General features: G+C 35.6%; 3 protein-coding genes, 1 long non-coding RNA gene and 2 pseudogenes across 6 annotated transcripts; 2 read left to right on the forward strand and 4 right to left on the reverse strand.

The window, feature by feature from the left end:
• Positions 1-16363: 16363 nt before the first annotated feature.
• Positions 16364-19743, reverse strand: LOC147520982 (growth-regulating factor 6-like). The gene is made up of 4 exons (XM_086592517.1): positions 19249-19743; positions 18558-18779; positions 17862-18213; positions 16364-17471 (listed from the first exon to the last, which is right to left on the reverse strand). The coding sequence occupies exons 1-4, from the start codon at positions 19601-19603 to the stop codon at positions 16619-16621; spliced, it is 1782 nt and encodes a 593-aa protein (XP_086448643.1). The 5' UTR covers positions 19604-19743; the 3' UTR covers positions 16364-16618.
• A 9061-nt stretch (positions 19744-28804) lies between these two features.
• On the reverse strand, positions 28805-30645 carry LOC147520983 (heterogeneous nuclear ribonucleoprotein 1-like; annotated as a pseudogene). Its single transcript, XR_015212940.1, has 2 exons — positions 30055-30645; positions 28805-29950 (listed from the first exon to the last, which is right to left on the reverse strand). The product of XR_015212940.1 is annotated as a heterogeneous nuclear ribonucleoprotein 1-like (transcript).
• A 3350-nt stretch (positions 30646-33995) lies between these two features.
• LOC147520984 (uncharacterized) lies at positions 33996-35099 on the reverse strand. The gene is made up of 3 exons (XR_015214471.1): positions 35069-35099; positions 34753-34939; positions 33996-34167 (listed from the first exon to the last, which is right to left on the reverse strand). It is a non-coding gene; the product is annotated as an uncharacterized LOC147520984 (long non-coding RNA).
• Positions 35100-35999: 900 nt separating this feature from the next.
• LOC147520985 (putative beta-D-xylosidase 2) lies at positions 36000-40035 on the reverse strand. The gene is made up of 8 exons (XM_086594356.1): positions 39474-40035; positions 39052-39360; positions 38761-38930; positions 38534-38634; positions 38057-38413; positions 37473-37943; positions 36773-37373; positions 36000-36261 (listed from the first exon to the last, which is right to left on the reverse strand). Exons 1-8 carry the CDS (start codon positions 39891-39893, stop codon positions 36000-36002), a joined length of 2691 nt encoding a protein of 896 aa, XP_086450482.1. The 5' UTR covers positions 39894-40035.
• Positions 40036-44364: 4329 nt separating this feature from the next.
• LOC147520986 (uncharacterized) lies at positions 44365-47158 on the forward strand (annotated as a pseudogene). The gene is made up of 5 exons (XR_015212941.1): positions 44365-44717; positions 44802-44929; positions 45014-45125; positions 45897-46082; positions 46849-47158. The product of XR_015212941.1 is annotated as an uncharacterized LOC147520986 (transcript).
• Positions 47159-62252: 15094 nt separating this feature from the next.
• On the forward strand, positions 62253-65940 carry LOC147520987 (AP2-like ethylene-responsive transcription factor ANT). The gene is made up of 9 exons (XM_086592518.1): positions 62253-62848; positions 62979-63615; positions 63847-63929; positions 64102-64110; positions 64194-64282; positions 64376-64449; positions 64547-64597; positions 64684-64760; positions 64997-65940. Exons 1-9 carry the CDS (start codon positions 62545-62547, stop codon positions 65635-65637), a joined length of 1965 nt encoding a protein of 654 aa, XP_086448644.1. The 5' UTR covers positions 62253-62544; the 3' UTR covers positions 65638-65940.
• The last annotated feature ends 6149 nt before the right edge of the window (positions 65941-72089 follow it).

Genomic DNA, 72089 nt, shown 5'->3' on the forward strand with positions numbered 1-72089 from the left:
TAAACTCAAATTTATGGAGATGGTGAATTCTATTAATATGATAATAGGCTTTGGGATAGAATATAGGTTGGACGCACCTAGAAATTATTGTGAAATAATCTCAACACTCTCTCTAAATATGACACACAGGAGGATTTTATTTATTTATTTATTGTGTTCAATTTCACCTAACAAAAATTGAAACTGATAACTCTTATAACCTGAGTTCTAATACTATGTCAAATTGTCAATCTCTTAACAAAGTTCGAGCTTATGGAGAAATTAATTGACTATATATATGGTATCAATAATTAGTTGTTGATTCGTTATCAACCAATAATTTGTTTGGATGCTTTTGAATTCTTATATATTTATTATAGTTATATCCTCTTAGCTCTATTTTTCAAGGTTTTATAGAGTCTCCAATTTTTTGTAAACTCTAATACTAATTACGAAAAAAAAAAATCAAATTAGGAGTTTTCATTATCTACGAATGGGGGTTCAACAATGAGTCCCACAAAAACACTCTTTCCCAATTTTTCTTATAAATTAGAAATTATAGCTAGACAAACTCTATAAAACCCAAACCCACATATAAAATAACCCCAAAGAAATAAAATCCCTATTTCAAAAAGTTAACGGAAAATCAGAAAGTGGTTGGAACAGTATCGAACAATCCTAAAAAAAAATAACGTAAAATTGAAAATTATATGCAAATTAATCGAACTAACCTCAAAGAATAATTAACGAAAAATCAACAACAATATGCAAATGCGTTAAACTAATCTCAATAGATAATTAACGTGAAATTGAAAATTGGATACAACTGTGTTGTAATCTCAAAAAATAATTAATGGAATATTGGAAAATGGACGCAACTGCATGGAACTAAAAACAAATAATTTTTAACGGGATATCGAAAATTGAATGCAAATACATTGTACTAACTTAAAATTATAATTAATATAAAATCTGAAATTAGATAATCTTTTATTATTACACTTTAGTGAATCATATATAATATATTTTTTTTATGTCAAGTTTGCAAGGAAACTACATAAGAATCAATAGAAGTTGGTATTACCAATGTTCGTGGTTCCGAACGAAACGTCGGAATTCCACATAATATTTTGATTTTTAAAAAATTTGAATTTCAAATATATAGTCGAAATTTTGATAATTTCGAAATCAACCGAAATTCCAAATATATAAGGGTCGAAATTTGATGAATTCGGATTTTGGATTTGTCGAATTCGATAATTCCAAAATCCCGAACTATGGGTATTACACACCACCTTGAACTCTTGAATAAGTAATGGGAAATCACAAACTGGATGCAAATGCATCTAACTAACCTCAAAAAAATAATTAACAATAAATCAACAAATGGATGTAACTACATTGAACAAACCTAAAAGTAATGATTAACGCGAAATAAAAAACTACATGTACGTGTAACTGCATTAAACTAACTTCAAATAATAATTAACGATAAATTATAAACTGGTTGCGGATGCATCAATTTAACCTCAAATAATAATTAAAGAAAAATCGAAAATTGTATGTAAATGCATCAAACCAACTTCAAAACATAATTAACGAAAATCATAAACTATACGCAAGTGCATGGACCTAACCTCAATGAATAATTAATAGAAAATCGGAAACTATAACCTCAAAGAATATTTAGTGGAAAATTATAAACTATATGCAAATGAATCGAACTATCCTAAAGAATAACTAATGGGGAATTTGTGTGCAACATGATGCAAATGCATTTAAAGAACCTCAAAGAATAATTAACGGGAAATCTAAAACAAGATGAAAATATAATGAACTAATCTTAGAGAATAATTAACTGGAAATCGAAAATTGGAAATTTTTTTATGATCCAACATAGTGAATCATGTACTTGTATGTTATTTTTTTAAGCCATGTTTGCAAGGAAATAATAGAAGGATTAATAGAATTTCGTATTACACACCACCTTGAATTATTAATGGAAAATCGGAAACTGAATGCGATTACATCCAACTAATATCTAAAAGTAATTAACGAAAAATCGACAACTAGATGCAAATGCATTTAACAAACTTCAAAAAGTAATTAACGATAAATTTTTTTTTTTTTTGCTAAAGATAATTGTATTGATTAATAAAAGGTTATAAGTTTCAAAAAATGAGTTAAAGTTAATATAGGTATCATGTCTTCATTTCGACAGATAGCTAATTTAAAAATATATAGTATGTAGGTCATATTATTATCTTCTATCCTATGTAGAAAATTAGGAGTACCGACCCACCGTTTGTTTTCCCTTTGTCAAGGTGACAACAGTTTTAGAGCAAATGTCGGCTCCAAAGTTTACCTCTCGCCATGTAATGGTAATTAGAATCCAATCGGCTAGATGCTTGACTTTTTTTCATGTCGCTCGCACTCACTAATGCATTTGGTTGTTTTTAATTGACTTCATTGCATCAATGGAATCTGACTCCACCCATATATGCTTCCATCTCAGTTCTACTGCCTTGCTAATGTATCCAACTAACCTCTAAAAGTAATTAATGGTAAATCAGAAAATGGATGCAACTGCATTGAACTAACCTCAAAGAATAATTAATGAAAAATAAAAAATTGAATGCAAATGTATAGAACTAACCTAAAAATATGATTAACGACAAATTGAAAACTGGATGAAATTGCATTTATCTAACTTTAAAAGATAATTAACGGGAAATTAAAAATTGGATGCAAATGCATTGAACTAAAATCAAATAATAACTAACGGAAAATCGTAAACAAGATGTGATTGCATCAATCTAACCTCAAAGAATAATTAACTAAAAATCATAAACTGAATGCAAATGCATGAAAGTAACTTAAAATAATGATTAACGATAAATTGAAAACTAGTTGTAATTGCATTTAACTAATTTCAAAAGATAATTAATGAAAATTGAAAAATTAGATGCAAATGCATTGAACTAACTTCAAATAAAAAAACTAACGGGAAATCGGAAGCTAGATGTGAAATGCATCGATCTAACCTAAAAAAATAATTAACAGGAAATCAGACACTGGTAGCAAATGCATCAAACTAACCTCAAAACATAATTAACGAAAAATCAAAATTGGATGCAACTGCATGGAACTAACCTCAAAGAATAATTAATGGGAAATCAGAATTTGAGTGTAAATGCATCGTACTAATCTCAAAAAAATAATTAACAATGAATCATAAACTATATGCAAATTCATCAGATTAACTTCAAATATTAATTAACGGGAAATCGAAAACTTGATGCAAGTGCATTGAACTAACCTCAAAATATAATTAACAAAAAATTGAAAAATAGTCGCAACTACATGGAACTATGATGATAAAGTACAAGAATTTTTATGAATATTCGCAAGTTTACATGCAACCAAACTCGAGGACGAGTTTCTTTCAAACCGTGAGTATGATACATAGGCATAGAAGTTTCTAATTATATTATTAGTAGTATTATATATTGAATTAGTAGAGTTTCATATTTGTCCTAAATCTAGGTTAATTAGTAAGATTTCTATTTTGGTTTTTATAAAGAATTAGAAACATTTGTTATTATATAAAGGCAACTAGGTTTTCATTGTTCATCGTTAAATAGTTGTTATTGAATATTTATTCTAAATGAATTGTTCTTCATGATTGAAGGTTTATTCTAACCTCAAAGAATATAATTAACGGGAATCAAAACTTGATGCAAATGCAATGAATTAACTTTAAAAAATATTTAGCGAAAAATCATAAACTAAATGCAAATTGATCAAACTATCCCCAAAAAATAATTAACCATAAATTGGCAACATGATATAAATACATCGCTACTTACTTCAAGGAATAATTAATGGGAATTCGAAAATTGGATGCAAATGCATCGAATGCACCTCAAAACATAGTTGTATCATATAAAATGAGAATATATTGACAAGTATAGTTTTGCATTTAAAATGGTATTTATCGTAATGCTATGCTATTCAATTAGCGTCAATGTGATCTTCGCTTATTTGGGCATTCTTTCAAAACTTCAATCAAACTTATATTATTAATTAAACAACAACAACAAAAAAAATTAAGAGTTTTATCAGAGTGGATTCTTTCATTTTATTGAAAGTGGGATTTTCACATTACAAAAAATTTAGATGAGTGGTCAATATAATATTCATATCTCATAGTTATGCATAGTTTAATGGCACCCGTTCATAGGACGGCGTCGTAAGCTAACCTAGTAGTAAGAAATAGGCTTATATGCCAACTAAAACCACTAAAACACGTCCGTCCCTATTATTTGATTAAGACAATTGTTTATATTTTTGCAATAAGGCATCAACAAAATTACTCACAGGTAAAAATAATAATTCAACTCATAATAGGCCATTGGATGATACATCGAATTTCCAAATTACCATTCTTGATCTCCAAATCGTAGTGCATAGTTTAAGGGAAAAATAATGATTGAACAACACGTTTTGTATCCAGTGATTATTCTCTACACGAATTTTTTCTATTTGTCTGCTACCCTTGTTAGTAATTCAGGGATATGATAAAAATTCGGTACGGAAATAATTCAAGAATTATTCGGTGACTCAAAAAAACGGTACGGTCAAATATTTAGTCAAAAATTTACAATACGACAATTATGCGGTGTTTAATTAATATGCGTTTTAAACGTTTTGTTGCAAAAATTCAGAAATAAAAAATTCGTGGTATTTATATTAATAAATATTAATAATAATTGTCATTCTTTACAACATAACAAATATATCAAAGTAATTTAGTTACGAAAATATTGAAACCAATTGAACGGTCTACATAGGTACTTTACATTTATTTGTTTTTGGATTGAAATTACAGTTCAAACTTCAAAATACACACACTATGACATGACAATTTAAATATTGCCAAAAAAATATAAACGCAAAGATTTTGGATTAATTTATCACTAATAATGTAAGAGTGGAGCACTTAAATTAAGAGTGAGGATATAAAATACATAAAAAATAACAAAAGCGCAACTAAATTTTTATTATTATTTTTTTTTTGGGAACCGAATTTTTGAGCCGCTAAAAACCGAATTATTCATTTCAAAACAAAAAATCCCAAATTATTCCGAATCTTTAAAACATTTGGAAATATCATACGTATTTCAAAAATTCGATATAATTCGGCAAATTGCTAACAATGCCAATTGCTGCTGCTTTCGCTATGCACCAAAATTGAGTCTTTGTCTGTCTCTCTCGGAATAGGGGGAGAAAGCCGGGATAGTTTCGCCATACTATCCTCTCTTACACCACATGAATATTTACAAGAAAATAAAGACCCAATCCGTCCTTCTCTAGACCCACCAATCTTCTTACTGTATGTAGACAACTTACTTTGCTTCACACTTTTAGTGCACTCCTTATAAGCAGCTAGAAATGGATCATCGTCTTGTCGTCTAAGCCCCTTTCTTGGTGAACTTCTCAGTGGAGGTTGAAATGGACATGGTGGAAGTGGTACTTGTATGTCATGTCCTAAAATTTTAGGACTAGATACATCTGATTGACATGGTGGGGGTGGTAGCTTAATAAGGGCACATGTCCCTACATCCGAAGGATATTTGACTTTAGATATCCCTGGCTCGTTCTCCCATGAAAATGGTATACTCCCTTGTGAATGAACCTTACTCGGATTCATTATTCTATGAGGTCTCGAAAAGAAAGAAGATAAGGGAAGAAGAACTATATAGTTGATGAAGAAACTATATATGTGATAAAATATATAAATAAATGGTCACACACCCCATGTTTTCCAACGGCAGATATTTTTTATGGGCTTATTAGCCAAATAGCGAAAAGTGTGTAGAAAAAGACGGTTTTGGATTGTGCTTTTAAACAGACTTAAAAATTCCAAAATTTGAAGGAGAAAAAACAATGGAATTAGAAAACTGAAATGAAGTGCACGTCATGTTCAAGTGAAACGTATTAGGGATGATTAAAGAAGTTAAATGGACGTGTATACAAAAAGGTTGTTGGGTTGACTAAGTCCTTGATAGATTTTTTATTGAGTCCGGTTCCTCTATAACCGGGTACAGAAATTGATCTCTGTACCACACACACACATCTCGTATTCAGATCAATGGCGAGATAACACAGTTACATAAATGATCTCTTCCCGTTGTAGAGATCTCGAGTCCTTTTTTATTTATTGGTGGAAATGGAACGAGATTGTATCATCTGCATCAAGGAGTTGGGTGATATGTCCGACCATCATTAATCGTTTCCCATGTTCGAGAGTAAAACAGCGCACCATCAGCAATTTGTTTTCTACTTATACTGTACCTGGTGGGCTCTGTATATATATACTAGAGCGCGATTTATTGATAAAACATCAACCACATTCTTGGGTGTACTGTATAAAGTTGAACGGGAACAATCAATCGGATCTTCACATGTAAGTATGTAACTATGTAAGACGGTTTCATTTTTAAACGAAAATAAATGGACAAATGCACATTTTCATCTTAATCTTATTAACCTGCCAATAAGATCCGAGTAAAATTAAGATTCCAGAGGTAGCTAGTTGAGATAACCTTAAAAACACCGGGAGAATTACCCACACATTAATGATGTAAAGAAAAATGAGCTCATTGAAATATGTTTAGAATTGACAATCTCAAAATCTAAACACTAATTAATTGTTAATTCACTATTTAACACGAGTTTCAAATTTGGTTAGTAAATAGAGACAATAATTTTCTACCATATGCCAATTTTTATATTTTTTTCATAACCACAGTACAATCCAATTTTAAGTTGTCATTGAACGATCAATTGGGGGTTATCTTCATACTAAAGTCTTTATAATATAGAAAAGAAATGCTAAATGACATATTGAAGAGTACCATTATTTAGACATTTTATATAATTTCTTAATATTCCTTTCTCCATGTTTTTTCCTCAATTTTGACATGATAAGTAAAAGGCCGGCATCACATACTCTACATACTGGTGGCGAAATCTGGAGTCTTGCGGAAAAAAGAATAAGGATGGCATAAAATATTGAATTTGCTTTCCCTGTTTTGTTTTATTGCTCTAGTTTTTCTCCGTTTCTTTTATCAGATCATTTTAACTTGGTCACAGTTTAATGCATACTTCTCTACTAAAGAACAAGAATTAAAACAAGGAGAATAGTGTAACAGCAAATAAAGCAGTAGAGCATACAAATTTCGACTTTTCTCCGTTTCTAATATGTATAGTTGTACACATGATTGTGGATGGTTTAGAATTTAGATGCCTTGAATGGAATTGCCCACTCTCACTCTATATTCTTGTTGTTTCACCTATTGGTGTACGGTGACTGCTGACTGGTGATATGTATAAACCTTTACAATCCAGTAAAGCTGTAAAAAACAACTTTCAGTACACACATTTTAGTACTGTTGAAATAAGAATTGACTACTGAAAATTATATGAATCGTATCAGTAAATTAGATCATTTCCGGCGTGTTGATTCACACTTCAAGACGAGCTAATCGAGCCATGGTGTATTCGTTTTGGACAGCTTAAGCCAAGGTCCGGCCCATCTAATAAACCCAATACGAAACTAGCCATGTCCTTAATTAGGCCTGCGACATGGGAAAGTTGGGTTTAAATGTTTAATCAATAGACCTTTTTTTGTGAGCCCAAACTTAACTCCTATATTGGCAGAGAGAACACGGAAAAAAATTATGGACTATGGACTATGGACCATGGCAAAAAAATTTATCGAAAAAAAAAAAAAAAAATGGCAAAAATTAGGTCAAACATCTATAGGAATGGCGTTAGCTGCCACTGAATTCTTCCATCTCCTAAAATGGAAAACTCATCTCAGTAAGCCCATCACTCTTTGCAACTTCTTCATGTAATCTTCGTTACAAAATTAATACAATTTAGGGCACCTTTTGATTATTGCTTATCAAATTCTGCAGACCGGATGAAAGACATGATTATTAGTCTTGCCACTCTTACGGCTAGTGACCTTGACATGTCGAAAGACCTTTTATCTTGCTTTACATTGGCTTTGAGAGAGTCAATTCATGTGATTTGACTATTTGAGCAGGTAAAAAGTGGAGTGACCACAACTTTTTGATGTATTATCTCTCACCAGTCACCTAATGGTCCCCTCAAAGCTATCTTGAATCTAGGCTCCGCAGCACGAACACTTCCTAAGTCTCCGTTCGGATTAAACGGTAAGAATATGTTTTGAATTCTTTATAATTGTAAGTACAGCATACGTGGACTTACACCAGGTCGTATTTCAAACATTTCACTAGAGCATAAGTGTCTACACCAGGTCGTATTTTCACAGTTCGTACATCACCAGGTCGTATCACACTATCAGGATGTAACGACGATCCAAACTCAGGTCGTCCCAAATATCAAACACAACCATATATAGAAACAAATGATCTACCGCGATTCTGAAGGTCAGTCAACGCACCAATGAATACGATATTTATTTTGTAACAGTAGAAGTAATGACGAATCATCAAGATAGTACAAAATATGGATCTACACTTGATAACCGCCTAGAGCAAATAAAGAAGGTCAGTTCAAACATCTATAAGTAGAGAGAGATGAACTACATAAGGCTTGATTCAAATTCACACAAAAAACTTGATACGTAGGCATTTCAAGAAAGAGTGCATCCATTCCCTACCAACCTTAACATCATGTTGTAGATACAAATCCACACCTCTATATTGGCACCGTCTGCAGGTTCATTTTCTTGAGAAAAATACCCACACTATTTTTTCAAGTCTACAAAACTGGTTAAAAAACCACCATGGAAGAACAACTAAAAGCTCTAGTAGATCAAGTAAAATTTATCTATGAATCATTTACCACGCTCCAGCAAGAGAACTAAGCTATGCTCGAACAAACCACCTCCAACACCAACAACTTGACTCCAGACGCAATTGACAAAAACGCAGTCACAGCTTTCACTACAACCACCAATCAACAACTAGAGGACTTCGCCCAACGGTTGGAGAAGTTAAGTGAAAAAGTCAGCGTAGCCCAGATCGTACAGAAGAAGCTCCAGTCATACAAAGTGTCACCATTTACTACAGAAGTCAGGGACAAATATCCTCCCACTGATTTTATCCAGCCAAAGTTCCTGTTGTATGACAATAACTCATGTCCAGGCCAACACATAGCTCGTTTCAACTAAATCCTGACGCTTTATAGTGCTCCAGACTTTGACTACCTCAAATGCAAACTCTTTCCAACCAGCTTGAAGGATGGAGCATTAGACTGGTTCTACACGCTAACTCCTGACTCAATCCACAACTTCGACAAGCTGGCCGAGACATTCGCAGCAGAGTTCATCCACAACAGGAAGAAACAAGCTGACCTAGACTTCGTTGTTCCAGCTTAAACAAGCACACGACGAGACTATTCGCGCTTTCCTAGGACGTTTCAAAAAAGAACTGCTATCAATTGAGCCAGGCCTCAATGATAGCTTTGCAACCTCGCCACTCACCAATGCCCTCCTAGATAACTCCGAACTAGCAGAGTCTCCCATGCGCAACAAGCCAGAATGCCTAGATGACTTTTACCACAGAGTCGACAAGTATATGAAGTACGAAAAATGGATGGCCCAGCGCGAAGGCAAAGAAGTTCTCGCAGTAAGCGACAAACGGGGACCCAAAAAAAGCAATCAGTACTCAGGCAACAACAAGGACAACAACTCCTAGAGGCCATCATACACCAAAAGGGAATTCTCCAACTTCCCCAGGACGCCAAGTCATATCCTGAAAAAGATATATACAACACCTTACTTCAAACCAAACATCAACAAGGTGATAGCAATACCAGGAAGTTCATACTACCATTTCCACAAACTCCATCACCATGACACAGATGAATGTTGGAGCCTCAAGCACTACCTCCAAGACTTAGTCGAAGAGGGAAAGCTGAAAGAGTTCCTGCCATAAAGCGACCTTAGGTATAAACTGAATGCCAACCGCAACAGAAGTAGGAGCTGTAGTCATGAACAACCTACTCGCAGAAGGAGCAGAAGCAGAACACCCCGACGATCTAAATCCCCAAGTCGGTCGAGGCATAACAGAAGGTAGCACTCCTCCAATCACGACGAGGAAAAGGTAATCCACATGATTACAGACACCTCCAACAACGAGACCTCCGATCGTGAAAAGCGCAGACGCGTAGAAACACTGCAAGAAATCTACCACCTATCCCACAAAGCTGAAGTGATCACTCCTGCCAGCTCTTGAACTACAACTGCAATATCATTCACCAAAAAAGATCTTGACAAGGTGTGCCTACCCCATAATGATGCTCTGGTAGTGCACGTCAAGATCAATGGATGGACAGTCAAGCGGGTCCTAATCGATCCAGGCAGCTCCTGCGACATCTTTTTCTACCAAACATATAAGGATATGCACCTGCCAGACTCAGTGATGATAGAGTCAAACGCGCCACTCTATGGGTTCAATGGAGACTGCACAGATGCCATTGGAGATGTCATCCTACCAGTCTCCATAGGAGAAAAAGAAGACATGGTTAAGACCTCAACATGCTTCAGTATGATTGATGTCAAGTCATCAAACACTGCCATCTTAGGATGCAGGTGGATTCACAAGATCCAAGTAGTTCCATCAACCTTACACCAAGTCCTGCGGTTCCCCGGACCCCGAGGCATCATGGAGCTTAGAAGCAACCAACTAGAAGCTCATTAATGGAATTAAGTAAGCGCAACAACCAAGGCCAAAACTCAAGTCGTCCAGACAAAAGACATCCCAAAGCTGCAAGACCCTCAAGCTTCTAGCCCTCCAACATCAACAACATACAAGCTCAAGAAAAAAAAAACACAACTCGAACCTGGAGAGAAAGTTAATTTTAGCACAAATGATGACCCAAAATTTGTTTATGTAGGGGTTGATTTAGACCCTAAGCTCAAAGAGCAACTTGTTAATTTTCTATCTCTCAATAAAGATGTTTTTGCTTGGTCGTATACTGATATGCCAGGAATCGACCCTTAGGTCACTTGTACAAATTAAATATAGATTCAACTGTAAAGCCTATCAAATAACGACCTAGGAAACTAGCATTCAAATTTCAAAAAGTCATCAATGAAGAGATAGAAAAGCTCAAAAAGGTTAGATTCATCAGAGAGGTCGAGTATCAAACCTAGTTAGTTAACATTGTAGCCGTTCCTAAGATAAATGGCCAGGTACGACTCTGCATAGACTTCACCAACGTCAACAATCACTGCCTAAATGACAACTTCCCCTTACCCAGGATTGACATCCTGGTAGATCAAACTTGTGGTCATGAACTTTTATCATTTATGGACGCATATAGCGTATACAATCAGATACCAGTTGCAGAAGAAGACCAGGAAAAAATGTCATTCATAACCGAACAAGGAATATTCTGCTACAACATCCTATCGTTTGGCTTGAAGAACGCTGGTGCGACCTACCAGAGACTTGTCACAAAAATGTTCAAAGACTTGTTGGGCGATACTATGGAAGTCTACATAGACGACATGGTAGTCAAAAGCGCAAAGGCTGGCGATCACATTTCTCACCTGCAAGAAGCCTTTGAAAGATTGCGCTAAAACAAGATGAAGCTCAACCTAGTAAAGTGTGTATTTGTGGTCGCTTCATGGAAATTCTTAAGATACCTCGTGTCACAGAGACGCATTGAAACAAACCTAGAACAAATATAGGCTCCCATTGAAATGTCATAACCAACTTCCAAACAACAAATTCACAGGCTATCTGGCATGCATGGTTTCAGCCCTCAACAAATTTATCTCACGTGCTTCTGACAAAGACAGACCGTTCCTGCAAATACTAAAGGAGGGCGCAACATTCACATGGACAGACGAATGCCACAAAGCCTTTAACGACCTGAAGGCTTACCTATCAACTCCGCCCGTCCTGTCTAAACCAAATGAAGGAGAAACAATAGGGCTTTACTTTGCGACTACCAATTTTGCCATCAGCTCGGTCCTCTTTCGCGAAAGCGAGGGAATCGAAAAACCAGTCTATTTCGGCAGATTCAGAAAAGCTTTACTCTCTAATTGAGAAAACAATATTATATTTGTTATACTTTGCTCGCAAGTTTCGACCCTACTTCTAGGCTCACGTCATCAAGGTCTTAACAGATGTACCCATCAAACATTTCTTGAATTCCACCAACAAAATAGCCCACATGGCCAAATGGGATGAAGAACTCGAAGAACATCACATCGAATTTTTTCCCAGAACGTCTCGCAAAGGTCAAGTCATTGCCGACTTCCCCATCTGGGAACCCGACACATGACATCTCTACGTAGATAGAGCTTGCAACAACAGCGGTAGTGGACTGGGGGCTATATTAACTTCACTAGAAGTAACCCAGCTACAAAAGCCAATCAAGATCAATTTCACAACATCCAACAACGAAGCAGAATATGAAGCGTTAATCACAGGCCTCTGCATGGCACAACAATTACAAGTCTGAAAGCTCCAAGCTTATATTGACTCACAACTAATCGTCAAACAGATCACCAAAGAGTGTGTAACAAATGGAGCAAACTTAGCCAAGTACACTCAGGTTGTCAATGATGTCATCAGCTCGTTCACAACATTCTCCGAGAAGATAACAGACATGCAGACAACTTGGCTTTCTTAGCCTCAAAAACCCAAGATGCATGTTCCAGCACAATTTACATTGACATCCTAGAGAGGCCCGCCTACCAACAGAAAAGTGTCAACAGCCTCACAGACTTCTAGCCCTCATCTGAAGAAGAGATCACCCAATCTTGGATAGGCCCATTTATTAAATTTATTTTACATGGTGAGCTCCTAGCAGAGACAAATAATGCTCGTGCCATACAATTTCGAGCTCCCAGATACACCGTAATCAATGGACGATTATTCCATAAATCCGCAGGAGGCCCCCACCTAAGGTGCATAACTCCACGAGAAGGCCAACTCATCTTTGACAAAATTCACAAAAGTGAATGTGGCAATCATGCAGGAGCAAGATCTCTGGCTCATAAAACAATCTCCCAAGGATATTATTGGTCAGGCATGCACATCGAGGCGAAGAAGTATGTTCTCAAATGCCACCAATAATGTCAAACATTTGGTCACAACAACCTAAGTCCAACACGGGAGTTGATCAACATAGCCAGCCCGTTGCTTTTTCATATGTGGGGGCAAGACATCATGGGACCATTTATCCCACAAAAGAAAATATGACTCAAATACGTCTTTGCAGCCACAGATTACTTCAACAAATGGGTTGAGGCAATCCCGACAATCCCACTTGTTCAAGTCAAGGAAGTCTACGTCATCAACTTCATATGGACCAATATCATTACAAGATTTGGCATACCCCACACTCTCATCATGGACGACGAAACCCAATTTACCGGCACACAAGTCAAGGCATTTCTACAAAAATGGCGCACCACTCAAGCATTTTCTACACCTAGATACGTGCAAAACAATGGCCAAGCAGAGGCCACAAACAAATCCATCAAAGAGAATCTCCAAAAGAAGTAGGAGAGCAAGAAAAGTCAGTGGTCAGAACAACTCGAGAATATTTTATGGGCATACAGAACCACAGCCCGAGCCAGTACCAACTAGTCTCTTTTCACACTTTGCTTCGGAACAGAAGTAGTGATACCATTAGAACTTACATTCACAACTACACGTTCTGACATTATCGAATAAGGAGAAAACGACAACATCTTATCCAAAGAAGCTGACCTCCTAGAAGAGCGAAAGAAAACTGCTGCAATATCCCTAGCTCGGTACCACCAAACCATCCAACGATCTTACAACAAGAAGGTCGTCCTAAGATCTTTTCAAGCTGGCGACCTATTCCTTAAAAGGACCTTAGCACTAGCCAAACTTGACCCAACTTAGGAAGGAAGAGTGCAGTCATTCCCTACCAACCTCAATATCAGGTCGTAGATACAAATCCATACCTCTACAATAATAAAGTCTTAGATGGATTCTCTAATATTTGAGCATCATCAACGCATTGTTAAAATCAATTTCTAATGTGACAGTTGACAAAAAAATTGGCAATTTTCGTCCCCAGCGCGCTGTCCAAACTCGATTTCTATTCTAACAATTCTCAATTCCATACCAAATTAGTGAGAAATATAGAAATGAGCCACACGGGACAAGTTGTCCCGCCTAGGGCTGTCAATGGGTTTCGAACCCGATAACCGATCCGAACCAAACCGATAAAAAATAGTTTGGGTTTATTTAATTTAGTTTGCCCTTTATCGACCTGAAATCGAACCGAACCGAACCGATATTGGTTTGGTTTTAGGTTTGCCCTCCACCGAACCGATATAAACCCGAACCGATAAGATATCATTTTAGTAATATTTATGATTAATTTTGTATATGTTTATCAATTGTGTGGTTAAAATTAATTAATTTTATAGTTTTCGATTCGAGTCGGTTCAGTTTCGGTTTGCAATATATATTATCGGTTCAGTTCGGTTTCATGTAATATTATCGGTTCGGTTTGGTTTCGGATTCCCAATTTTCTTATCGGTTCGGGTTTGAATTTTTCAAAACCCGACCCAAACCGATACATTGACAGCCCTAGTCCCGTCCAACATTTTTTCCTTTTTCTTAAATAAAAAATTAAAACGGCTCGATTTTGTACCGTTGGGCTTTTGTTTCAACAGGGATGGGACAACTTTTGCCGTTTAAAACAAATTTAATTTAGAACGGGACAACTATTCCCGTCCAAAATAAAAACCCCATATTTTGTCCAAACTGCGTTGGTACTTGACTTGTATTAGGAATTTTGATGGACTAAAAACGCTAAGGTGTTACAAAAAAAATATAGAAACGCGTTGATGATTCTTTTACTGCTACGTTTAACATGGATTCTTAGAAGAAGGCTAGCTCCTAATTCATGCCTACCAAAAACAAAATAACTAGAAAAGGAGTAACATCATACCTAAATTTTTGCAGTTTATTTATTTTATATCAAGTTCGACCTATTTATCATCACCATCCTGAAATCTTCACTCCCACCAGTAATAGCAAATTGGCATCCCTTTATAAGTTTGTATAGGCTGTTCTGAAATTTAATTCAGCCCTACTTCCACATCAGGTGTAAAGAAAGGACACCCATTAGTCCATTACTCTATAGGCTAGTAGAAGTATAAAGGTACTACAGATAGTTCTACACTATAAATGAGTAAATTACCAAATATGTATACGATCGTATGTATAAGAAGCTTTACCAGAAGAGTACAGAAACTAGAACTAGTATGTATACCCTTTAACAATTAACATGAAGACAGGATAAAGAGAAGAGGCCTAAAGAGAACGTCATTTTTTTTTTAACAAAAACTTTTTATTCACTGTTGACATGACGTGTCATCCGAAAAAACCAACTTTATTATAGGGGACATGTTCAGCTTGTGGGTGGGGTACTTAAAAGAAATGTCCTTTGAAGAAGAGCCATCAACTTTGATAGCTGGATGGGGAGGAAGATTTGAGTGTTTTACATCGTTAGCAATTTCATTGTTTACTTTGCAACATCAAACTGTGTTGCCATACTTTAATGGCAACGACCGTTCTACCGAATTATATTGAATTTCAGATTCTGTGACATGTTAGTTTCAAATTTTCAATGTTAGACAGCACCATTGATGTATGCACCAGATAAGGGTCTTTATTGTGGGGAAGAGGGAAACATGATTTTCCACATTTTTCCTAGGACAAATAGGAGCAAGAGAAAAAAAAAACTTTTTGAAAACAATAGAATCACAGTTCAAATATATCAATGCTTTAGGAATACCAAGGAACTATACCTGAGTTCGATCTTCGTATTTTAGAGCGCAGCTAAGTGCTACGTTTCCACTTAAGAGAAATCAGGAGCAGTTTCCACTTCAAAAGTTCAAAGTATCGTAAGTTCTAAGTCTAACTAATAACTAAGTATATGGAATTTGGATGGTCAAGCAAATAGTTTCTCTGCAATCACCTGAAAATCCTTAAATGCGCAAGCATAAGATCAAGATTTGTCACGTCAAAAAGGTGGTTACAAACCGATTTGGGAACAGTTTCTCCCATCAATCCCAAATAGGTGACACTTCTTCAAGGAATCAAACTTTCTTCAAAAGAATGCACACACTCATACAGTGATACCTGGGTGGCTGAAACTGTGGCGGAAGCACCTTTGCAACAAAGGAATCCAACTGACCCCTAGTATCAGTTGGTCTTCTGCATGGTCATTTTATCTATGCAACACATTATCCCCCGAGAATAACAATAACATATCTTACCAAAACTTAGGGTGTGATTATATGTGAAAGCGAGCGAGTTCAGATAAATTAAACAAACAAGAAGCTTACATTAATTTAGAAGTCCACTAAATCACAAGTTACAACACAAACTTTTAAGTCAACGGATACATTCTAGTGATAACAAAGTCATGTTCTAGTGATAACCATAAACCAAATAGAAATCAAAGAAATAAACGGATACAAACTCCCCATTCAAATAGTTTTTGGAGTTTGTCAGCAGATACAACTCAATCATCATCCATCATGCCTCGCCTGTTCTTACCCAAGTTAGAAAGCTTACAAGGAAGGGATGGAGGATGAATTTACAAAGGTTGGGCCAAGGAGACTGTCACACAAGCTCCCTCCTTCATGGATCATGTTAGTCTCAGCTCTTGGGCTACTGCCAGTGCTGCTGTTAGAAAGTGAGCCAAATGAGGTCTTCTGTAGGACTCCAGTAGGGGACAATTCCATCTGAAGGCCAGCATCCCACCCTTCAGTCATGAGGTTAAGGTCTGACGAGGAATTATTGCGCTCCAGAGATGTGTTATTGGTGCGTTTCAAGACCTCTCCTAGAGGTCCTCCCATGGAAGACTCCCAAGATATTGGTATCCAGTTTACCTGTCTCTGGGTATGTTCATTTGGCAAACTACCCAGCCCCAAACCCATCTGAATTGGATCAAACTCCCGCGATAACCTCAGTGGTGATTGAGCAAGTTTCTCATGAGTTGGCGAGGAGGACGATGATGAGAAGTCTGAAGACATGGGGATTGATATAGAGAGCTGGGTTCGGTCTAGTTGGGTTTCTTCAACGTCAGGCCAGGCAATAACAGAGCCATTAGATCGGTTCTTGGGCCAGTCATCAATGAAATGACGAAGAGGATCTTGTGTCCGATGCTCTTGGCTATTAAGGTCTGGCGAACTCTCAAAGTTTTTGTAATCTACATAAGGACTTTTTTGCGATTTCGTTTGAAGTGAATCAGAGGAAATAAGTCCAAACTCTGTTCTAGAAGACTCTTCAGATGGGGCATGTTGCTTCACAATTGAGAATGGAGTGTCCCTAGATTTCACATTTATGGCCGCAGAAAGCATGGATAGGCTTTGTGAATCTGCATGCAGTCTACCACCGATACCCTCACTATTCAGTAAAATCCTGAAAGAAAAGAAACTTGTGAGCAAACACACGCTAAAAGAGAAGACAGGCACCTAATATTACATTCAAGGGTACACTTTCAGCATCGCATTCAATCCTTCATTGCAAAGAGAAAGAAAAAAATATGGGTACATGCGTGTGTGTTTGGAAGGGGAGTGTAATATGATGTCCCAAGGATTTTAACTTACTATAACCAGTCACTTTCAACCAAGAAATAAAGGAAACAATAAGTGTGGATCTACCTCAAAAAAGAAAAAGGGGTGAACAGAATTTAGTAACTTACTTGAGATTTGGAAAATGAAAGTTGGAAAATGAAAGAGAGCTCATGTGGACAAGAAATGAAATAAAAGATGTGAAAAGAAGCCTAACTTTAGTTCGTAAGAGTTATACCTGTTAGTTTTGGATTTTGGTGAAAGAGCAGTCGCACCAGTCTGCAAGTGTTTAACTTGGTCTTGTGCGACATTGAGGCTGTTGGATGTTGCACCCCCAAAGGCCACCGAAACTGGCGAGGAAGCCAGCGGTATCACCTTTGTGGTGGCTGGTCCGGTGGCAGCATGGCCAGTGTGGCCTTCCACAGGCTTTCTTGAACGATGGCGTCCCCTGTTCATGTGCCGCTCACAGTATTTTTGGTCAGCAACCGAATCTCTTGAGCAACGCCATTTTTTCCCATCAGTTCGTCGACACCTCCCAGGCTCCGGATCATTGTTACCAGAGAATCCAAGGTGGAAAGAACCCCATCCCACTAGATGTAATACAAGGAGATAATAGCTTAGTAAAAATAAAAGACAACGATTTCTAAATACAAACGGCAATCCCTAACTAATCCAGTTTTGGATAACAACATTACCATAACATTGTTAATTCATATTAAGGAAGAAGGATTTAGGTTCAACTGCTAAGATCATGGCCCATGGATCAATCACTGAAACTACGGAGACAACTTTTCTTTTTCTTTTTTTGCTTTTAATTTTAGGATAAAGACAACTAGACAAGCTTACATACATGCATCTCCGAAGCTGAAAAACAAATGCATGATACATTGAAGATAAGCCTATATGCATGCATTTGCTATGAACATAATCTTACAGGTATTTGGTCTGAAGGGTCCAGAAAATCCAGAGAAGGCAGATGGATTGAGAGCTCTTCTGATGGGGATGAGCAGATTGGAAGGTATAGGAACATTTGCATTAATGTACTTGTATATCAAGGCCTGATGTTCAAGCTCCATCCACTGAGATGGAGTGAATGGTCCTCTAGCCCCTGCTAAAACTCCATGGTAGTTTGCATTCAAGCTCCCAGAACCAAAACCTGAAACATAAACAAGAATATTTCAGCAGGCAGGACAAATTAACCATGAATATGTTAAAACTATCACAGGAGAACAAAAGGAGTCATTAGAAGAACATCTGCTGATACTAATTCCTTTTCTATAGTTTCCACTATTTTTTTTTTCTTTTGTCTCTTCCATCTACTGTAGTGAAAAATATGTAACAAACAAACCCCCATCACACAAATAAAAGAAGCAATCACCTTTTGTGACTGTTGATAAGACTTAAACCCCAAGATTTCCCACTTAACATAAGTCCCAATGAAAAGACCACTACACCAAAGTAGCTAAATAAACCAATGAAAACCCATCGTTTTTAGTTTTAAAGTCCACATCTTTTCACTTCATCAACAGTGACATTACTCATTATTCAGCTCACAAATCCCAATTACACAAACATAAATATGTCATCAAAAGTTGAGAAACAAACAATTTTTTTTTTATACCAACCTGCATTTCTAGTATAAGCAGACAAGGCATGGTGATAGTAGTCATTAGTGAGTGTAAATGAGTCAGATTTAGGAGAAGAGAAGCTAAGCATTTGCTGTTGTTGCTGGCCATCAGAGAAAATAGAAGTAGATCTCAGTAGTGGAGAACCCCTTTGTTGTTGTTGTTGTTGAAGCAACATTGTTCTAGAAGCAGTAGAGTAATCCATTTTCCAATCATCTTCAGGAGCAGAGGTGGTAGATGATAAACTCTCTTGCTTATTATGAAACACAGATCCATACCCTTTCTCTGGGAAACTATTATTACTTGTTTCAGTACCACCCACCAAACTATCAAAACCAACCAACCCAAAATCCATACCAAACCTACAAAACCACCAACCTAACTATAAAACTATGTTGTTTACAAGAAAATGAAAAAAGAGAGGGGGTGGAGGAAGGCACATTTTGTTTAGCTAAGGAGGAGGGGGTTGGGTGATGTTGGACCAGATTTGAAGCCAGAAACCAGACAGGTTTGGGCTAGGGGAGGAAAATAATTGGAGTGAGAGAGAGAGTGAGTGAGTGGATGGATTGAAACTATGGACCAGACAAAGTGTACTAAATACTCTCCCCCTGTATATATCTTGGACATAATTACATTACATTATTAAACCCAAAAAATTCATCCTTTCAAGTTCCAACTTTTGTATTTCTAATGGAGATGGTTATATGAACTCATTAAAGCAAACTCCAAATGAAATCCAAAACTCAATGGCTAAATTTGATTTTTTGGTGGAGATGTTTTCCACACATGCGCCATCCTACATCTCATTTGAAGATGTACCTCATAAAAATCATTTAGAATATGAAATTATCCAACGGTCCCGTTTTTTAATTTCGTGTATTTAATATTCATTGAAAGATTTTTAAATGATCCAAAGGCCAATCCACAAAAAATTAGTCCTCAGTTCATTTATTTTTTATGAGTAGAGTAACTTTAGAGTCGCTATAAAGTGGAGTTCATATAACCATCCCCTTTCTTAATTTGATATAAATAACTACAAAGCAAAAAAAATATATATATTAGTTTATGGTTCTTAAGTATGTTCCTAGTGTAATGTTTGTGTGGGAGCTTTGTTCTTTATCTTGCAAGATGCAACAAAGATGCAAGCATTGTGGTTTCTGTACTTTGGGACTACGTTTTGAGGATTCAATTACTTTTCGAGAAAGTAACTTCATGTCTTCATATGATTAACCACTCGAATATCTCATACATAAAATTATAGACATCAGTTACTATATAAACACCGAACGTTTTCTTTGGTAAACAAATTTATATAAGTACGTATCAACAAACTAAACTCTACAAGGGAGAAAAGATCATAATGCGCTCATGGTTCCAAATCTTCCAATACACCACACACTTGATGTAGATGTATCAACGATAATGAGTCCCACGCCCACCACAAAGGTCCCACCAAGTGTGATGTAAAGATCTGTAAAGCGATACGAGGACCCATTATAGGCCCATAACCCGTACAATACCGCTAGCTGTTTTTTCACCGTTTCACCAATTTACCACTCTCCACACCCGGTCCCGCCAGCGTAAGATAGTTTTTTTCGCCACCTTCTTGCCGACATATTTAGCGGGTCCCGTTAGGAATAACTCCCATTGCGTGAATTCTCGATGCAGAAAGCACAGGGGAGCGACGCGTGTACTAACGTGAATTAATTTTCGTCTACCTTTTCTAGCGTTACGGGCCCTCTTAAATTTACTAAACTTTGAATTCACTCAAACGGACCCCATTTTAAAAAAATTAAAATAACGGACATGTCTCTAAATATCATCCTAGGTGCCACGGACATGTTTTGGTGTAGTGCGTGTCATACGGCACATAGGTATAACTTCAGCCAAACAAGCCTGTAAATACCTGAGTCAGTAGTGCGAGCTAGTAATGTTTGAGTGAACAATATTTATATCACAATTGTACATAGTGAGCGGAAGCAGTAAATACATAATTCATAAGAAGGCAACAAATAACTTTCATTTGAGTAATCAACATTACAATTGTGGCAAGCTAAGACAACATTCTTGGTTGTATAGGATGTTTGTTATTCCCCTACATATATGTCAAAATTATTTTTCCCATAAAATCAAAAGTGAACATTGAACCAAGTTGAAATTTCAACAAGGCATAACTCCCAATTCGATGCTCCAATTTGTATGCTCGACCACTTTATTTAGGGTGTCTCGAAACGTACTAAAAGATGAAAATGAATTTGGGAGCATGCGATAAGTTTTGAACCTCCAAAATGGCATATATCTGTATTTGGATATTTGGACATATATATATATATTATATATATATATATATATATATATATATATATATATATATATATATATATATATGCTCTTATCTGGACTCTTAAAATACTCTTAAAATAAAAACTTGAACAAACTTTTACAAAAAAATCAAACTTAGATGAATTTCTCATGATGGAGTTTTCCTAAATACCAAAAAAAAAGTCAACCAAGTTTTTTGTGTGTATTTAGGGAACCAAATATAAATATCTATTATATTTTTGCACCCAAAAAAATAATCAAATCCTACCAAATATAAATATCTATTCTATTTTTGCTCCCCTTTCGTGACTCTCTCTCTCTCTCTTTTTTCACTCTACTAATTATTCTCTCATGATGGGAAACTCGGTATATGTACCCTATAGATAACTAGATGATATCACCTTCCCATTAGGTAATGGACTCCCACTTTCTTCTAATAATATGTTCGCCACTGAAGTCTTTCAAAGATTGTTGGTTTATTCCTTCTATGAACTCGATCATTTTGCAAATATAATCATTAAGACCTTATCAGAGTTGTTCAATGCTTATTTCCTTCCTAAAACTCTTGTACCAGACACTGGATGAGGAATTTAGAGGTCTCCAGGAGATGTAACCACTAATATGCAAAGGCTTGAATGGGCTAGAAAAGCTTAATTTTTCTTTTTCATCATCAATCTCACCCGGGCTAGCTCATGCAATTCATATCTACCAAAGCAACTTTGAGATCCTCAATAATGTCATCAAGATTTCTCAATGTTGCACGGTCCTGCTCCAAGACCATTATCAAAATGTCCTAAAGCTAATCAGGATATATCCCAACATATATATCTTTTGGTTATAGTTTTTGGTTTTTGCCAGTGAGACCTGAGTAATTGTCACTAACTGGAACTAGTTCATTGCTAGTTGCTTCTTTTGAAGAATAATTGGAGTCACCAAGAGATGTATCCATGCAAACTATTGCTAATTTTTCCATCTTGATGAAGTCGTTCATCAAACTCATGTCTGAACCTCCAACATTTTTTGTATAATGGTGGTCCCCTTGGTTTTTTGTTAACGACATTCTCCAATTTTAGAAGAAAATGAAACGCCCATGATTTGGCATCTTTGCGAGAATTGATGTCTAATTCTGAACTGGAGAAGAATATGTGTGACGCTTTAATCTTTTTTGGTAGCTTCCCTAGTAGTTGTATTGCCTTTCGATAATTTTGCAAGTTGAGCCTCAACCTGTGTGACAATTTGGAAGCTATGTGTACAGTACACAGGATTTTTGAAAATAGTTATTTAAGTTAACTTTAAAATAAGTACGTAGGTAAAACTTCACATAAAAAATGAATTCAACCCTATTATTTTGTGGTTATGAAGCACTCATCATAAAGATTATCTCTACAAATTAAAATATATATATTATACAACCCGGCTCCTATAAGGACCTTAAATAAGTACCAAATCTAAAATACCCACAACTTTACCTACAAAATGATTTAAAACCTAATCTTTTGTGATTTACTAACCATAAAAGAACATCTATACAAAAATTCATTTGTGGTTAGTAGATCAAATTGTTGTCCACTTTTGAAAAATTAAATTTTAAATCATTTTGTAGATGAAATTGTGGATGTTTTATATTTAGTACTTATTTAAGATCATTTTAAGAGCTGAGATATATCACCTATGTGTTGATATAGGTGCTAGAATAGATATATGCACCTATGACTATATCTCTAGAATAGAATGAGAGCAGCAATAGTGTTGGGTGATTTAGAACTCGATCTATGTTAGAAATTAGAATACTCAATACTCACTAGTCCATGCATTTTACAAGAACATAAAATGCCCCATAAGAGAACAAGCAGTGTAGCAAAACGTACCTCAACCCAACACTATTTTAGTGAGATATGAACCCCTAAGCTAAACTATGTATCTAGAGTGATTTAATAACTTGAAAAAATGGTAAATTTCTGATTTGGCCATGATAATGTCATTTTGTTCTTAATCCGGTCATTGTTAGCAACTCAGTGTAAAAAGTTGCTGACATTATCCCACTAGTTGCTGACAAAATGTGCTGAATTGCATTTTGTGGTCGAATTGGAAATACATTGACATTATCATGTCCAAATCAGAAATTTACCCTAGAAAAAATAACTAGGGTCGTGGATCGTAGAATAAATACCTAATATGCGTAGGGAATCATGATGGTTGTCACGTGAGTATTAGTACCAATACATAAGCATGATGCGTTTGTAGGCTAGAAAAATATATAGAATGCATAGGGAAATGCATAGGATTCATTGAAGAATAAACAAATAAATTTTGTTGTTTAAATTATTGAAGAGCATCGTCTTGTTTGGTAGGTGCTTCACTGCTTCATATGGAGATTATAAATCGATTAAATTATCTTTGTCTTGTATGGAGATTATAAATCGATTAAAAAAATTTAAGGTTGTAAGAAAACCCTTCATGTCTTATACAGTATATTACCTAAGAAAAAAACCCTAACAGTTTTTAGGGTCTATAAATGCACAACAACCCCATAATATGTTCAAAATTGTGTAATCCCAAAGGCATGTCCTATCTTCTTTTGTTCTCGGTCAACAAAAATAATGCATTGAAAACTTCGATCGAATAATTTACTTACCATCTCTCTTTCTAATGTTTCTACTCTTTAGGTCCATCAACTTAGGGGCGTTCCATATCACATTATTGCATGACAGTGCTGCCATAATCCCCAAGTGGACATTAGTTCCTCAATCAAACCATACAATTTTGCTTAAGAGTTGGAGTTTGAGCATCTTAACGACGTAGTCCTTAACTCCTTATTACACATTATCTATCACTCTATCAAGACTTAAAGAGCACCTAATTCCTACATTTCACTCGGTCTTATGCATAATTGAAAAGACCAGTTCATTCTCCTAAGTCCTAACCGCATCGAAGAATTTATCTATCTTTTTCAAGCATCCAAGGTTCTGTGTACTACATGCTCATAGGCAAGAGGGGCTGAGCACGCCCAAAATTAAGAAAGAAGCTTTAATAATGTGAATATGTGATTGTCACTGTGTAGGTGACAAATTAAAATTCTAAATGCACACATTTTCAAAAAACTAATATAATTTTTCAAATGCGGTGGGATATCTTCAGCATAACACTATGAACGTAAAATTAAGAATTTTATGGCATCTCATTGAGATAAAACTACAAGTTATATGATCTATTAGTTTTAACATAAAAATCTTGCTGAGACCGAAATAAGATCCGACCCATTTTATGCCCTGCATGTGGTAGCTTGTTGAATGCCATTGTCATTTTGTTATAATCTTTATTTTAAGCTTAAGAATGCAATAAACTAGAGAGAAGAGGGGAGAAGTGTTCTCTTTGAACACGTACACTTGGTGATTAATTAGTTTTGTAATTTGTTGAAGTTTGTGCTCCACTCATGGCGTCAACAATCTTTGCTATGAAGTATGAGCCCTTTTCATTCACATTGGACAGCCCAAGACCCAAAGACAATAAAATATCCAAGGAGGGAAACCACCCTACTGCATATAAACCAAAGCTTCCATGAACTACTTTTTTGAGAGAACATGACAAATTTAACTAATGCAAGTAAGATTGTGGAACCCAAAAATAATGCCTACTTGAATTGCTCACAACTTGAAAGACCAAAAGATGCTAAATATCATCCTTGGTAGTAATTAATTAATTAAGAAAATAATTTACAGTTAACATAGCATTCCCATTCAACGAGCTCTATTCTAATCCTTCTGCACATGCCTCAATTTGAAAAGGGAAGTGGGTTGATTAGTTAAATTATTATCAAGGTTCTAATACCAACGTACAAATGAAATAATAATTTCGACTCGGCGATCGAATATTTGCACGCAAAAAACCGTTGCTTGTATTAACAAATCACATCACATTGTAGCTCAAATGACGACGAGCACCCCGTCATGTGAGGAAGATCTTGGGATTGACTCCCATTGTACTACATCGTCACAGGTTTTGGTCCTGCCTGATCCAATCTTACCTAACATTGTCGGAGAAGATAATTATAATTATATGTTCATGTAATTGAGAAAGGCTGTTTAACCGTGGGAGTTTTGTTTTAAGAAAGGTTGCAGAATAGGCTTATGAGTTGTAACATGCCAAAAATGGATTGGAAAAATTGTTGGTTTGACAGTCTTATTAAGTTATTAGTGAATCAGATGTAAAGTGAGAGTCTACACCCCAAAAAAAGAAGGTGTGAAGGACTTGGGCTGATTAACGTGTTGGGTTTCATTACATGCGAATTTTTGGAGAGCTCTTTGTTGGTCAATAGGCTGGTCATTATTCAATCATAGTTCTTCTATGGGTTAACGTTTATTTTTTGTTATTATAGCTCTTAGGTCAACACGTTGGGCTCCCACTTTATCGTTTATACCGATTCAGAGGGCTCAGGCTCGGGTTGGAATATAACAACTTTGGGTATATCCATATAACTGGCCCAACAGGCTTGAGTGACCATTTACCAGTACATCCCGTAAACAGATACATACAAAAAACAACTCACACACAGTAAAGTAAGGTAGTACAACACTACAACCACCCTCCAAACTAGAGGCTTTCTAAGGGCTAAGGCAGTACAACCAGCAGTAACACGAATAACACAGAACCAGTATCACATTGGAATTCTGGAACCACATCCATATTTTAGCAACACCTGCGTGCCTGTGTAACTTTGTAGTTCACTAGTTCCACTCAATTGCTACCGAATGTAGGATTATTCCTTTGCAGATGTGCCTTCATATTTAACCGTGGGGTTTCTGACTTTCTATGCTTTCAAATGACATTTATGGAAGTTATGAGAGGACCAGAGAGCAACTCCTAAAGCTGTGGACACGCGCCATGCGGCAATCATAACTCATAAGGTCTATTATTTACTTCCCTCAGCAATATGGTAAACCAGCAATCCATGAGCAGTACCAATCGTCCAAAACTAAATTGGGAGATGGGGAGGAGCAGGAACGGAGCCAGGAATTTGGGTTAGGGGGGAAGGTATATCAGTATATGAGAGGGCAATAGTACACTATCCCTCAAAAATTTTGGAGAGGCAAAGCCTTATATATTGAGGACTTTTTGGGAGGGGGGGGGGCTGCCCCTTGTCTCCATCCTCGGGAGGACTCACCAATACTCCAATACCCACAAAAGGGAAACAGTCAACAGTGAGACAAAGGTGAGGAAAACGTTAACAAACAGAACAAACTGTACATCAGAGATTCAGAGATTTCCTAATAACAGTTCCTCAATCAAACAAAAGCTTCTAGAATTTACGCCCACTCTATCAGTGGATGTTGAGCTCCATTAAGAGTAGCATTATCGTTCAAGCTTTTGTACCAAACTTTTACTGGATTAGGATCGAAAACTAGGTAGGGAGACCCTTCAACCACAAAGAAAGAAATTGACTTTCAAAGAGATGGACCTCCCGCAAACCAAAAAAGAAGGTAACAAACAAACAAATTATTCTCGTCAGAGCTGATATGTGCTACTGGGCTACCACTCTACCGGAAGTCATCCTGAAGTTAAAGCCAATAAGTTAATACTTAGATTTTGGTTACCCCTCCACACCCACTTGTTCTCTTCTTCGAACCACTCAATATTCAGCAGCACAATCCATATAATGAAATAAGGAGAGGAAGCCAAGACGAGCAAGCAAGAAATAAAGATAGTTACAATCAAGCCCTAGCACAGTCAAGTTTGATCATGAATCATTCATATATAAATAAGGATCAACTAGTATTACCCCCACACTAGATGAGCCAATGTGGGGTGGGGGGTGGGGAAGTTAACCCTATAAATAATTATTACATAAACACAATTGGTAGAATAAACACAATCACCGTGGCAGCCAATTCATGACTAACTTTATGGGCTCGAAGTTGACTGTTGAGCCCTCAATCCCCGATTCCCAGAGAAGCTGATTTGTCTTGGTCTAAGTCACACTGCACAACCTGCTTTCCAGACTAGTGCGCTAGGTAGGACTTTGGAGCCCTCTACCACAAACCATGGCCAGTGGATGGTGAACCATCATTGCCGTGTCATGCTGGAGGTCACTCCTCAACCAACGTCATTGACCAAGAGTTGATCTCCACCCTGACTATCAACTCATAATCTTGACCATGATATTACTAAGGTCTGGCTCATGACTGATCACAAGCCCACTTCCAGATTCAAGCCCCAAACCATGATTAATATTTCTCCAAAACTGCCTGGTCATCTTAAAACACTCAAGACTCAGACCTTGCTACTTTTGCTCTCTCCTTCCCTTGCACTCTCTGTAGCCTTCCCTATCTCATTCTCTTCTCTCAACCAAAGGTATATAAAGTAGTTCCAAAAGGAATACTAAATAGTGTGAGAGGGAGGGAGGGAGGGAGGGGGGGGAGGGGTTTTATTAAAGAATTATATCACGTAAACCTGTTTTAGGAAACATGCGCCTCAGGTATGCGAGGCGTAAGTTTCGAATTTTATCATTAAGACACACCCCTGAGAACCTTAACCAACCACTTTGAGTTGAGTCACGTATACCCATTTTAAACACTGTCAAGCATCAAACAAGCAGAGTGCAAAGAACATCCATGTGTGGGAATGGGACAGTCAATGTCATCACTATAGACACTGTCAGTAATTTGCATCACGATACTCCACTAAATGAGTTTCATGTATAATAGATACTTATTAGTGTACTCTAATCATAGCGTGTGTCAGCAAACCTATTTCTCAAATAACAAAATCCAATTCCTATAACTTAGAAACTTAAATTGAACCCTGGACAACAGCAAGGAAAAATGAAGAATGTAAACCACCCACATCAAGAATGCAAAGGAGGATCCATCTTGGCCTACTGCAACATGAAGCATTAAAATCAGACAGACGTTTAAAGCCTAAAGAGACCTAATGGAATTCTTTCTATAAAACTTGAAGGTAAAGGTAATCGTCTAAATCAATGTTGATACAGAAGGACATACATTGTGTAGGCAAGAGCATGAAATCGAAGCAAAGCTTCGACAAGACTTCATGTTCAACAAATTGTTGAATTTTGCTAAATAATTAAATTGCTATTTTGCTGCTCGTGAATGTAAATTCTCTTTTCTTCATTGTAATTGGATTTACATTTTTCCTGAAAGGAAGTATATTTTACTCAAGGAGAGTAAAACCAGCAGATATTTTGCTCAAAACTGAACAGAACAGAACAGAACCTTAATGAAAGCAAAGAATAAGGCAGCAATTTAAAATTCAAAGGGAACTATATTATTACAAGCGAAGACCGTATATGATACTGATAATGAATTAAAAGACCAATGACACAATGATGGACTTTAAACAAGAGCGCATAAATCGGAAAGTAAGGACTACAACTTGATTTGTATGAATTAGTCTGACCTCACATGACATGTAATGAAGTCAGAGACCAACTTGGTATGGTTTAAATCGTCCAACCGGGTGCCCTCTGATTTTGCTTGCCAACTGCAGCCTCATAACTTCCCATAAGACCAGAAGAATCATCTTCTGATATTCCACCATCTAACCTCATTGGCGATGTGCCTGCTGAAAGTTGCATATCACCACTGCTGCCCTGATTCCATTTGCCATTGGTGTCAGGCCCCATGATCCCATGATAATCAGCAGTTGTCATGCCTACATAACCTCCAACTCCACCATTTAAGTAGCCAGGATGAAATGGAGCATTTACATAAGGCACCAGACCTCGCCTAAGACCAACAATCCCAGGGCCATTCCAAGGACTCCTTGGTGCAGCGCCGAAACCAACTCCACCATATCCACCCATCGGATATCCTCCAAATGCTCCATAGGGGTAACTGGCAACTGGTCGAGGTCCATAACCCGTGTAAAGATTATACATAGGATTATATGTTGGGTATCCCCCACTGTACCTACCAATAATTGATCCTCTTCCTTCACCATTCCTCATATTATGATTATTAGCATGATTCCTACCACTGTTAGTCGCCGCATCTTTCGGCACGGCCCTCTTAACCTCCACAGACTTGTTATTCAACTCATGAAAGTTATTCTGCATCACACTCTCTACAGCTTCCTCTGAATCAAACGTGATAAACCCAAAACCCCTTGGCCTATGAGTCGTACTGTCATACATTACAACGACATCCGTAATTCTACCAAACTTTTCAAAATACCCCCTGAATTCTTCCTCGGTTACGCTAGCAGATAAACCCCCTACAAAAATCTTCTTAGACCTAAATTGAGTGTTATTCCCACCAGCATTACTACTACTTTTCCTACCAAAACCTCTACTATGTTGTTCTTGGTTAGAATTGTGGTAATGTTGATGTTGTTCACCTCTTGGTACAGCTTTTTTCACTTCCACCTATTAAATTGATAAAAAAAAAACAGTAAAGAACCCAAGAACTGAATAAAGTTTGTAACTTTGAAGTAAAACATGAATTTAATAAATGGGATTTGAGGACTAACCGTTCTTGAACATATAACATGATTTTCTTCAAGTGCTTGATCAACTACAGATGGATCTGCAAAGACAACAAACCCAAAACCTCTTGGCCTTGATGTAACCCTATCTCTCATGATCACAGTGTCTATTACTTCACCATACTTGCTGAAATGATCTCTCAAGGTTTCTTCTTTTGTTTCAAAAGAAATTCCACCAACAAATAACTTCCCTTGATCACTGTCCATCTTCATAAACCCCCTACAAACTCAATTCAAGAAAAGAGTGCCCAATCTAACTATCAGTAAAACTAGAAGAAGAACTCTGTTAAACCCACCCAGAACCCTTCTTCATCCTTAAAAAGAGAGCAAGTAAACAAAGTAACAAACAAAAACAAGTTGTTTTTGTTATGAGTTGCAAAAGTACTTTTTCAAATTGACGGCTGGGATCTAGCAAATATTCTTTATTCCAACTTTAATAGCCGTCAGATGAAGTTCTCCTAGGTTTGAGGGATTTTAATAATATTTAATTAACGTGATGTGTTAACTAGATATCTGTACGGACCAATGAGTGAGGAGTTCTGTTTGTTTTTGGAGTCTAGTGTTTTGAGGAAAGTGGGAGACTACTAGTAGGGTTTTTCTTTCCCTTTTCAAAGCCGTACGTACAGTAGACCCTTTGGATTTTTTTACTATTCTATTTTTTTCTTTTTTAGGTTTTCGTCCTACTTATTAGTATTTAGGTTTTAGTTTTAAAATTATCGATTATTAAGTTTTAGTCCTACTTTTATTTATTGGATTGACTGCCGATCAAATTATTTTTTAATAATATATTTTTAATTTTTTTCAAATTACCTTTGAGTGATTTTATATTGGATTGTTGGAATACCACCTGTCTGGTCCCAAAGGAATGGACAAAATGATCTCCACCGCATCAAGTGAAGTAATACTAACCAACGACGGTGTGACAATATTAAATAAAATGGAAGTCCTCCAACCCACAGCGAAAATGCTTGTCGAATTATCTAAATCTCAAGATATCGAAGTCTTCCACTACAGTTGTTGGTATAGCTGGTGCTTCACTTAAATCTTGTTTAGTTTTATTAAACAATGGGATTCATCCAATGGTTATTTCTGACGCATTACTTAAAGCTAGTTTAAAAGCTGTTGATATTTTAACTGCTATGGCTTTACCTGTTTGTGTTTCATATAGATAAAAAGTCTATTAGAGGTATAATTTATTATTACAGTTCGGTGGAACCATTCTACTTTGCTAAGGAATAGAGGGTGCTAATCATTCTACTAAAATTTCAATAAACATTCACGGGTAGGTCAGCCACAACTACTTGAACATTTTTTTTTTCTTTTTTTTTTCTTTTTTTTTTCTTTTCGGTTATATTCTTCAGTATGTCGTGGGTTCCTCTTGTCTACTTCAAATACATATGAATGTTTGCACATACACATGATGAGGTCTAAGAACGACATGAGCTAGAAGGTCAGAAATTGCAAACTATTTTCAAGCTTAGATGGTTTGTTGAAACAACAGTCCGATCCTTGCTCATTGTAAGATGAAGAAGCACCAGTACTTGTTGACCCAAAAGAAGTTAAAACAAGAAGTTGGGGATCAGGGTGTGTAAGTTGCACAACTGGAAGGATCAAAACAAAATCAGCCTTGCAATGGTAGATCCAAATCTAGAGGAGTCGAATTCTTCTACCATTATCGGCGAACACTGATCTCTATAGTAAAAGATTATTAAAGAATTGTTAAGCTTTATTTTGATTATGAAAGAAGATCTGTTAAGGTTTATTTTGAAAATAATGAGACCAGTCCAATATTAAATTTGGTGGTACTCTTACTTTGCAGTTTATTCCTCCTTTTTTTCTCCCCGATTTCCGAGAGAATGCGTTTTCCTTTCCCGGCAAATGGATAAAAGCTTTCTCAGCTTCCAAAATGTGGGCATGTTCCCCAAATGCATCAATGCTGGCAGAATAGCACTCTGAACTCATCTTTCCCTTACGATGATATCTTTCAAACCAAGACAACGACTTCTGGAGCATCCCAGCTTCAATGTACTATACATTCTAGTTAAAGCAGAATGCATATACTCGTCATTCTTGAGATAAGGTCTTCAGCTTCACCAACCATATGCCTAATAGAAAAAGCAAATAAAAGGGTACGGTAACTCACATAGTTTGGTTGGAGGCCATTTTCTTTCCTCTTTGAAAAGTAGCTCCCAAAATGAGTTATATTGTGATGCTTTGCATGTAGAGAAATTAGAATGTTGTACGTTCTCGTGTCAGGAAGACATCGAAGTTCTTCTATCTTATTTATCAATGAATCAACCTCTTTGAACTTCCCATTGTTCCCACATACGTGAATTATTGTATTGAAAGTTACGATGGTGGGGACAATTCATTCTCGTAGCATTAAGTGAAAAATGTATATCGATGCATCTTGGAGTTGGCCAGCCTTCCCATACATATCCATTAAGGTATTATAAGTGTAAGAGCTGAAAGTTAGCAAAGGTTCAAACTTGGTATTATTAGTATCAACAATTTTGCCTATACCGTTAGCCATGTTCTTTGATCCATTGTCATTTATACTCTATCGTACTTGTCTTTTAACAACAACAATATAAATTTATGGTACAGAGGTTTTTTATATGCTAAATCTAGTAAAGAATTTCCTAAGATCCCATTGTGTACCATGTATGGAAGAAAATAATAGAATAAATCAGCTAAGCACATGTGCAAGTACTAATATCAACATGGATAGAATGGCGTTCATTAGATCATACAAAGCTCTAAATAGCATGTTAAAATCAAGGTCAGAGTGCAATAAATTACAGATAACTACTATTTAATTTCCTTCCTTGCTAGGTGTTTTCCTTACATGGGCATGTCGACAATTGCTCTTCAAGTTGCATGAGAATGTAAGAGTTACCAAATGGTCTGACTCTACCAAGAACTACTTTCTTCTGAAGTTGTAGATCAATAGCTCTGGCCTTGACATGAGCTGTATCAAGAACTTATACATGAAGGTATACCTGGCATACCCTTGTGGTACCTCCATCATGTGAGTCCAGGAATGAATTGTCTCCACATCCAGGGTGCACTATCAGTTCCATCTCTGCAAGCATCTATGAACTCCTTTGCATCTCCTTCAGAGATTGTATACTTCCAAAGTCTACTGCTATTTTGTAGCCAACAATTCTGCCTATGCGGAGGTACAGGACTTCATCTCATGGAGGCGATATCTTTGGCCCTTATTTCAAATTTGGTTCCACACGAAGAGTTATTGTCCATTTTTAAGAGAAAGCCTTCTGCTAATGCTCAGAAAGTTCAGAATAGATTCATGAGAACTTAAATTTTTTTTAAACTTCTAGAACCGACCGGTCACCGGAGAAACTAATGTTCTTAAGATCACAGATACTTGAGGCTTGCAAAACAAACCGGGAAGTAGGAACATTTACAAAAATCTTTGTGTCCCCTTTTCAAAACCGTGATGACTCAATTTTCAATATCCTCAACGATTTAAAAGTGAAAAGGCAATGGGGAAATATGTAAGGATGCTTACGGCGGTTGTGCCCCGAGACAGGCTTGCAAGTAATTTCCGACCTCAATTCTTCTCGGTACTTTTCTAGGAACACCCAAATTAAATAATAATTAACAAAACAACACTAATGTATGAGGGGGGGGCACGATAAGTCCACAATGAGCTTGAGAGGTCAATTTCTCCAGTTTTAAAAGCCGGTCAACTTAATTTTTCTTCTAAATCCTACTCCATCCTTCTCTAGAAAGGCACCATAATTCTCACAAGGGATATATATAAATATAAATATATATACAATTTAACTCAAATATATATATTTGCTACTAACTTTTTCTTCATTATTTGAACTCGATACAAAATGATCATGTTAAAAGTAAGGGAAACATCGATGAACTAATCTCAAAGTAATCAGAGTGAAGGAGAAACATGGAAATTCTTGGCGGTAATGCCACATCATAGACCAGTTTTCATGTAGAAACAATGTACGAACACTTATCTATGATAGAGTAACAATAACAGTCACGAAAACAAAGACTCCTTCGCAAGACACCAAATTTACTCATGATGCCGTGTCTAGCATCGCATGTTGTCTGCATAATTGAATCAACAAAATTATATGAGTGACTACTCCACAAAAAAAATTCTATAACTAACATAACAGGCTGTATCCGTAGAAATAGAGCACAATGACGCAACAAAGCTCACATTTCCCTCATGTGTTGCAACAAAACTTGATGCCTATTGCGAGCGAGAGTATTTGTTTCATCTGCCAATCTAGCTTTTTGCATTTTTATATAGACCTATGTTGGCATCAGATCACGTGACCCTAGATATCTATATTTGTGACTATTACCTGCAAACACAATGTGTCTGACAATAGAGCCAATTCGTTGTATCCTTGCTGCAAATGAAGTGGTTGCTCTACACGAACCCAACGCCTAACCGCATCCTTCATATACGATAAGGCATGTTAGTGTGCAACAAAGCCAGCTACCTAGTGAATGTCAAGATCATGTAACAAATGAGATGCAGGGACACATAACCTATACTAAAGTGAATCCTTTTCAATTTTAAGGTAACCTAAGTTTCTGCAGAAGTAGGTCCTTTTTCATATGTGACTTTCTAACTTCAACACTAATTATGATTTTTTTATTGTTGGGGAAAATATGACTTACCTCTCCCTTCATAATTTTCTGATTGCATCTCCTGCAAGTAGCACCAGGAGCATGTGAAACCTCGATACCACCTACATTAGCAGCAACAATGGTAATATTTGAGGAAGAGACACCACCCTCTATATACTTCCTTATCATTTCCTGATCTTCCCATCGAAGTGAGTATATGCCTTCAACATCATCAAGTCTGAGATTATAATACAGGGCAATGCAAAGTCAATTACATAAAGGACAATCAGCATGAAATCCCATTTATTCATTTTATTTTTAAATAGAGATTCCTACTTAATTGGAAATCACTGTAAATTATACTTACGATTTGATCTGGTTTGCTGTCCTCAATATGCCCACATCAGCATCAAAATAGAGATATAACTCAATGTTTTTTTTTACAGAACTCATGATTTAACACGTCGAATGCATGTCCCTTGAAAGAATAAAGACCAGTGCTGTGAAAATGATGTGATCATTAAGAAAACATGACGAATCAATCTTTAATGAAAAATATAAAATAGAAAAATGGTCGGAGTTGAAGGAAAAAGTTTACTACATGCACTGGCCCATCAAACTTTGAGGACTGAAGCATTTTACCAAAACGTAGTAACTCTTTAGTAATGCAAAATTCTAACCTGCTAAATGGAGAAACAATGTACTCAAACCAAGTTGAAGAGTACCAATTCATAGAATAAATAAATAAATAAATAAATAAAACCCCATAAGTTTCACAACAATTGGCAAACACAATAACTTTTTCTTCACATATAGTGCCTGGACATCACAAAGAAATAAAAATAATCTATTGAAAAAAGTGCTTATTCTTATAATTTGTCTGTAGGTTGGTATTAGGCCATGCCATGGATCCCTCACATTTGATTTCTTAAATTCAGAGAGGGGAATCTAAGTTCCAATTATGAGCATATGAGAAGCCAATAATATGAAACTTTTATATTGACTGAGTTTATGAGCACAACTCTCTCTCTCTCACACATATTGACTGTACTTATGAGACAAATGTCTCCTCTCACAAGTTGGCTACAGACAAATTATTAAGTTGACCTTCTTGCTGGGTTTGGTCGGAACTTCGATCGTAAGAGAAAATGCTACACATTAAGAACTTACATACACTGATCATTCCCCAATGTCCCTCTCTCTAAGCCTCTTAATGCCCTGGTACCTTCCAAGCATTAGCAAAGTACCCATGGGACTTGTACTCAAAAGATCACTCAATGCAGAGGCGTCCACAACTCTTAATCCTTCAACTCCAAACACCTTATAGTTCTTATTTTTTGTCCAGAAAACACTTCATCCATCCATGACCATGTAAATTGATCCTGAACAGAGTCCAACTCAACATTATGTTCTTGTTTTTGTCCTGAAATGATTTCATCCATCCTGTCGCAGTACTTTGTTCCTAGAACAGAGTCCATAGACCGAGCAATCTTCTTCATTTTTCTGGGATCTGTACTATTCAGCTCTAACTTCCCTTTAGAACTTGGATAGGCATTGCTCCTGCAGACAACACCACATCGCCCTCGGATTCTGAATTAGATGCTGGATTCAAGTTTACCTCATAGGATTAAATTCGATTCTTTATATATATGCTAGGAAGACTCGATGCACGCAAATGGGTGTTTCTCCGCAGCGAGCCCCCATTCCTTTGCTTATTATTTCTTCCATCTTGTTCTCTTTACTCTCTTAAATTCTTTCATTTATGAGTTGTTGTTTAAGGTTCTTAGAAAGAACCTAACATTATTCCGGGAAAAATAGTATGTTGCACACGTGAACTCTCTTAAATTCTTTCATTTATGAGTTGTTGTTTAAGGTTCTTAGAAAGAACCTAACATTATTCCGGGAAAAATAGTATGTTGCACACGTGAAACTGTGACTTTACAAAAAGTACCACCTAATATTCCGGGAAAAAAAAGGCTAAAAGGCTAGTAAGATGCTGAAGCAAAATATAATTTATTTCAATCCATAACAATTTGTTTTTTAAAAAATATAATTAACCAAACTAAACGACAATGGAATCGTGGCGGAGATTGAGGTTTGGGCATCCCCTATAAAAATGCCGTGATTTCCAGCAGGTAACACCTCATAAGAGTCTTCACCAACAATGCTAAATGTCTTACAAACATTTACATTGAATTCTACTGAAGAAGTTTGTCCACTCTTTATAAAAACCCTTTGGAATGCAGCAACTTTCTTGATTGGTACTCCAGGTATATAAGATGGAGGTGATGTATACAAAATCAACACATGCGCCCCATCTGTATTACCTGAATTCTTCACATCGACAACAATCTTCACCATCTCCTGGCATTTCGAGTCTCCCACTAGGATTGCTGGGCACTTCGGAACAGTTCCATTTAAGGACCCCACTTGTCTGCATCTCATCGATAGCTGTCGTTCAAGTGAAATAAACTTGGGAGTCACTGAAATGCTAGTGTAATTGAATGTGGTGTAGCTCAATCCATGGCCAAAAGGAAAGACGGTGTTTCCGTTGTAGAACTTATATGTTCGTCCAGGATAACCCTTTGCAGTATCTGGTCTGAGTTGCATTGAAGTCATGGGGAGCTTGGTTATGTATTCTTGCGGAAACCAAGTGAGTGGAAGTCGGCCAGCTAAAAGAACGATGAGACAATACATATCAGGTGGTCAGAACCTGGCAAGTTAGTTATGAAATAGTCTAAAAATTAAACAACAAAGATTTCCTTTCTCACCGGGGTTATATTTTCCATACAAGACATCAGCTATAGCACGACCACCTTCTGCACCTGGATAACCAGCCCATACAATAGCAGAGGCACGCTGAAGTTTCGGGTTGTTCAACAATGCTGTAATGTCAATCCCTCCAGCAGAGAAAATTACCACAACAGTAGGAATGTTTTTCTGTACATTTGCGTCTGCGAAATCTTCTATTAGTTTCTGTTGATATCCAGGTAAGTTGAGGTCAGTCCTATCTAAACCCTCAGCCTCAATTGATAAGTCAAGTCCCACAAACAAAACTGTCACATTTGTATCCCTAGTAGCGTCTATTGCTGCCTTAATTCCAGCGTCACTTTTACATTTCACATCAGTGCATCCAGGTGCATATTTTACGTCAGCATAGCTTCCAAGACCAGCAAGTGGTGTCACATACCGGCAAGTAACACCACTCTTTACTGAAAATACCACAACGTTTACATGATTATAGTTAGATATATCACAACGTTTACATGATTATAGTTAGATATATACTATAGCGCAACATATATGAAAATATAAGTACCCCTTACAAAAAAAAAAAAAAAAAAAAAATACTTACAGGCATAATTCCCAATCATGGCTTTTGTTGCATTAGCATGAGGTCCAACTACGCCCACAATAAACGTTTTTTGATCACGAGGAGGGGGACGAAGTGGCAAAGTGTTGTTTTCATTCTTGAGTAACACAATGCCTTGTCTAGCTGCCTCTGTTGCCAACTCTAAAGAGGCAGGTGAGCAGATATCATCTCTTCCTAAAGCACCATAATTACCAGGGCTACCATCAAACCAGCCAAGCCTCATCAAGACAACATAGAGATTCTTAAGGGCTTCGTCAAGCTTTGCTTCTTCTACCTTTCCATTCTGTACAGCTTCCACTCCGTATTTTGGAACATAGTCTCCACAGTCTAAATCAAGCCCTGAGTATGTGCAATATAGAGATATAACATAAATGTCTGTATTTATTTGCCTTAACCAAGAGTAAATATAAATGCTGGACTTTTTCTATTTAAAATTTTAGTGATGATCGAACGACTAACCAGCTTTAAGGGATTGTGCAACGGCAGAAACTGGTGTGTCATTAAGGTATTTGGAACCAGTTACCATCACTTCAACAGAATCGCAGTCAGCCACAATATACCTGCACAGATGTTTTTGATGAGTTATAAACAAGGCAAACTCTATAACTGTCTCCTATAGTTTTTGTATATTAATACACAAAAAAGTAGGGTAAAATAGTCGTATAAGTAAGAAGTAGACTACTTACCCATGAAGATCCCACAATCCCCTGATGGTCTCATTTAAGAGCTTGGGATCGGCACAAGCTGGAACGCCATTGACTCTGTTGTATGAACACATGAGACTGGCTACATCTCCTTCTTTCACGCACATCTCAAACGGATAGTGCAAAGTCTCGATCATATCCCTCTCTGCCACCTTCAATTAAATTATACACCAGCATGTAAATAACCGTTATAAAAAAAAAGTACCAATGGTACATTTATAACTACCTACAACAAGAAGAGCAAACAAAGCCTTGTGCACATGTCTATAGCACCTGAGCATCAAAGTGATATCTGTCGATTCCATTCCAATTGTCAACATCATATGCTCCATAGTGTTTGCAACAGGCTGCAACCTTGATGGGTCTTGAATTTGGATAAGTGGCATTCACCTCGTAGCCAACTACATCTTGCAGGCCTCTTACATAATTAACCGCATAACGACCGACCACAAAGGGGTCTTCGCCAGGGGTTTCTGTAGCTCTTCCCCACCTTGGATCCCTGACTACATTAATGGTTGGACTCCAAAATGTCAATCCTGATAATCCCACGTTGTTCAATGCTCGGGCCTCATTTGATACAGCCTGATCAACACTAATTTTTAATCAACAAATATATAAAGTGTAGTACGCTGTTAGAGCAAGTTGCGATAATCATAAGATGCATAAGAAGGAGAATGTGATAGTTAGTTGCATACCACGCCAATTGCTTTCCATAGACTCTCGTTGAAGGAAGCTGCAGTAAGAATAACTGGGGGAAAACTCGTTGCTGCACGAGTAATATTATCAAAATGAGTGCCAGGGCCAACATCTGAGACTCCATGCAGAGCTTCGGACCACCACTCGTACGCTGGAAGATTAAGGCGTTCCACCCCTGGGGCTTTGTTTCCAAGCTGGGCAACCTTCTCCGTCAGTGTCATTCGATCCACCAAATCTTTGGCGCGTTGTCGGAAAGGTAGATTGTTATCACAGAATGCCAATAGTTTCATATCCATGCCCAACTCTCTAAAGTCATCTGCATCACATACTATGGTGCGTCTAATATTGTCGCCTTCAACATAAATGAACATCATACTCAAAAGCAAAATAAACGAAACTAAAATCTGGAAAGTAGCCATATTGGATTATAGAAAACCAATTAAGTGTCTGGAATGAAAGTCAGTTGTATTCCAAACCAAATTATTTGTTTGTTTTGAGTGGAGTTTTGGAGCCCTTTTATAATGATACGTATGTAAGGGTATGTATCATTTAATTAAATAAGATTAGTGTTCAAATTGTTTTTATCCTTTATAAGATTTGATGTGATAAATAAAAGGAGAGATAAAACATACTAAAAGATAAAATTGTTTTCATCCTTTATAATGGTTTTTTCTTTATCTTTATATATCTTTATCTTTATATCTTATTTTATATATATCTTATATGAAAACCTGATTTACTCGATTAGTCCCCGTATTACCACCGGCTTTAGACCAAACTTTTAAATCCCAGGTTACCCGAAAGTTTCACCCCTAAATGTTCGGGTAGTACTCTGTAAATACACATTCGTGGTATTCCTATATTATTATTGTTTTGGTGTACTTAAGATTACCATTCTTAAATGTATCTTAGCCAATAACTAAACGCTATATATGAGATTAAGAGGCCGTTCGTAATTTCTATCAGTTCCTTCCCCAACTTCTTAACTTGAACAAATTACTGTGCTATTCTAATATATTGGTTGAACAAATTACTTTTTGGGTATTAATTTTGTTGTGCTTTGAATTCGTTCTCATAAAGATTTGGCTTTCTTATTAACAGAGAACAAGAAATAAGAACGAACGATGCATAATGCTCAACAAGAATAGGATCGAATGGACGGGATAATCACTATTAAAGAAGAACCTATCAATATAATACATTGCCGATGATCAAGTACAAATCCTGTACTTGGTGAACCTGATCAAAATGTAAAGTGGTGAACCTGATAAACCTGATCAAAATTGATTTGCTGTGAACCAGATAAAAGTGGTGATACGCACAACACATGACGATATGACACCAAGTACCTCTGCCGTACTAAATATTCAAGGGGGATAGCAAGCCATCAGGTCACACTATGTAGAAAAGAATATGTTTGAGGTTGAAGTGAACCTGATCATGCACCATTGGTTCGAGTCTTATGACAATACTATCAACAACCACCCAAAATAATATGCCACGTTGTTGTGCTTAAGATATGTTGAACGTTGTTGTGCTTAAGATAGGTTGAAGATTCGAGTTTCATAACAATAGAAGATATACGTTGTTGTGCACATTATCATGGGAAAGATGTAGCAGGTCAGCAGAATAATTCAAATCTGCCAATGACATTACATTCACAATTAAAATGCAGTAACAGCTCCCACAATTACAATCACAGTTACCTTCACCAGATATAAGTTAGCTTCTTTCCTTCTCCTTTTTTTGGATAATAGATATAAGTTAGCTGGCATGGCAGGTAACAGCAAAGGTTGAATCTCTTGCTAGTGAAGAGTTTGCATACAGAGGCATTCACCAAAATTTGAAGCCAGGCTAGAAAATAAAACCACCAAATCACAGTGTATCAACAACTGAATGATAAATCCTAAAAAGGATATTAATTCACCTACAGGATTTGCGGGAACCACAACTGAGGGATAGCCTGTATACTGCATAGTAGGGACGACAGGTGCACTCTGGCTTCCAAATGACAACCAAAGCTGTCCAGCTGAAGGAACAGCATGTGCATGCACTTGAGATATTGGCTGGTAGCCTGGTACTGAGTTGAAGCAATGATGTTGTTGGAGCCTGACCATAAGGAGATGGTGCAAACTACAAGAGACCAACCACAAAAAAATTAGAGATTAGAAACCAACCAACATTCTAAGCAAATTACAACAGGCACATACACATTTACACGAAATCTTACAATATACGAGGAAGGAGGCTTTCCCAAGCCACCTACACCAGAAGTATGATTACTTGAAAGCAGAGTACTATGTTGTGGTTGTGTGGAGGAAGGTTTAATAACCGTGTTTGATTGCCCATATGACATTATAAATAGACAAATAGTTGTGTTGAAAGAGTACCAAGCTGTCGCATTGGCTGAGAGAATTGGAGCTGCTGGCTTTGAGCATAATTTATTCCAGCATTTCATACATATATATACTTTATCCAACATGTTAACACTGATTGTGATCCAATTTGGAATAAATTGTTGTGGCACAATAGCAGGTTCCAACTGTAATGTTTATAAACCTTTGAGTATATAAAGGAAAAAAAAATGTCCAAAGAGACCAAACAAATGCTAGAGGAGGTGGGTTGTTACAGTGCAACACAAAATTTCAGTCATACTTTTCATTTGTTGATTGATAAATAAAATGCCTTCATTTGTTCTCCTCTCTTTTTCCGCCTCAAACTAACGGACTCTCTTTCTCTTTCTCAATTGGAACTCCTATGTATTAGTTTTTTAACTATGGATTATTATTTTTCTAATGGATCCAATCAATTCATTATCTGCCGTCTCCAAATCTCTTTTTCACGCGAATCTTATTTTTTTCATTTTTTCATCGACTCTCAAATATTGGTTGTTAAATTTAATTTTCCTACTAAGAAAAAGGCGTCCGGAGAAAAAAAAAAAAGAAGATACACCACCGTTTATATACTCAAATTGAATTTCACTCACTATCGGTTCTCATTTTCTCAACACTACAAATCCCGACACAGAATATTTCAACGCCATTGAATGAAACCTCAAGTGAATTTTGTTATTAGCCATGAAGACATATCCACTGTGCTAACTGCCGTGTGTTATTAGACATTAAAAAAACAGTAAATTGGTCAAATACTAATTTCGTTTCAAAACAACTCTAGAAGATAATATTTTTTTATAATCACTACGAACCAGTTTATACAATTTAATAACCCTCAAAGACAAACTAATCTGGTCGGGTATTTTTTTTTTTTTTAATCTCACTTTTACCATTTTCTTTGTAAAATAAAAACAAAATTCCTTTCTTCTCCAAGTGACTCCTTCTCCATTCTTCCTCAATCACAGTCAAATCCATCGTTCGAGAGTCATTGGCACACGTTAACGTTTACCGCAATTGTAATCTTTTATGTATTTCTATTTCATTTTCACGAGATTTATCATTGTTGGGTTTGCTATCTCGTTTCTTTTGACAATTGTTTGAAAGTGAAGGTCAATCTGCAGTCCAAAAATAAGAGAATTACCAATGGAAATCAGAAAAATAAAAATAACTTAGCGCTATTTTTTTTTTTGCTTTTGCTTTTTATCTTTTTGAAACTTTGTTGATTAAAGTTGGTTTTTTGTAGTTGGTGAATTAATCGGATCACATGATGGTGGATCTTTAGCTCAAATGGTTGAGCACTTTGGAGATATCTGAAGGTGATGGTGGTTCGATTCCATTAAGATCCTCTAAAATTTTAACGTTAATCAAACAATAAATTAAGTGTGTGATGTGATTAATTTTCAACTTGGATGGCAACACTTCCAAAAGAAGTTCATAGTCCAAAAAAATTCATAGTTATTGAAGTATGAACAATGATTATTCATAGTCCAATAGGTGTTCTCATTTATCATTTCCTCATGTTGTTGATGTATGAACAATTATTGTTCATAGTCCACTAAAAGTATGAACAATCATTGTTCAGTGGACATTGAATAATAATTATTTAATGTGAACAATTATTGTTTATAGTCCAATAAATATGAATAATGATTGCTCATTTTTTTTACTGTTGAACACGTATTGTTCATACATACTTTAAGTATGAATACATATTGTTCATTGTTCATATATGTTTTGGGTATGAACATTTATTGTTCATATATATTTTGAGTAAATATATTTTTTGACTAATGGTTATTTCTTATATTTTTTGAAGAGCAATCGCATGGTCAGATGAAATTTTACAAATGCATGGTGTTTTAGTTGAAGATCTTCTATTATATTTGATAGATAAATTGATCATCAGGTAAATTTAGTTCATACCACAATTGAACTATAAATAATGATTGTTTATAGTCTTGTTCATAGTCATGAGTTATGAATATTATTTGTTCATACCATAATTTAACTATATCTCCAATAGGTTATGAATAATGATTGTTCATTGCAATTATTCATAATTGGGGGTATGAACAATGAGTGTTAAATATTTAGAATATGATTTAACACGATGATTGTTCATTTAATATTTAACTCATTAAATATTAAACAATGAGTGTTCATAGCTCTAATTGTTTTTAACTCGCATGTTTTGTATATAAACAATGATTGTTCATATTATTATAGCCCATTGTTTATAGCTTCGATGTTTTGTTTGAACAATGATTGTTCATATTATATATATATATATTTTTTATTTTTTCTTATATTTTTGACATTTCATCTATCCAAATAGTTATTATTTCACGTCAAGGATAAATTTGAACTTTCATCCATGGTCCTTGTAAGTGATTAAAAAAAAAAAAAAATAATTTTAACAATTTGTCTTGGAGAGTCGTTGGCTGTTTAAATAAAAAAAACCCGAAATCTGGAAACCGGAATGTGAAACAAGTGAAGTGAGTGGCTGAAAGAAAAAACACAATCATCTAAAAAATGTTTCTTGTGACCCAAGCTCCCAACGGAGCATTATCCTCAAAACGATGCACACACTCCTCATCTTCTCAATTCCTCAAATTCAAATCCTAGAAAACCACTCTTCTCCAATAAGCCCAAACCCAAATTCATTTCCAGACACCCTATAAAATCTCCAAATCTAACTCTCGTCGCCAATGCGGTAGATTCAAGACCCGATTCATCTTCACCTCCTTTCAATGAAGACGAAACTGTTTTCGTTGGTGACGATAGAGTTCCCTTGGAAGGCGTTATTCAATTCGACAAGCCCGATTTTTCAGAGAAAATAAACAAATGGGGGTAATTTAATTTAATTTACTTACTTAATTACTTCAAAAAACAGTAAAACGTTTTAATTCATAATTATTTGAATATGCAAAACAGTCGTGTTGCGCTTCTTTCTGGTGGAGATGTTATGGCATTGCTTTTGTTCTCGGCAATTGGAAGACTTAGTCATGGGTTTCCTGTTTTCGATGTCGAAACACTTCACACAGCAGACCCTTTTATTGCTGGTATCCCTTTTTAACGAATCGATTCAATTAACTTTCTGGGTGATTATTGTTGTAATTCATGACTGTAATTTTGGTTTTTGGCAGGATGGTTTTGAGTGCTTATTTTCTCGGGGGTTATGGGAGCGATGGAACAGGAATGGAGGGGGTGTCGAAAGCGGTTACAACTGCTGCTAAATCATGGGGTGTGGGAATTCCGGTAATTACCGATTGCTGATGTTATACTAAAGAACAAGGATTGATTTTATGCTACATTTATTTTGTTGTCTATTTAATGTTATTTGATTGGTGGGATGGTGTATTTGAATGCTCGGACTTGATTTAATCTTCCGTTCAGAAAAAAAAAGGTCATGTCTGACTAGGCGACTCTGTCCTTTGGCTCTTAGGTGGAATGCTCTAAGGTTGTATTGGATCCCGGATAAATAAAATTCGTCAACACCTTTTAAGAAAACGTCACATCAATGAGTAGCCAAAGTTTTGGGTTTGGGGCTGGCTAAATTGTGACAATTTCAACATGGTAGTATGCCATGGGTTGTTAGTTGTTACATGCACTAAAGTAATTCTTTTCTAGGACTGCAAGAAGTAAATCATTTTCTTTTCATGACTTATTATGTTATGAATGGTAGTTGGTAGTAGCAGGCTGAAGATTTTGCGTGTGCATCTGATATTTATGGCTTGGGGCACCAAGACTGGCAGCAACTACATTTGATGTACCTACCCACTTTTGGAGCAACAGCTTAAAAAAAATTATATGCAGTTTTAAAATGGTAATTTTGCCCTTTAGTAGTTGATTGATCAGGCTAAGACCGTGCATATGTGTTAGATATTAATCACTTGGGCACCTAGGCTAGTATGATGCTGATACATAAATATTTATCATAGAAAGTACCTTTCCGTACTTTTGAAGTTTTTATCTTCTTCGTTGCCTTTAACAGTGGATTGACATGTTTAATGCTAATTTTCCTTGTAGTTGGGTCTAATCATCAGGGGAGCAACATCAGGTCATATTCCGCCAGTAAAATTTGTGCTTGTAACTATGGGAGCAACTGCAGTCTTGTTGATTGGATGGAGAGCCCTGTTATTTACGGCTCTCCTCAAAGATAAGGGCAAGAAGAATGATACGTACAAGAGTGGGAGCCCATTCGAACTTTTTGAGGTGATATATTATGCCCTATTTAAGAAACACCATGATTTTACAGTTTCAGAAAAACTGCACAAGTACTCATGGGTTATTGCACATGCTTTGGTTTATTTATATTCTGTCAATAAAGAAGATTTGTTTTATTTGAAGAGAAAACCAATCCAAAAAGAAAGTACGTAGAAGCAGCCTATTACACAATGCAATACGTCCAAAGAATAGTGACCACAAAGCCTGTGGTTGTGCTTGTGTCCATGACATGCAGAAATGCTTGCAAAGAGGTGCGACCTGTAATCTGAATGGTCACGTGGTTCACTTGGGTGCTTTTAGGTGTATATCCTTATATTGGGTTGATCCTCTATGATACAGAGACACCATCCTTAACTACAATTACCCATTTTCCTGAAAGTCCATTTTAGATGTTTGGTAATATATCTATTCCTGAGCTCTGTTTCTGGTTTTCCAGGGCTGCTAGATATTTTCCATGATAGGGTGTGTTAATAAATCGTTTATGTTATTAATGTCGTACTCAATTTAAGGTGCTCTTTTGAACAAAGGAAAGCTAGTTTTACATGCAGAAGAAAGATTGAATGACCACCAGAAACCTTTCTTATTCACAAAAGTTCTTCACTATTTTCATTGATCATAAACTCATAAAGGATCATTTTTTTCTTTAGATTTTTCTTATTGAGAATACAAGATTTGGACAATGTACTTTAATCTCTAGTAGAAAACAAAAAAAAAAAACTATATATGTAACTCTGTTCAATATTTGCTGCTGCAGTTGCTCACTTCATTAGTACGAAGGTGGTGATGATCTGCCCATTCTTCATCAAGCTTTTACCCAAGTTTTTTTTGTACGACTTTGGGACATAAATTCCTGCTGTTCAAAATCCATTTTCCGTTTGGCCTTTGTACCAGTTGGACATGAAAGTCAGAAGATGTATTTTGTGTATGTTAGACATGATCGCTTTGACTACAAGCTTCCTGCTAAGTTTCATTCTATGATTATCCAGCTGAAATTTACTCAGGTACCTGTATAGTTTAAGATATCATATTGTTATTCATACAATGTTAAGCTTGATACTTTACAATGATTTGTCTCACCTCCTACTTTAATTCTCCTATAGGTTAAGAATTTGTTATCACAATATGGGACTCGTCATGTGTATCATATGTCATTCACCATTTCTCTATAGGTTTCATCATAATTTGGTTGAATGATATTGCCTGAACTCACAGCAAAACTCTGAACGTAACCTAAATGATATTCATAAAAGGTAAGTACAAGTACTCCGAGGGCTGTCATTTTAGGAGACAAACACTAATGGTTTTGCCACCAATGCTCTTTTTGTCGTCTGTTTAACTATATATATATTTTTTGGATTGGTAAGCCCTGTTTTAAATGAGATCAATAACTCTTTGATGTTGGCGGCTGGTATCATCACCCAAAAATTTTACCGACTTTGCTAGTCAGCATCTACTTTTGTTTACCAATCATTATGGATAAAGTTATGGCTAATAAGGTTCAAACTGGTGGCATTTGATGATTTGTGGCTCCTATGATGCTACAAAGGTACTGTACCAGCGTAGCGTTGGTTTCAGACCAGACGCCAGGCTGTTGGACAGTCCCGATGTTGTTATATAGTTCCATTAAAAATGGCATGACCTAAATGACAAAATGTTCAATCCCTCACCTGTTAACTTCAAATCCTAGGAACCGTGATGCACTTTCAGAAATGGGTTTTGGCTCACCTTTTAGCTCCACGATTGGCCACACTTTTATTGAACTTGGTTTGTCCTAGGTTTTTCAAATCACACACACACACATATATATATATAAACCACAACTACTTCTGAGTGGTGGTTGAGATTAAATCCCATTGCTCGAGATATGTGTTATGAATAAAGAATTATTAAGAGTTTAAGAAGAAAAAGAGACTTAATAAAACTACCATATTTTTAGGAAAATATACCAATTTGCCTAAATAAATCACCAACAATTTAGGAAACAATATACTACTCTAACCACGTATGTAAAGGGGTGGAACTCGGGTGGGTTGGGTCGGGTTGAGGCCCAACCTGAGCCCAACCCGAGTTTCAAATGTTTCAATTTGAGCCTGGGACTAAGCCCTAGTCGGTCCTTAAATTTTCAGGTCAAGCCCAACTCGGGTTGGTTGGGTTAGTCTAGTTTCTCGGATTTCAATGTTAAACAATGAATAACTCAAAGTCTTTTCACTGTTAAATAAATAAATTAAGAGATAAATAACACTGAAATTCAATATTCTAACTAAATCAAAGGAATTTGATTATTTGAAAGAGAAACTAACCTGATTGATTCAATTATTCTATTTTAAATTGATATTCTCAATTTTATTTTTGACAAGAATAAATCTTTATAAGGAAATAATATAACAAAATAGAATGAATGAAATATACGTACATATATGCAGACGGGATCGGGTTTTTCGGTTATTTGATATTCTAACCCGAGTCCAACCCGAAACACAAGACCAAGTCCGGACCACGGATCTGAAATGTTAGTCCAGGACTGACTTTGGCCCATCGGGATTGGGCTAACCCGACCCAAGTTCCACCCCATGTATGTTTGCGATCCTTGCTAATTAATAAACACTGCTAATAAACTGTATCCTATTCAAGCACTATTAAATTTTTGAAAGAAATTATAATGATATTTAGTGTTAAAGCACTACTAAATCAAGAAACCCACTCATGGTTTCGACTACAGAGGATTTTGAGAATTTAGATAGTCACTTGACATTGAGCAATGAGCATATAAAAACCAGTTATAAAAATTAACCAATCATAGTTGATTTTAGGTAATTTGGTAATGGTAGGCACTTGGCTATTATGTAGTATTCCATGTTATGTAAACTAAAAAGGTGTATTATGAAACATCGTGACAAAGTCTGCTGGATTGTGTTTTTGTGCTAAGCTTGTTAGATAATTGTTTCTAGTAACAAAGATGCAAGCATAACATGATTGTTTTCGAGTTTAGCTCGTCCTCTACTGGATTGTGCTTTTGAGCTAGGCTTGTTAGATGATTACCAAAGTGCAAGTCTTTCCACTTGTTTTTACTTATCTGCACACCGGTGATATTGTTTATCTGTAGAGCTTGGAGGCACAATTAATCAATGAGGGTAAGGGGCTAAGGGATTCCAGTAGGTTTTAGGTGTGCTGCTGAAATTGAACCAAGGTGTTTGATGAGGATATGTTGGGGAAGTGGATTGGTGCTAAGAACATTTCTAATGCAAATAACAACTTGTTACTTCCATATAGGATTATTTTCTCTTATAGTTACTTTTTTTGTGAGAAGCTACTAGGGCAACCCCAATGTAAATGCGACTTTAAAATTTAGACGAAATGTTTTATTTCGTCTGAATGTAAAAAATGAAAAATATCGAAAAACAACACGCAAAATGGAATGGAACATTTTGCCTGGAAAAGAAAAAAAAAAAAAAGTCGCGAGACGGAATGAAACATACCGTTCGAAAAGAAAAAAAATCGAAAAAACATACGAGATGAAACAAAATGTTTCGTCCGAAAATCACAAGTCGGCAACTATTTCAATAGCAAGTGTTACCCTCATTGTAACTTAGTGAAAAACTACTCTTATTGTCACCCTTGCATTGGGCCGTAAGGATGACAAGTTGTTATTTCTCTTCAAAGCTGCTTGTATTGGGAATGGGAGGGATAGAGCCACTCCATCGACTTATAAATTGAATTAAGGGACCCTATTTTTTGTGGATATGATATTCTCACAATAGATAATATGTCCACAAAATTTCATTATATTTGGATATGTCCAATCTTATGAAAACTAGTGTTCAATTTTGAACATTTATCTAACGGTTCAGAATTTTCCGATTTTATAATAACATTTAATTAGATTAGGCATATTTGAATGAGTTAAAATTTAGTGGGCATGTTATTCATGGTGGGGAGATCATATCTATAAAATATTAGCCGTTAATTCAATTTGTAGATAAGATATAGTTTTATAAGTTTTGCGAGTTCGTTGACGTTCCAAATTGCATTTACATGCATGTCGTGTCACTAATGCTTTCTTCAGAAATTTTAATCACCCTCTAGTGTGCTCCTTTGCCAGCTTCTGGCCCCGAATATATTTTTACCACCTGCCATGTTACCTTTAACATGTGACTATGTGAGTGTCCTCAAGGTAGCATTCTGGCACAGTCCAGACTCCAAATTAGAAGTTTAGATGTGATTTATGATGTATCCGAAAACTCAGTTAAGTTGGGTGAGCCCGTTATATGAACTCCATCTTATATGAATTCCAAATGAAGTCCACTACAACTGAATTTATAAGATGAGCTGAGGGCTGATTTTTGGTGATATTTGTATATACTAGTAGGCGCACGCACTACGTTGGGATTACACACCCAATTATATGTGGGTCTCTTGAGTTAAAAAGGTCAAAAAAAATGTTGAGTTTGTTAATTTTTATGGGCCAAGCGAAAAACAGGTAATGGGTCATATAGGAGACAAAAAAATTCAAATAAAAATATGGAGAGAAATACTAATGTAATCCTATAGTTTAACAATTTTTACACTTGTATTTGAATGGTCTTTTAGAAATTCAATATATAGTTTAGGTATAATGCTGCCACGAAAAAAGTGACCAACAGTCACACTTTTTTAGTTTTTTAATATTATTTCGTGACCAAGAGTCACACTTTTTTAGTTTTTTAATATGATTTTATCGTTGCAGCACTATAGGTGGGAGCAGGATTTTTAAGATAGTATATATATATATATATATATATATATATCAATCATCTAGTGGATGTATTATTTACACTAATTTCGACAACTAAGACATGCAATTAGAGAGTTTTGTCAGAGGATGTTCGAAAATTATCTCCATTGGGAGTAATGCTATACGTACCAACAGTTGTACCAACAAATAAACACTAACTGAAGTGTTACCAAATTTTCCTGAAAACTCCATACTGACTAGGATTTCCACTAACAAAGTTTACACTCCCATCCATAGTTTATATCCAACACTCCAAGTATCACATAGGTTATTGTCCACAAGGCCCAAAATATCGCTAAGGTATTTGAGATATTGCCGATATATATCATTTTTTGAGTATACCGAGATGGAAATATCTAATAATCCGATATATCTCAATCGAATATTAAATCTATTTTTTCTCAATATATTTTGTAATTTCCGATATAATGATATATATCGACCGATATATACGATATAACTTGTTGACTTTGATCGATATTATTGACTTTGACTGATATATTGATAATATTTTCGATATAATCGACGATATATCCGATACAAGACAAAATTTTGACTGGTCAACAAAAATATATATATTTATGATATTTCTAATATATCCGATATATCTCGGTTTTTTTTACATCGAAATATATTAAAAAAAGTGTTACATAAACCATGGATGGGAGTGTAAACTTTGTTAGTGGAAATCCTAGTTAGCATGGAGTTTTCAGGAAAATTGGGTAGCATGTCAGTTGGTGTTTATTTGTTGGTACAACTGTTGGTACGTATAGCATTACTCCTCCATTTCCCTTTTTCATTCTTCATGTAGTTTACCGTAGGCACATCTTTGGTATTGCTACTATTGCTAAAGATTATAACTTAAAGTTAGGGAATGCTTAGATTTGAAGTTTTTATTCTTTGTGAATGCTGAACTCCTGTCTTGTAATCGTCAACATAAAACGTGTTATACTACAAAGTAGGGGTGCAAGTCGATTTCCAAATATTCAAATCCAATTCAAATTTGTATTTGAAAAATCGGATATCAGATTTGAAATACTGGCATATCCGCATCCGATTTAAAAAACAAATAGTTATTATATATAATTAAATTATTAGTTGTTTATTGTATAAAATATTATATAAAATTATAAACTAATAATATAAAACTATAATAACAAAATAGTAATAAAAACAGATATATATATATATATATATATATTTATATATATATATATATATATATATATAGGGGAGGGATAGAGGCACATTATAGCCACATTTTCGACATACAAATTAACTAAGACTTGGTTTTTTGTAGAGATGATCTTATCACTATAAAGATTATTCTCACAAAAAATTATTATATTTGGATATGTCTAATCATGCAAAAATTAGTGTTCATTTTTTAATATTTCATCTAACGATCCAAAATTTTTGTGAGCATGTTCTAAAGTTAGATTTCTTTGAATGAGTTGAATTTTTGTAAGCATATTTTCTATGGTGGGGAGATCATATCCTATAAAAAATCAGACTTTAATTCAATTTTAAGTCCACGATTTTGCTTGGACTCGTTTACAATGTTGCTATATATATATACTAATTTTTATAATTGTAAAATAAATTATTCAAAGCAAATAAAATTTTAATTAATATTAATTTTCGGATTGAATATTATCCTATTCAGATAGAATTTTTAATATTTGTCGGGTTTGGATACAGGTATATCTGAATCTGAATCTATCCGTTTGCACCCCTACTACAAAATAGTGAACACCATAGTGTTGATAGCTCAGGAAATTTTTTTAGACTATCAAGTGAAGGAGTCATGACTACCAAAATAAAGAAGGAAAAGTGGAGTCAATTAACTCTGAATCCAAAGTCTGCATTTTAATATGCTCAACCTTATGAATGCATGGTTTCATTGGTTTGTATTACATATTTACATGAATCCTAAATGAAATTATGGAGTTGAAGTAATGGCGTGTCTGTATTGGAATAAATAGACTTTTCTTTCTTGATACCCTTGTGGATATACAGCAAACAAGCAACTCCTACAATATCAGAAATTTAAACAAAATAAGGAAAGCAATTGAATTATTTTCAGGTTTTGTAGCAGACTTGAGACATGGAGTTTATCGAAAAAAAAAGACTCGAGACATGGAGAGATTGAGTTCTTTGTCAGAGGAAACCCACCCACTACTAGCTGTAAACATTCATATATCACACATTTGTCTCTTTCACTCTCTTGACCTGTGAACTCTAGAGTGTTTCTGAAGGAATCATATGGTTGGTAAGGTTTGATGTTTATGGTGTATAGGTATGTTCTTTATCTCAATTTCTTGGTTTCATTCTCTTTTAAGGTCAAGTTGTCTGCTCATTTCCTTAATTCCTTCGTATCAAGACAAAGAAGGAAACAAAACTCTTGACAACAGAAAAAACTCTAGATATTGAAATGACCAGGGAGGGAGAATTAAAGTGAGAGACTCGTATACAAAAGTGATGTACAAAAGTGATATAGTGATTCAGTCTTCACTCTCTCTATGGTCGCTCTCAAATTAGTTGCTATCACTCTATTAGTAATTTACTTTTCTCTGTGGGCCTGCTGCTACTAGATCTTATCAGATTTTGTATTGGATATTGTTGTGGACTTGTGGGCAACTTTTAGTCAATGCTGTAGTTGCATTGCTGCTGTTAATTGATTGGTGAGTGGACAATGAGCGCAGTCCAAATTACTTAAGAGTTAAGACTGCATATATAGTAGCGATAAAATTGACTAATGACAATTATTTTATTTTTTTTCTTGGCAAGCCAATTCTAAATCACTGACATATTGTTAGGTTATTTGGCACCTGCTGACATATTGACTCGTATGATCATGTATCTCTAATTCTTTTTGTTTTGTTTTGTTTTTTGAAATTGTTTGCTATTGATGTTTCATTTTTTATTTTAATCTTTTTGAGTATTAAAAAAAGAAATGGGGATTTTGGACTGTGGGTTTCCAATTAATCTGTTATGATTTGGTAAAATGTTAGTCCAGTTTAACCCACAAGTTTTAGGCCCAATTTGTCAACACGGACCATCTCGGGCTTGTGGAAGTAAAACTTGATGGGTGGTAGGCCGAGCAAATCGAGTCTATTTTGGCCAGGGATTGAGAAAATGTATAGTACGACTGATATGTCATATGTGTATTGTACATCACTTTTGAGGCCATTATTTTAGGTGTCCGGTTCTAGGGACTCAATTTTTTAAGTCAAACTTATTTTGATGTCCTTGATCCAATTATATGGACTTCTTCAATTTGAAACTGAGTATGGCTATTCCCTCCCAAATTTAACATATCAAGCATCAAAGAACTTATTCTCGGCGAACTTCGATGTGTTGTAAAAACAAACAATTGGCTTATGAGTAGCCATAAACGTTTCCGACTTGTGAAATCGATTCATGGAAATCCAAATTAATACTAGTGTTCCAAGAACTAAGGTGAAACAGCTATATCTTGGATGTTTCTCAACCTTTGAAGCTGAGCATTCTTCCACCCTAGCTTACAAGAGAACGAAATGCAATGTACTTGGTCCAGAATTGAAAGACAGTGAACATAGCAAAGTCTACATAGAAAAATCTAGTGTTGTCCATCTTGGTGGGGAGAGAGAGAAACCATTAACAAAAAAGTTTTAAGATAAAGTGTCAATGGACCCATGTATCTGGTGGTTCAGTACTGCCTCTGAGAGCCGAAAGAACTAAGAAGTAAATGGGAGTTATACTAATGCTTCCAATCTTCCATGCATACTAGTGAGAGGGAGCTACCATTACAGATAATAATGGTGATGGGGTGAGAGGGAGATGCCATTAAATAAAAAATTATTTTTTTGTTGTTTCAAGAATTTAAATTGGAGAGGGAGGTAGTGAGAATGGTGCAGGTTAACTAATTTATCATTGGTTCCATATGACGTCCATCCAAACAGTGGAAGTAAATGTGGTAGACTACTTTATTTAAATCCGTTGGATTAAGATGATCCTATGGTTGGGAAATTGAGTTAAAACAAATTGAGTTCTTAGAACCGGACCTTTTAGTTTTAGGACTCGAGATCTCTACAACCGGGTACAGTCGTACAGAGATCATCTTTGTTATCTCGCTGTTGATCCGAATCCAAAATGTGTGTGTGTCGCCGAGATACGAGATGTGTGTGTAGTAAAGAGATCAATCTTTGTACCCGGTTAGTTTTATTCCAATATGGGATATATGGTTGTGGGCGCAATGCAAATGATACTTTGGAAACTATTTCGTTCAATTTGAATAGGCCCAAACACAAGGGCGCATTGGGCTATGGCCTGTGGGGCAAGGCTCACAACAAAACGACTGAGGAGTACCTGATTTCAGACTTCAGAGTTCAGAACTTCAGACTGAACAGGGGTTCCTGCAATTTATTTGGAACTTCAAATACACAGCTGTTTCCAGGACCCACCTTGCACAATGTCTAGCGAGGTGGTTTCCTAGGAGGACATCTATGATCCTTTTCTTTCTTTTTTGCGATAAACATACTGTAGACCTAATAGACGTAGGGGTGTCGATGGTACCTGTTTAACAGGAACGGAATGTGAAAAAAAAAAATGATTAAGATTTCTATTTTTAAAAACCATGAAGAAATGAGTTTTTAAAAAAACATACCATCTATAATTGGAATTGAGTGTTTTTTTAAAATAACCGGACTAGAACCGAATGTTGTTGTACGTATATTTAATATACAAAATTTGAAATAAAGTATATAAAATGTTAAGACATTCATTTGTATTTTATAAAAGGTATTTGTAGTGTAATATGTAGTTTTCATGGTGAGAGATGAAGTAAATTTTGGAGTTGACACTGCCAAGGAAAAAAATGAGCAACTCTCAACCTATACGGTATTATTTGGAGCTCCACTAGACCTAACTACATCACTAAATAAAATGCCCGTTGGACAATACTCTAGAGCCGTTTAGGTTCAATCAAAGAAAATTATCATTTTCGGTAGGCCTTGAAGGGGGGACTTTACATTTTTAGTTTCAAAGTTTTTTGAACTGATAGTGTCATATTTTTCACGAAATTTCCAAGATAATTTCAATTTCAACCCTCTTATTTACCAATTTGCATTTTTCCAACGAAAATTTTGTGGTAGCCAAAAAAAAAAAAAAAATACAAACCAACAATGGTTCGTTTTGTCTAATTAAAGCTCAAGTAGATCTATGAGAGCATCTTTAGGAGAGACACCATCTTAGCACCAAACACCAAATTTTTAATAATTTGGTGTTTTTTCATCTTCAGGAGAGACACCTTTTGATAAAAACACTAAAAAAAAAAATACAAAAAAAAATACCAAATCAGCAAAAATTTGGTGTTTATTTTGGTGTTGTATCAAATCTCTCTCACGGTTTTGACTAAACCGCGCGGTGTTTCGAACACCGCATGGACTTGGGCTAGACTATGGGCTTCTATATTGTGGTGTTTCGAAAACTGCACAATTTATCCAAAACCGCGTGATGATATGAATAAAAATGATACCGGAATTAGGAACTGAACTTGAATGATACCGAAATTAGGAACTAGACTTGAATTATACTGTCGAAATATCTAATTATGTATATAATAAGAATGAATTGTGCAATTGTTTGAGAATGGAAATGATACTAGGAATGAATTATACTCTACTCGCGTATTAGGATCCAACGGAGTCTTTTTTGTATTTTTGAAATTCTTATATATCCAAATCCTGTCATACATTTTGAAAATCAACAATAATACCATATCACAACATAAAATGAGCTCATGTTACATATTCTTATACATATCATATTATATAAAATTTATTTAGCTCTCTTCTTACACCCCTTACCATTCGATAACTCTCCTCTTTCCATTTAGATGTTCCGAAGCTGCACTTCTAAGTTCCTAACCTAAGAACCAAGATCTTCTATGTCTACACAAAGGTTAACTATCTCAGTATGAAGTTCCTCATATGCCTGATGTTGTTGTGTGTACACCTGCTGATTATCCTCATACGCTTTTCGAGTCTCCTCATACATACATTGGGATTGCTTATATGTTTGAGAATATGTCTCCTCTTGTTTTTGGCTGTAATGATACAAAGTAGTCCTCATCCCATCAAACATATGAACATTGTTCTCATATCTTTCCTGATAAACATCTTGAAAATCCAAGAAAATACAATGTGAGTACATATTACATATATAATAAAGAAGATAAATAAAACAACTAAACTCACTAGGGTATACTGATCAATCTACGGCTCTAACTCATGAAAACGAGCATCAGGCACCTCAGAAATGGAAAGGTAAGTAGCCTCCCCATCAGGTCCACACAGCAAATATCATCAGATTAGTGGCATACACAGGAGTTGAATGATATGCATTCATAGGTTGTGGGTTGTAAACAGGCTATGACGGGGAATACATACCTCATGTCTCATCCCTTGTAGGCCTACAAACTTGAAGTTGCTACCCTAACCAACAGGGGGCAGCAACGGACCCATAGAGATACGGTTCCACCATCTATAATATTGATCAGCAGTCTACTCAACAACAAAAGAAGATGCATCTGGCCAAGGACCACCACTGACATGAACTTCAATTCTACTCCACGACTTAGCATCACTAACATTTGGTATGGGAGCACATGGAACTCCATAACGTCTAGTCAATTGTCTCCAACATCTGTCGCAACAGTACAAAACCTTACAGTCATGTGCGACAAAAATAATTCTATGACGTGACAAAATATAAGCATACTGCACAACTAGATCGTTAAAGGCAGTAGACAAACGTCAAAGTTTCCACTCAATAGATGACAATGATCTAATATCAATTTGAGCACGAGCCATATACACATTATTTCTAATATGCCCCCTGTTACGAGTCAAGTGAAGCTCTGACCAACTTGCAAATCTAGGGCGAGTATCAGCAATCATGTCTTTGTTAGGACAAAGACAACGGAAGTACTCATAAAACCAAATCTTTAAAAGTCTTGTGAATCCTGTAATCTGAGGACTTTTACTTTTAAATATCTGTGAAGATTTGTCTAACGCCGCTGTCAGTGTGACATATACTGAGCTACCAAGGTTATAATCTCTTATATTATGCAAATCAGAAACATAAGCATAATATCCAAATCGTACAGTAGAATGACCATTTGAAAACAGAACATGCCTAATAAAAAACATAAAAAAAACCCTAATATACATATCAGCACCCTCATTACCAAGTAGAACAGTCAAAGCTAACGCCGCACGTGTATTAGAATCCAAGAGAGGTTTCATGTATGCAGTCTTAATCTGAGATAGCTTAATATCAGAATAATCATAACCATCCGCATCCAAGAGAGGAAAAATCATAAACATATTAGCAATGTTCTCATAATTTGTATTAAAAAGTATTAGTTGGCCTATAACGATACTCAACCCATAACTCATGGTGAAGTCTAGTGGTGTAAACCCCAACTCCGCACAAGGAAAATAAAATGTATGAGTTATATTTCACCATCTTTCTACTAAAACTATGACCACTACCCAATTAGCGTTCTCATAATCTACATCAACCAAAAGACCCAAAGGTGTATACAAAATACTATCTCTAATATGTACAAACTCATCCGAACTCTTAAGAACCTTCCACCACTCTCTAACACCAAGTAAAGCCGATCTAACTCGGTAGTCAATAACTTACTGATATTATAAAAAAAATAATAATGTATGTAATTTAAATAATTAATTGATTCTAATTAATATATAATATTCAAAATATTTAATCAAAACTAATTAATTACCTAAGAATTAGCCACTACACTCAACACATATTTTGTATCACGTGTAAAAGACACAACTTGCATATCAAGTGTTTCATCGGGATTAAATTGTTAATCGAAGTCGTTAATTTAATACTCAAGTACATATGGATGTCTATTAGTCGACATGACATTCTCGACTTCTTCTCCCCCATATCATCGACTTCTACTTCCTCAGCTTCTTCTACCTCCACATCATTGCCAATGTCATTTGTGTACTGCCAATACTGAAAAGGTTGAAAATGATTCATATAAAATTTTAAGAGTTTAAGTAGGTTTTTATTTTTTTTAATAAGGAGATGACTTATCAATTGAGAGAAAAATAAAAAATGAATGAACCGCGCGGTTTTGATTTGATATATAAAGACATAGCACGAGGTGTTCGATACACCGCCCGGTTTCTGAAAAACAGTGTGGGCTTGGGCTTCTGTGGTGGGCTTTTGTGGCGCAGTTTTGTGAAAACTGCGTGGACTATACGGCGCGGTTTATCCAAAAGCGCGTCATTTGATGTCAACTATTTGATATCGCTCATAAAGTTGGTTAGTGTTGGTTTGGTATTGGTTTGGTTTAAATATTTAAATATTTGGTGTTTTTTTGGTATCCCTCTTAAAAATGCTCTAACTATCCTATTAGTGAGTTGTCCAAATAGTTAACGGTGGTCTCCGACACTTCCAACTTAGTCTTCGTATTTTTTCATGTTCTTCATTTTCTTAGAAAACAATTTAAGTCAACAATATTTGTTTTGAGTATGTTTTTGGGACTTAATTGATTAGTGAGATATATATGTTTTTAAAGGATTGACAAGTTTGAGAAAGGGAGTTGCTCATTTTACTTAGTTTTGGTGTACTAGATTTTTAAACTTGAAAGAATAATTGCTATCCATATATCGTAATTTTCCTGATGTATTAATATTTTTTCTTTTGCTTTTTACTTTTCGTGAAAATTATATTTTCATTTTTCGTGAAACAATGGTTCGTTTTCGCATCATTGACTTCATTCAATCTCATTTTTTCCGACTTGTTAAGGAGTCCCTCGATTGTCTTACTCTGTCATCTGTATGTACCTCTTGACCTGGTGCAGAGTTCATTTCGAGTTTTAAAATTGTGCACTGTGCACTTAAACACATCTTCAGAATTAAACTAGGTAGACAAACAACCAAGCTATTCACAAAATTACTGTTATTCATTTTTATTATTAATGCCTATTTTATTAGTTAGGATTGCTTGTTGGTAAATTGTTAATAGGCAGCCAAATATGTATAAACTACATTGTTTAGTTCAAAAATTCTTTGTTACTAACCATTCTCATGTGCTCCATAGATGTTAGAACAACTCAAAAAGTGGAAACCCCCCTTTGGAGAATTACTTGAAACTCAGCACCAGCGCAAGTTTTAATCAACAGGGAGACAAGTCTACTTATAGCTATGTCTTAAGAGACTCTAATTGAATCTATCTTGCTGCAGGAAGAGAACAGGGATGGAACCAATGCTATGAAGAGGCAGAATGTCAAGCCTTACTCAAAGGAATCAGCTGGTATGGAAAGTTCATTTCCACCCATATAGAGGTGGAGTCGTGGAGACAGATTTTCAAGCAGCAAAAATAAAAACTGGAGCGGAAAAATACAAAACTATCATGGCCATCACAGCTCATTCTCAATTATGCACTAGTATTTTTTGATTGTTTTGATAGCGTCTATACAAACTGGGTAAGAAGTACTGGAAACAAAGTTGCACACATGACAAATCCTAGCAACTTATGACAGCCAATATATAAATAATATCCCACTTCTTTGTGAATGGGTCCAGCTCCCACCTATGTGGCTGATGAGCTCTTTGGAAGAGGATAGACCGAATGTAAATTCTGCTTCCTAATATGTATAATATATGTTGATTACCAAAAAAGAAGAGTGAAGGGCCTTACTAAAATCTCTGAGCCACTATTGTTGGTGGATTCACTCATCATTGGTGTAATCAAAAGAGTTCCTTCCTTGGCAGTACAATTTTCCCTCCCAATTCATCCATCTTTAGAAACCAAATCATTCGCATTAGAAAATCTGTCCCCATGAGCACACTCACGCAAATTTTAAATTTCATGCAATAACAAAAAAAAACATTGTAAAAAAATCTAGCCCAAATAAAGCTGAAACTTCTGTAGACATAATGCAGTACTTCCCATCACTATTAACTTTATAAATTAAAGCTGGGTGAGAGTATGAGACTCATCTAATTACAGTTTGTTTAGTTGTGTTTGTTCTTGAAGGCTAACAACTCTCCAAAAGCCAGCTTTGGCAACTTCTTTGTTGATAACTTGATATGCATTACTGGAGCAGTCTCGCATTACTGCATATATGAACTTAGTAACAGTATTAATAGAAAGCATGATTAATAATATCCCATTAAAATTTTATTTTTGAGGGACCCTTTACTCATCATTCCTAGCATATTTCCAAAAAAATTCAGTATCGCTTTTTGTCTACAAAGCAAGTGTTTGACTACATGCAAAGCAAGTAACAAGAAAAGCATCTGTTCAGCGAAAAAAAAAAACAAGAAAAGCATTTCAAGTAGGCACTCTTTCAAGTATTTGTAGTTGTCTCAATTCTTTCAATTATTTATACTCGGATCAGATGGCACGTACTGTGCTCTAAGCCTAACCGAAAAACTACACGAGAGTGCATTTTTTCCTTTGCAATCTCAAGTGTGCGCTGATCTAGCTAGTCTCCCATGCACAGCTCCATCCACCATATCGTGGTCTTTTTTAATGTGACTACGGAGTTATCGCATCGAATTCCATAAAACAATCAAGACGATATCATTGTTTATGCACAGTCTTAACTCTTAATCTCCATAATACTTGTGCGTAATATATGTGTACAAATGTTATGCCATCAAGAGTTCAAGACTTGTACGCACTAGCACTGAGAATTATGACATCAAGGTTCAAGACTTGTAAAAATATTTTATGTCTTTACTTTTCTAATGAACTTGCTGGAAGTTTGGAACGGTCGAATGGAGTGGCACATTTTTAAAAAATAGTTAAAATCAATGAGATGATGGACTAAAGCAGTACTAGTCAGTAGTGAAGTGACTAGAGGGACAGTTGTCCTATCCTTCAAATCTATGATCAATCCAAGGCCTGCCTGGATACTGTAAAAACAAAGAAAAACAAGAAAAAAGCATGCTAGTTTTAGTTATTTCTGACCCCTTGAGCTAACTCACTAGATACCTATGTAGGGAGAAGGGAAACTTTTACTTCAAAATTACAGGGTTTTCTGGGAAAGGATCAGTCAAAATAACCCACTTGTGAAATGAAGTAGGATTGAATGTTTTGGTACAGGTTTTGGTCCTTTAATTTGCTCACCCATCTTCTGAATTTAAGTAGGGCCTATAACTCTAAGGCCACAAGGGGCTAAAGAAAAAGAAAAGTAAAGGGAAGAGAGAGAGAGAAGGAAAGTAAAAAAAGCATAATCTTTCGCACCTACGCAGATCCCTATGGAATGCAAGAGGGCTACACAGCATTGCTTGCTGGAACTCATTCTTTTTGCTTAGTTTAAAGGGTTTTATTTTGTTTTTCCTTGTGTAACTTTTCAGAGAGAGAGAGAGATTGTGGGGACTTGAGAGTGCATGGATTCAAGAGTTGGGTTTATTTAGATGCATAGAGGAGTGTGTGTTCATTCTCTAGGAAACCTCTCAGTTTAGTTAATGGATATACTTCTTGCATGAGTGCTGCAACTAGAAAACAAAAGACACAGTTTTCAAATGAAGGGAAGCAATATTTTTTTGGAATCATTAGTTTATTTGTTTTCAATGATTGAGTTGCCTTGAAGGAGGAGATCTTTCTAAGGATCTTTGGGGAGTAGGAAAGAAGAAGATGAAGTCGATGAATAATATAAACAGTAATAACAACAACAACTGGTTGGGTGTTTCCCTCTCACCCCACATCAACATGGAGGCTTCTTCAGACTCTCATCATCATCATCATCCAACACATGTTTCTTCTTCTGCTGCTGTCTCTACTGCAGTTCCAAGAAGCTTCTTTCACCTAAACAACTCTGGAATCTGTGATGGGGTTGATGGTGAAAATGGTGGGTTTTACTCCCATTTGTCTGTAATGCCACTTAAGTCTGATGGGTCTCTTTGTATCATGGAAGCTCTCAGCAGATCACAGCCAGAAGGTTAGCAGCATCTCTTTCTATTTATGTTGTATAACCATTATCTTTCTTTCTTTCGCCTGGTTTCTGTTTTCGAACTTTGAGACATTGTTTTTAAAATCTCTAGGCCCTTTTTTGGTCTCTTATTGTGAAGGATTGGTGCCCTCTTCATCCCCAAAACTAGAGGACTTCTTAGGTGGTGCAACAATGGCAAGTCATCAGTATGACAGCAGTGATAGAGAAACTATGGAAGATAGCATCTACTACCATCATAGTTCTGAGAATGAAAACAACAGACAACGTTACCTCCAACAAACTTCTAGACAATTTCAACAACACCCATATTACTTTGGACTTTCAAACCAAGAAATGTATCAAGCACCATTGCAGCAGGACAGCAAGGACACCCACCTTGCAGATTGCAGCTCCCAACTTTCTCCAGTGGGTGAAGATGGTATTCCAAGTTTAAGAAACTGGGTTGCAAGACACTATCCTACCCACAATGGCATGGAGCAGAAGGTGGATGGTTTTCTGTGTGAGAATGGTGGTTCTGGCCATGTTGGTGCAATGGGGTATGGGGACTTGCAGTCTTTGAGCTTGTCCATGAGTCCTGGTTCACAGTCTAGCTGTATTACAGCTCCACAGCAAATTTCACCTACTGGAACTGAGTGTATGGCCATGGAAACAAAGAAGAGAGGGCCTGGTGGGAAGGTTGGCCAGAAACAACCAGTTCACAGGAAATCCCTTGACACATTTGGGCAGAGGACATCGCAGTACAGAGGTGTCACAAGGTCAGTTAACAGTTCACACTTCACACCTCTTCATGTTTTACTTTTTGTTTTTTTCTTTGTATTTGGTTCTTATTTTCACATTGGTGTTTCTTGAAGTGGGTTTTGTTTTATTTTCCTTTAATGGTTAAACTTTTTACCACATTTGTCTTCATTTTTGGTATAATTTTGCTTTTTTGTCATTCTCTTCCCTGTCTAATTATTATACTAATCTTGTTGGTTTATTACCTTCAGGCATAGATGGACTGGTAGATATGAGGCCCATCTGTGGGATAATAGTTGCAAGAAAGAAGGACAAACCAGAAAAGGGAGGCAAGGTTAGTTAAGGAACAAAAAAAAAAATCATTTACCAAGAAATTTTTATATGGTTCTGCATTCTTCATGTCTGTTTTCTCTTGTTAGCCTGACTAGTACAACTGATTCTGTTCTGTCATGTACTCATGTTGTTGCTTGCTGTTGATACCATTCCAATCAAATAATGCTGTTCAGTTTATCTTGGTGAGTGTTTGTATTTCCTCTGTAAATTCTGGTGAAATCTTAAATAATATCTAAAGCATGACTCGATTTTAATTTGATTTCAGGGGGTTATGACATGGAAGAGAAAGCTGCAAGATCTTATGATCTAGCAGCTCTGAAGTATTGGGGCCCTTCTACTTATATCAACTTCACGGTAATATTCAATTTGAACAGACTTGTTAACCATTAATTTTCTTGTTTGTGTACTTTTTGACTTACTGAAGTGAAGATTTTTATGTTATTGTAGTTAGAAAATTATCGAGATGAACTTGAAGAAATGAAGAACATGTCCAGGCAGGAATATGTTGCTAATTTGAGAAGGTAACATTATCTTATGGTCCATTTCTATGTATCTACCTAGATTTACATTTACTGTGTTTGGATGAATCTCATCCCTCCATCTCTCTCTCTCATGCAGGAAGAGCAGTGGCTTCTCAAGAGGGGCTTCCATATATCGAGGAGTCACACGGTATAATTCAATATATTCTAGTCCTAAATATTACTCAAACAATAAAGAGGGTCTTTTTACCCAGAAATCTCCCATTATTTCTGCAGACATCACCAACATGGAAGATGGCAAGCCCGGATTGGCAGGGTTGCAGGGAACAAAGACCTTTATCTTGGAACATTTGGTAAGAATTTAAAGCTTGAAATTTTTTCAGATATTTCTGTCTTGTGTTTACTGTTGCCATGCTTTCGTTTTTTAAAGAATTTAATATCTTTATGGGATGTTCAAATTTTATCCCAAGATAAACGAGTACTTCAATGATCTCGGCATATTTACCACTTAAACAGGCTCTTTAGTCAGGGATTCTATTATAAGCTCTTATTAGGATCTTATCATATCTAATTAAAAATTGAATTTCAGGCACTCAAGAGGAAGCGGCTGAAGCTTACGACATTGCTGCAATCAAGTTCCGTGGCACAAGTGCGGTTACTAACTTTGACATGACTAGATATGATGTTGAACGGATTATGGCAAGCAATACCCTCCTTGGCCGTGAACATGCTAAGCGAAAGAAAGAGATAACATCTACTACTGAGCCGATTGATCACCATCCTCCTTCCGAGAATAGCACTGGACCACTCAGTTTAGGAGAAGAGCACAATGTGGGTGGATCAGATTGGAAGACGCTCATGTATCAATCCTCCCCGCAGAAACCAAGTGACTCTGTGGAGCCTCTTGACCAAAAATCAAATGGCATTGGGAGTTATAGGAATACATCTTTCTCAGGGGCCTTGCATGATCTGATTATGAATTCGGACCAAGTTGGGGTGGAGGACCAAGTTCACTTGTCTAATTCTTCTTCATTAGTGACTAGTGTAAACAGCTCCAGAGAAGGAAGCCCCGATAAGAATGGCCTCTCAATGCTGTTTGCAAGGCCCCCATCCGGTTCCAAGTTCTTGAACCCGGCAACCTCGATGAATTCTTGGATTCCATCTGCTCAACTTAGGTCTGCAGAATCCATGCCTCACATGCCAATGTTTGCTGCTTGGACTGATACCTAGATTTCATATTACCATATTATGTAACTTGTAAAATTTTGCTCAACCACAAGAAGGAACAATATTGGTGGGTGCTGTAGGGAAAAAAGAGGGGAAATAGAAGTCTAGTTTTCAATTGTAAGTGGAGGAAATTTGAATTGCAGTGAAGGTAGTGGTGGTAGTAGGAGCAGTTATGTTGCTATAAGTTTTGGGGCTCGGAGAAAATTTTGTAAACTGATGGAAAAGAATTAGACGGAACCGTGAAGTGATGGTGGTAATATGGTCATTTTGTGACGCATGGTAATGAAAGCTATCTGTTTTTCTAAACCAGCTCAACATTTGCCAATTATGCATAGAGGTCTTACTTTGACTCCAACCTTTTTGTTAGATCTCATCACCACACATATTATACTTTTTCATTACAATTCCTATGTTTTGTCTGGGCTTTCCTCAAAAGCAACAGACATTCCATTCCATTATTCAAAAAAGGGTTAGATTGATATCCTTATGATTGACTTTTAATGTTTAGTTTAAGGATTTGTGGTCATAATTAATACCTGTCTGGCAACTTTTTTAATGTGTTTCCATTAAAATCCATCATCTTTTTCAACTCCACTTGATCAAATAAAACATGATTTGTGGAACTGAGAGAACAGTAAACTCTACCGCACCAGTAATGAATACCTTGAGTGAGTACAGCACGTGTTGGGTGTCGGCATCTCCTCACATGCATTCAAACTTCAAAGCCATCCTGAATCCTTGATTCCTTGTTGAAACTTGTAATAACTACTAAATCATAGGAAATTCGAAAATGCTAAAGAGATAGTTACTGGTCTCCATCTACGTGACAGACCAAACACATTATGTCACCTGTCAACTACGAAACTGGATACCCCTTGATTAGAAAAGAGAAAAAGAGAAAAAATGAGAAAAAAAAAATTAATCAAGGAAAGAAAGAAAATACTTAAAATAGGAGCACTACAAAAGAAAAATATAAAATACTCTACTAGGCTATTTCATCATTGCCTCTTCAATCTTCCATTTTTTTTTTCTTTTATTTCTTAAACTATTTTGGATGTGATTCCGAGATCAAAATGATCACATCCAAAACTAAAAACCCAAACAACTCAAAGAAGTGAATCCTAATTTCTACTCAAACAAAATTGATTTTAAAGAAATTTACTCCAAAATTTAATCAACCCTAAGTCCAACATCTACAAAGTAATGAAGTTCCAACAATCCCATGTTCAGTTCATTTCTACTAAAAAACGTGCTAGTGATATTTTTTTTTTTTGAAAAAAAATCAGGTTTTATTAATTAAAAAATGAAAATAAAGAAGTGGGCAATAGATGAAAAAAAATAATCAAAAGAGTCGGAAGAAAATTGAGGAGTAGAGGACTAAAAGAGAGGAGATATAAGTTCTTTTACTTCTCTATTCGTATATGAGTCTACATAGGCCTACTTTTTAGACCTACTATTGTGACTCAATATTTGGATAAAGTTGGGTTTGCATTGCAATATACACAGACATGTATTTCTATGCAAATCAATGGTTACCATTAGTAGGTCGGTTAAGTAGGTCAAATTAGTTGGTTGTATCATTACTGATTTGTATATTGTTCTCCTATATCCTGACTTTCTTTATTTTCAATTTTAATTTTGTCTGTTTTAGGTCAAACTAGGAACCCTTAAATCGGAGTTAAGGGTTCCTAGTTTCACAGAGGCAACGTGGCGTATTTTGTCTTGTCACTTAGATGGAAGCCAGTGCCCCCACATTACGTGTCTCTTTGTAATGAACCCCCTATAATTTGGCAACTCACACTTAACTACCCACTCCGTTTTGATTTTGTTTGGCCAATATCTATATTTGCTTCATTGCCCATTCTAACCTTGTGTTTTTCTTTTAACCCCCGTTTTCTAATTTCTCCTTCTTCCATCCTAGCTTAACTAAACTAACTGAGTTGACTCATTGTTTTTCCACCACCCAACCACGACAACTCACCATGTTCACATGTCTTTAAAGAAATTTAAGAGATTTTTTTAGAATTTCGAACAAGATTTGAAGAGATCAACTTACTATAAAGATATAATCATGGAAGGTTTGAAGAGATCGACTTACTTAGGTGGATTTGTAAACCCTACGACAGAGATCGAAATCAATCCCTACTTTCAAGAAAAGATCGTTCGTAGGGTTCTGAGAGTGATCATAGAATAAAAAAAATCTCTTTTCTCGAATTGAATTGAATACGTTTCAACTGTGTCAAATATATATATATATATATGTGTGTGTGTGTGTGTAATTGGTTTTGAGGAGAAAGGTGTTACTAAAAAAAGAAAGATTAGAAAGGGAATAAAAAGAAGAAGACAAAGGTAAAATAGCAAATATGGATGGTGCCCAAATAGATTCAGGACGGAGCAGGTAGTTAAGTGTGAGTTGCCAAATCATTGAGGGTTTATTACAAAGAGACAAACTGTAGGGATTTTTATCTAAAAAACTCCTAGGAAATTATACATTGTTTCAAATTTTCAAAAAAATCTATATGATGAGTTACCATACCGGGATCATGATTATTCATTCTCGTTATATTCCATGATATCCAAATTTAGTTATAGGCTAAATAATTTTTATTTATTTTTAAGGAAATTTGGTTGCATTCAAATTGATATTTTTTTCGTTTTTTTTTATTAGTGTTTTTTAACGCACCATGACAGCATGACTTGATCCGATGACCAGCTTATTAATAATCAACCACACTACCAACAACCAACAGATCAATGGGCTCGTGGTACATTCAAACTGATATGTTGATATGTATGATGTACCACAAACAATTTACTTAGAAACAAATTATATATATATAGCTGTACTGTAGTATCAAGTTTGAGTTGATAAAATTGCGTGATTTCCGGACATCAGTTGGTAAGTTGCTCTACAGCTTGCAGGACCCTAACTATGTGGAAACAATACAAGAAGAAATCAAACTTGCTTTACGATTTTATTTAGACAAACAGACATGAATACAAGCATAAAGTTGAACAATAATTAAACCTAAAAAATCACAACAGTATTGTGTATGACATTATGACAGATAAATAGTTCTTTGCAATAGAATGCAAAATCAATATGCTTTACTGTCTTAGTTAATACTTAGTACTCAAGCTGGCTTCAACCATTGTACAGTTGACTTCTAAATTTCTAATAAAACTGGATTTCTGTAGAAATTATAATTTTTCTAGAGAATGATGCATTGATGATTTATCTTCCTATCGGTGTTTATGGCCATGTAATTTACCGGGAAAAAGAAGAAGTTATGACCATGTCGATTGATTGAAAGAATGACTTGGTTTTAAAACCACAATTTTTTTGCACACAAACTGATCGTGAAAAATGTTGCCAGCTATAATGAAAAGGAAAACTCTTTAAGTTCATAGTGGCAGTTTAGATTTTTGCCCGAAAAACTACACGGGGACCATTAATACTGAGATGGGGTCACGGAGGTAAGCTTGAAAGTTACTGAGAGTTACATTTGAGTCAGCAGAGGGTTAATAAGGGTGGTTGTTTCCTGTGGGGGGGCTGTTGCTCTAACTTAGAAACTGGGCTTTCAATGCCTCTCCTACTTAGACATTGTACTCCTTTCTATTCTGCCCCTTTAATTTATTTCCATGCCAAGTAAACCCCAAACGAACCTAACAAGGTTCCTAGCTTGCCATATTCATATATTCCTTCCTGGACCACCTGACAAACTTGTGGAGTCATTGGGCTACCAGTTAATAAACTCTTGTAATTCAATTAATATATTAATATCTATATATCACATCTTTCTATATTAAATCAGAGTACAATTTATGTGGATAATCTCTTTTTTAGGTGGCACATTCTTGAGACATAGGCATGCCTCGTGGACACTCTTAATTAATCATAAAAAAATTCATAATACAACATGAACTATTAATCTTAAGAAGTTTTCTTATACAACACAACTTTAGTAAGTCACTTAACATCTGACAAGGAAATTTTATACAACTCTAATAAGAAAACATTATTAAATTAATTTCAAAAATTTATGCTAATAATTATAAGTTATTGAATTCCTCACAAAAATTTAGAAGATGTGAATTTTAGAAATGATTTCGGCCATATGGCCGGGTCTAAAACCTTGTTAATATTAAAACTCCCACATGGGATATTTTTTTAGCTCTTTTAAAATTCCACGTTATTAACTCCTATTAAAACGGGAATTTCTATCTCATTGAAAAGAGAAATTCTAACACTTTAAATTAAAATGAAAATCATTATCTTATTATAATGGAAATTTCTCCCCTATTGAAAAAGAAAAATATAGCACTTCTAATTAAAACGATAATTTTTCTCCTATTAAAAACGAGAATTACACTTATAAATTAAAATTGGAGTCTCTCCCCCAATAAAAATAACGGATTTTAAAACTTAATTAAAATAATTTGTTAGGAAATTAAAACAGGTTAACGATGAAAACATAAATCATGGTTTGTTAGAAAATTTCTATATGTATAGTTATTATTGCTGAGTAAGTTTTTAAAATAGCCGATGCGTATGCATGAGTCTACTTTTTAGTCTATATCTATATCTATATATTAATATTAAAGCTCCCACAAGGGGTATTTTTTGAGCTCTATTAAAATTTCACGTCATTTCCTATTAAAACGGGAATTTCTCTCCTATTTGAAAAATGAGATTTTTTTTTTATTATTATAATTTCAACACTTCTAATTAAAGCGAGAATCATTCTCCTATTAAAATGAGAATTCCTCTCCTATTGAAAAGAGAAAATCTAGTATATCTAATTAAAACGGAAATTATTCTCCTATTAAAATGGGAATTATTCTCCTATTCCCAATTGAAAAAATGGGGTTTTAAAATTTAATTAAAACTTCATTTAAAATAATTTGTTAGAAAATTAAAACGGGTTAGCGACTAAAACGGTAGTCCCAATTTTTTTAAAAAAATCTAAATGTTTTCAAAAGAGCTGGTGCGTATGCATGGGCCTACAAGCTAGTCTTAATATTAAAGCTCCCACAAAGGATATTTTTCGAGCTCTATTAAAATTCCACATCATCATCTCATATTAAAACGGAAATTTCTTTCCTATTTATTAGACACTTCTAATTAAAACGGGAATCAATTTCCTATTAAAACAAAAATTCCTCATCTATTAAAAAAAAAATTCTAACACTTCTAATTAAAACGGGAATCTTTTTCCTATTAAAACGAGAATTTTTTTCCAATTGAAAAGGAAAAATATAGCATATCTAATGAAAATGAAAATTATTCTCCTATTAAAATGGAAATCATATTTCTAAATTAAGTCAACTATTAAAACGGGGTTAAAAAATGGGTTTATAAAACTTAATTAAAACAATTTGTTAGAAAATTAAAGCGGGTTTTTAAAACTTAATTAAAACGATTTGTTGTGAAATTACAATAGGTTAGCGACTAAAACGGAAATTACGATTTGTTAGATGTATATAGTTATAATTGTTGAATATGTGTTTCAAAAGAGCTGGTGCGTATGCACGGGCCTACTTTCTAGTCTTAATATTAAAGCTCCCACAAGGAGTATTTTTCTAGATCTATTTAAATGAGTATTTTTCTTGATCTCTATTAAAACGGAAATTACTCACTTCTAATTAAAACGGAAATCTTTCTCCTATTATAATGGGAATTCATTTCCTATTGAAAAAGAAAATTTTAACACTTCTAATTAAAATGAAAATCACACTTCTAAATTAAAACGGGATCCCTCCCCCAATTAAAAAACGGGTTTTTAAAACTTAATTAAAACAATTTGTTAAGAAATTAAAACGGCCTTTTAAGATTTGATTAAAACAATTTGTTAGGAAATTAAAATGGGTTAACAACGAAAACTAGAATCACGATTTGTTAGAAAATTTATATATGTATAATTATGATTATTGAGCAAGTTTTTAAAATAGCTGGTGCGTATGCACGGATCTACTAAAATTAAAGCTCTCACAAATGGTATTTTTCAAGATCTATTAAAACATCACCACTTAATAAACCAACATAAAACGGGAATCTCTTTTTCCTTTTAAGAAACCAACTTAAAACGGGAATCTACTATTTTCTTCAAAACTCCTAATAAAACAGGAATTCCTCTTTTATATTGAAAAGATAAATTCTAACACTTCCAATTAAAATGGAAATTATTCTCATATTAAAATGAGAATCACACTTTTAAATTAAGTTAACTTTTATAACGAGACTATTTCCCCAATTAAAAACAGGTTTTTAAAACACAATTAAAACAATTTGTTAGGAAATCAAAACGGATTAGCAACTAAAACGGGGATGTCTTCCTCTAATAAAACGATTTGCTATGAAATTTCTATATGTATAGACGTATAGTAGGGGTGGGCAATGGGCCGGGTCGGGCTAGCCCGACCCTAAACATTTAAAGTATTTCAGTTATTAGGGT

Source organism: Coptis chinensis, chromosome 2 (genome assembly GCF_015680905.1).
Source record: "Coptis chinensis isolate HL-2020 chromosome 2, ASM1568090v1, whole genome shotgun sequence".
In the NCBI taxonomy this organism is placed as follows: domain Eukaryota; kingdom Viridiplantae; phylum Streptophyta; class Magnoliopsida; order Ranunculales; family Ranunculaceae; genus Coptis; species Coptis chinensis.

What these genes read in the sequence shown, in the direction of transcription:
- LOC147520982 (XM_086592517.1), bottom strand. Translation starts at nt 19,603, where the DNA reads ATGGATTTTGGGTTGGTTGGTTTTGATAGTTTGGTGGGTGGTACTGAA. An exon ending in TGCTTATACTAGAAATGCAG is followed by an intron (nt 18,780 to 19,248) that starts GTTGGTATAAAA and finishes TTTATGTTTCAG; the next exon opens with GTTTTGGTTCTGGGAGCTTG. An exon ending in CCAAAATCCAAAACTAACAG is followed by an intron (nt 17,472 to 17,861) that starts GTATAACTCTTA and finishes CTTTTCTTTCAG; the next exon opens with GATTTTACTGAATAGTGAGG.
- LOC147520985 (XM_086594356.1), bottom strand. Translation starts at nt 39,893, where the DNA reads ATGGCTACTTTCCAGATTTTAGTTTCGTTTATTTTGCTTTTGAGTATG. An exon ending in TATGGAAAGCAATTGGCGTG is followed by an intron (nt 39,361 to 39,473) that starts GTATGCAACTAA and finishes AGTGTTGATCAG; the next exon opens with GCTGTATCAAATGAGGCCCG. An exon ending in ATCTCCGCCACGATTCCATT is followed by an intron (nt 36,262 to 36,772) that starts GTCGTTTAGTTT and finishes TGTTGTCTGCAG; the next exon opens with GAGCAATGCCTATCCAAGTT.
- LOC147520987 (XM_086592518.1), top strand. Translation starts at nt 62,545, where the DNA reads ATGAAGTCGATGAATAATATAAACAGTAATAACAACAACAACTGGTTG. An exon ending in CAGCAGATCACAGCCAGAAG is followed by an intron (nt 62,849 to 62,978) that starts GTTAGCAGCATC and finishes CTTATTGTGAAG; the next exon opens with GATTGGTGCCCTCTTCATCC. An exon ending in CAGTACAGAGGTGTCACAAG is followed by an intron (nt 63,616 to 63,846) that starts GTCAGTTAACAG and finishes TATTACCTTCAG; the next exon opens with GCATAGATGGACTGGTAGAT.